Below are 72,089 nucleotides of genomic sequence, written 5' to 3'. Positions count from 1 at the left end.
TTAATTTTGTACCTACAAGACTATCAAATAAGTTGCATTTTTCTTTAGTGCTTAGTCCTAACTGATTGAAAACGATAAATAGGTTATGGAGCGCTGACTGTGAGTGTTTTGCAATATGTTTCTGTGTTCTATTCCAATGGCCGTTTTTAAAGAGATGCACACCGAGATATTTAAATGAAGTGACAGTTTCTAGTGTAACGTTGTTAAATACAAAATCATAATTCGTATGCCTTCCATTTTCGAAAATCATGATCTTAGTCTTTTTAGTATTGACAGATAGGCGCCATTTTTGGTAGTAATTTTCGAGGTCTTTAAGCATGGACGAGAGCGCTTGCGGAGTATGTGCGAACAAAACGGCATCGTCGGCAAAAAGTAACAGGAATAGTTTTTGGTTTTCTAACGTGAATAGTCCGTCTATGTTTTCATTAATGTTAGTGAGAATATCGTTTACGAAGAAGAGAAAGAGTAACGTTGAGCTTTGATCACCTTGTTTTGCCCCGATGTTTGACTCGAAAAACGGCGAGTACGTAGAATTATATCGCACGCATGCTTTAACGGTACTGTACATACTTCTGACCGCGTTAACGAATTTGGAGCTAACATTTTCATTAATAAGTTTCTGGAAAATAAATGTTCTCTCCAATTTATCAAAACATTTCTCAAAATCCACGAAGGCGCAATATAATTTCATTTTTTGACTAAGTGTTTTTGTAATTATAGAATGCAGAACGAAGATGCAATCTATTGTTGATTTACCCTTTTGGAAACCAAATTGGTTTTTTATGATAGTTTCATGTTTTTCGGACCATTTCGTCAAACGATTTAAAAGTACAGTTGAATATATTTTTGGCAGGATATTAATTAAAGTGATTCCTCTGTAATTCGCTTCATTTTCTATGTTTCCGCCTTTGAAGATAGGTACAATAATGCCCTCTCCCCATGACTCCGGGTATTCCCCATTGTCGAGTAGTCTATTAAATAACTTAAGCATAAACGGCGCTAGTTCGCTGGTTGCGCATTTGTAGACTTCTGCACATAGTTTATCAATACCACCATTTTTGTTGTTGTTTTGTGAACGTATTGCTTTAATGATTTCCTCTATGCTAAATTCTCTATCTAATTCGATATCTTGGGTGTTTACGGTGTGTTCGGGCAAGGCATTTTCGGGGGTTTCTTCAGTGGAGTAAAGGTTCTTAAAGTGCTCGTACAGGTTAGACGTACTTAAATTATTCGCTTTGTTTTGTACTTTTTTGTACTGTTTATTTACTTTTTTCCAAAACTCTTTAGGGTTCGATTTGCTCAATTTCGAAAGATAGTGCGTTTCGTGGGTCTTAAATTTACATTTTAACTGTTAAATTCCACTTATCGCAGTTAGCCGCAGTAGGTGTTAAATTATTTAATGACACAATGAGATCCTCCGGGTTTTCAGAAAATAAAGCCACGTCGTCAGTGAATAATAATAAATATATCGATATTTGATCTAGTGTTATTCCGGCGTTTATTCCATTTTGCAAATCAAATTCGATGTCGTTAATAACGAGAGAAAACAATATGGGCGAGGTTATCCCCCCCTGAAATAGGCCGACGTTACTACTAAATAAGTCTGATAAGCTACCCATGTGTTTAACCTGTAACTTAACTTCATCGTACATGGATCGAGTAAGTGTTAAGAGTTTACCGTCGATGCCCACATTAATCATCTAACTCCATAATTGGCCGCGATTGATGACGTCATATGCCTTCCGGTAATCAATATAGCAACAATATAGTTTATCTTTATTCTGAAACTGTTTTTCTATAAGGGCATTAAGAATAAATATTTCATCGACTGTGAGTTGGTTAAAAGCCGAATTGTGCATCCGTTAGAATGTCATTAGTTTCTGTCCATTGTTTAAGACGTTCATTTAATATGCTTGTAAACAAATTCGCAAAACAACTTATTAAAGTAATTCCTCGATAGTTATTTGGGTTTGATATGTCTCCACGTTTATGAATTGGTATTATAATTCCGGATGCCCAGCTGCGGGGAAAACGCTTTTTATCAAGTATGTAGTTAAACAATAACTCTAACGGCCTGACGATGACATGGATTGTTTCAGTAAAATATTCATAAATAATATTGTCATTCGAGTGAGCTTTATTGTTTTTCAGCCGTTTTGTTGCCCTTTTAAATTCTTCTTTCGATATAGGATTGTCGAGTTCGGGGTATGAGGGTTCTGTATTTAGTCTATTATCAAATTCATGTAAGAAAGTATCGGCGTCAAACGAATTGATATTTACTTCACATTCGTCCGCTAATTTACTAAAATAATCGTGAAAATCGATTAACGGTATCGTATCTGAGTTTTGTGATGTAGTTTTACGTTTAAATAATTTCCAAAACTCACGGTGTGATTTCCTTCTTATAGTGTTTATATGCTTGCTTTGATCAGTGTTGTATTTTAATTTTGTTTTCCTACATTACTTATTGTAATTAAGTTATTGATTACTTATAATCTTTTTTTGATGCAATCATTTGTCTTGTGTACGCTCGTTTTTATTTAGATTATACTCGAATATAGCTCTTGTACATAGAGATTGTTTGGTTTTACATTCTTCGTTAAATTACTTTTTTTATTTTTATCAGAAAATATAAACCCTTTACTTTCAAGTTTTATTATGCGCTTTAAATACGTTCTCCTTTAAAATTTAAGAAGTTCGAAAATTCTCCCACTAGCAAATCCGGATCAGAATTTGAATCAATCTGTGATAATAACATTTGTCCCATATTATGTACATCGCACGAAACATCACGAAGGAATTCGCATTTTTTCTCGGGTTTCCATTTAATATAAACAATCGGATTAGTATTACTAGTTGAAACAGCGTTATTCGTGCAGAGAGCAAATGTCAGAGGCGCGTGATTCGAGAATTCCGTGAAATTGTTAACGGTAAAATCTGTAATATCTTTAAAATTGGTGCGAGAAGTAAATAAATAATCAACTAAGCTTTCACTATTATGTGTATAACACGTTATTTAACCTATATTTTGATCGTTATGTAAACGTCCGTTCACGATGCGAATATTAGTCGCTTTACATATATCTAACAGGTAGTCTCCAAATCGATTTGTAATTAGGTCACAGGTTGAGCGTGGGATTAGGGTTTCAGTATCTGGGACAATATCAAAATCGGTATCGCTTACAAACCCATCATTTTCGATGTAATCGGCTTTATTTCCCGTTCGCGAGTTTGTGTCTCCAGTTAAAAATACCTTTCCTTTGATTTGATAAAAATTTATATCAAATTCAATAGTTTGAAAAATATCATAAGTATACAAAGAATGAGCAGGGGAATGTTTATTTCATAACCCCTCATCAATTTATTGACTAAACAACACATCCATGTATGCATATGTTTGCCGTAATTGTAACCAGTGTCAGTGCTCATGAAAATCCCGAATGAAATTAATAAAATTCAACTGGTTTATAATCATCGATATGCTCCGCCAAAGATTTATACACGTTCAGCATCGTTCTGAAATTCGACGCGTCACGTGATATCTAAAAATAGCAACAGCGGTAGTAAACTGGTCTATTACTGCATAATGATGCTCACTTCAGTTTCACATCTCTTGGTTTACATAGATTAACACAAATGCACATTATTAAGGCTTGAGCTGGAAAAGAATGCCATTTTATACTTACATATCACTGGAAAAGAACGCAGATACCAAAAAATAAAAAATAAAATCGAAAATTGTGTCATTTGTTCTGGTTTTCTCATGCACGATTATATTAAGTATTTGTGAAAAATTTTCTACAAGTAACACTTGAAGCTATTATGAAGCCATGAGTATTTTAATGAAATATGTTTATGATAAACAACGATCCATTGGTAATGCTTATTCGACTTACAAGTACTATAAAATACTGACGGATAAACTCTTAATAAACGTATTGGGTATTTCGTGTTATTAGAGCTGTGTAGCTGTTTTGTATGTTGAATATTATCATTAATGAATGTTATGGTTTAATACCTTCACATCAATTGCGATCGTAATTTAGCGCGATAACAAATTTTCCGAGATACAGTGATTACACTAAATAGATATATTAATCAGCATCCTATTATCGCTCGGATATTGTCGACATGAGTGGGGGAAAATTAGAATATTAAAAGTTTGAATTTTCTTGCATGAAATTCAAATTGTGAATTATGTCTTAAACGATTTTCGTTAAGACGATTGATGTAAATCTGTTATTTCCGGTAACTATTGTTTGATAAATCGCATCAGACGTTTGCGTCTTTCGCCCTGCCCAGCCGCCCTTGCAATCCTGGTGCAGGTTTTATATCCCACTTAAAATCATCCGTTTTGCATGTTGTGAACTATTAAAGATTTGTTTAATTACTTCTTCAATTCATCGTCACATTATTCGCCATGTCTATTCTTATTGTTGTCACTTCTAGCCTGGCCTCATAATAATTATTGCTGACCATTAAAATACGTAACGACCAGTCAATAGCATAACATATACAGGCTAGAATCATTGTTGTGCACTTGATAATGATTACTTCCCGTTTGAAAGACAGACATTTGTTTTTCTTTAAGCATAATGTTTTCCGCTAGTAAATCATTAAAGTATTTAGGCCTATCAAGTTTAAATACTACTTTTTACTTTTTGGTAAAGCTAAGTTGCAGGTTGCATAGTGTCCGTACTTTTTTGCGTTTGAACCAGTTTAACCACAATGCACCTGAATACCTGCGTTAAAACGCATATTATGTTCGGATCATTTTGTCTAATAATAAGATTAATGACACAGTGTCCATACCGATACTACATTATTTTTGCCACGAGCTGTCAGGCGAGCCTCTTGTGTTCATTAATTTGTGTATAATAATAAGGTACTCAACGAAAAAATTACACTTAACCATCATAACATATGTCAATTATGACAGCCGTTTTGATTACGGAGTATTTAGGAAATGATTCATAGAGTCGCGTTCTGAGAAAACTGGACATAATGCATTTGCGTAAAGTGTCGTCCCATATTAGCCTGTGCAGTCCGCACATGCTAATCAGGGACGACACTTTCCGCCCAAATGGGATTTTTGCTAAAAAGAGACTTCATTTTAATGGAAAATGTCATAAAAGCGGAAAGTGTCGTCCCAGATAAGCCTGTGCGTACTGCACAGGCCAATATGGGACGACACTTTACGCACATGCATTATGCCCAGTTTTCTTAGAACACGACTTTATAGTAGTTCCGGCTGCGTAAAGTACTCTCACTTTACTCTTTTTGGGGAATGAATTAGGTTCTGACCAGGTCAAAAGTATGTATGACTATGTTGCTGATAAACATTCAAAGAGTTATGAAGGATGGTTTTTCGTTTGATTATTTTCTATAACGGTCAATATCATATCACGTTAGATTAACACGGCCAGGTTTATTATCTATTCGCAATAAAATCCATAATTTACATAAATGTTGGTGTACTCTGGCCATATTTATAGTTTTATTATAAATATCACAATACTATAACAATTTGTATGCACATGAATATAATGCCATATCGAATAAAAACGGTATCGTCATGTTGCAATATTTGAATTTCACAAATTTGTAAAATAAATTTGCTGAATATGCACCAAGTACTGCACAATTCGATCGATGCCCAGTTTCATATAGCGTATCCATTTTTGAAAAAACCCCACCCCAAACGAACATTATAACCATAGCTTTATTAATTCATTTCTATTAAAACACAATTTGAAAAAAAGCACACTATTCAATTATGCATATGTATTCAGTTATGTATATAAATATTTAACGTTGTTCTCATATGGAAAACAATCATGTCTTGTTCAAAGAAAAGACATAAACACGCTAAAATGATGGTTTAAGAAAGAAAAACGTTTGAAAAACAGATTTGACGAGAACACGTTAATCCCAGGCTTTTCTTTCAATTTCCAAAGTTAAGCTAATTAAAATTATGAACAACGAAATGCTTTTAACATACTTGGTCAATCATGAATGCAGTTCATTCATATTTTTTGCAAAATATTACGTTTATAATTTTGTGCCGCACATAACGAGCAAAGCGACGCGGCATAAAACATGCTTATTTACTAAATTTACTAAATGACATGTGTGACAGCCGCTTAGATAACAATTTATGTGGCATCCGTTCTGACACTTATTGTTACAGTTTATAAGATTTATGTAAAATGTTCTTTACTCTTTACTATTTTAAATTATTACCTTTCAAGCATACGTTTACTTATGTGTCACATTGTTCGTGAAAGAATATGTCACACCTTCTTCCGTTCGCGCCCGCTTTGCTCTATAAGCACAAACGATTAAACTGTAACTGCTTGAATTTTTTGCCCAAAATATTTTAAAAAGCAGGTGTCATTCATTACTTACTAACGCGACACATATGACATAACTGTGTGTGTATATCAGAGTTTATTTTCAGGTCCTTCTAGCCTCTCCACGAGGTCTTTGTAGCCCGACCTGTCAGTATGGCATAACTTTCAAATGCGTATTAAACTTTATAGCTTTTGCCCGCGCCCGAATTTATTGCAAACGTTTATTTTCCATATGTACTACTGGTATGGCGTCACACAGTGTTGGATTGTATTTTTGGCAAAATATCATTAATATTTGTTCTGTATAAGCAACAAACAAATCACCACACCTAAAAACGAAAAAAAAAACACAAACAAACTTTGATTAAAATTCAAATGTGTATGTTCGTTTCATTTCGCCAAATAACTAGCAACATTATTCAGCTCAGTAAAAAATGACCCGACGTACTTTTTACCGACCGCGAGATTTAAGTTTAGCCTCCTGTGGTCATTATACTAAAAAAATAACGCCACGCAAACAAAAATAATAATTTCCCATCATTACGCATGCGAACACTGACAGCCGTTTTAATAAGGAAGTAGTTAGGACATAATGCATTGTAGTTTTGGCTGTCTAAAATTATGCGTGAATAATTCGGTTCTGACGAGTTAATTTATTAATATGTTGTTAATAAACTTTTCTCAAGTTAGTAAGGATATTTTTTTCGTTTGTTCATTCTCGGTTGGTTACTAAGAACAGGTTATTTTCGTAGCAATAAAAATCTGATGTATGCACGTGTCTATGATACGAAATCGTATAGAAACGAAATCATCATCTTGCAAACATTGTATTGCAGCTCGTTGTCAAGTACATTTGATCAATTTGCAACACGTGCTTTGCAAAGTTCTGAATTAAACGTTTCAATAACTGCAAAATAAACACCCATAAAACGCATAGATTTATTCATGCACTGCCAGATAACAAACCTCAGCAAGCGTATGGTGTTTTGGTTTTGTTTATTGTGAATATTATTTTACAATTTATTTAATATTATTATTTGAAAGATTATGTCCTCTTTTCTTACATCGAATAGTCTTCTAGTCTAGTTCAAAGAAATGGCATTCAAAATGATACAATGGTGGCACCGGGAGAAAGCCTCATAATTCACAAACATATCTGAAATGTTTATTTGCATTGCAAAAACAAGTCTCTAAATCTCGTTCCTCTTGTTTTTAAAGTTACGCTAATTTAAAATAAAAAGCTTATGCGATTATCACTAACAAAGTGCCCCAAAACCTCGAACAGTCCTGAATGTAGTTCATTCATAGAGTTCGTAAAATATAGCTAATACCCTATCATTCATCATAATTATGTGCTGAACGCGACCAGCGATGCGAAATGAAATATATTCTGTTTATTCCACTATTTCAGTGACAGCCGCTTACGAAACAATTTATGTGGCATCCGTTGTAATAACAATTTTGACAATTGTATGATATATGTACAATACTCTTTACTCTTCTAAAGAGTTACCTAGTCACATATGAAGTTATTTGTAGCATTTTCTGTTCGCGTCCATTTTGCTCTAGAGTTTTGTACGGACACAAAAACAATATTTGTTTGCACCATTTATATGCCTTAAATCTGGTGTTATCACTAGTTTACGCGACGCATATGGCATCAATAACACATCTGCAGTACAGCATATGACATCATTAACCTATCTGCAGAAAAGCATATGACATCATTAACATATCTGCAGTAAAGCATATGACATCATATCTGCAGTAAAGCATATAACATCATATCTGCAGTAAAGCATATGACATCATATCTGCAGTAAAGCATATAACATCATATCTGCAGTAAAGCATATGACATCATTAACATATATGCAGTAAACTATATAATGTTTGTGCGCATGTGCCAGCTTTTGTTGCAGGTGTTGCATGTCTTATCATATTTTCCATTTGTTTGTGTTAGGGTTCTTGCACAGCGGCACAGTTTTGGTTTGTATTTGGCATATTATAACCAATATTTGTTTTTGATGAATTACACCAAAATGATATCACCTTAAAAATAATCAATTCTTGTAAGGCATTCAACTTATCTACAGCAGTGTACCTAATATGGATCAAGATGTTTTGCAGATCTGCATATGTGATCAAAAACGATTAAATAACACAACAGTACGAACAAGAAGAGTTGACAATATGTCTCAATATATCGGATATGATTCCTTGTATTTTTAAGGATTTCAAAAGACTAGGACTTAAACTTTTTTAAACAAACATTTCCAAGACATTTTCATCTTGCATTAGTCCCAGCATGTCATCGCAAATGAAAACAGATATAGCATAATTGTCAAAATAAGCGTGTTTACTGTTTAAAGGTTCATTTACTGGTCAACTGTCGCAAATAGAAAAACAACAACATTCGCTCATGTCATATTCAATTGAATCAACATGCGTCAACATGTTGAATGTGCCATAGAGTATATTATTTTAGAAGCTATCTGTCACGTTATGTTAAGGCGTTATGCACTATAACCCACACTTTCTACTGCAATTTAGTATGATTTTTAAATTATTGCAATGCTTTAGAGTAGAAGAAAAAATATTTGAAAAAAGCACTTCCGGACATTCGCTCACCAGTCAAATTAGACAACAGATAACGCAAGATTTTACTAACTACACAAATGATTACCAGTTCAATTTAAAGGGATCTTTTCACGCTTTGGTAAATTGACAAAATTGAAAAAAGTTGTTTCAGATTCGCAAATTTTCGTTTTAGTTATGATATTTGTGAGGAAACAGTAATACTGAACATTTACCATGCTCTAATATAGCCATAATATACATCTTTTGACGATTATAAAACCTAAAAATTCTAAAGCGTTGCAACGCGAAACGATTGAATAATTTGGAGAGTTCTGTTTTTGTCGTTAAATTTTGTATAACTACGAAGATTGCTTATATAAAGTATAAAATACGTCACGAATGTGTACTCGGCGGAATAGCTCAGTAGGCTGAAGCGTTTTTACTTCAGGACTCTGGCAGGACTCCAGGGGTCACTGGTTCGAAACCAGCTCCGGGCAATGTTCTTTTCCTTTTTTTTATTTTATTGTTGATTTTTTACTGTAGCTTTTACGATCCAATGTTTACATTTATCAATATAAAGCATTTAATGAATAAGTAAAAAAATGCCAAAATCTGTGAAAAGGCCCCTTTAATCCCCTTGGAAGAAAACATACAGTCGTTTTTTTTTACATCGGATGCGATATTATTCGGGTTTCATTCTAAAAGGATGAGCAATTGTTCGGGGTTCAAACTAGAATGTCGAGATATTGTATTTATCCCAATATGAATGCTCGTCCGAGATAGAGAAATCGCAGGTAAGCTTTTGAATGTCATCCTTAAATTCGACGGATGAGATCGTGTCCGAGACTTAAAATAAAGCTGTTGTCCGGTGTTTTCAAATCGCGGACGAAGATTTGTTTTAATCAATCAAATTTGTCGGGTGATCTGAGTGTTGATCGAATGCCCGAGTTCACATTTGTCCAGGATATCAGGAGAAATTGTTTTAGGTTACCACATTTGATTGATGTTCGTAACAACTTAAGTCTATGAGCTTATATTGTTAAATACCACGTGTCTTGATTTAATCAGCGAATGCCTACGCAATACCACAGACCCGAATAGCAGGTGACACAAAGTATACAAACATATTATTACAAGAAATGTTAAAATGCTTAAACTATGTAACAACCAGCTGAAAGACCAATCTCTAATTTCGCCAAAAAGTTTACTTTAAGAGAAACGTGTTATCTTCCGTTAAGCATTATACATTAAAATTGTCATAAACATTTGGCAGCGAAGATAGTATTCGTGTCACTGTGCATTTGTAACGAGAACACTTTTGATCGTTATATTATACAAATAATGCCGGTATTAGTGCACAGCGTGTTAAATAATGTGGGAGCACCGCTCGCATATTTCACATACGTACTTACTTAATTTTAAATCGCACATTTTCGTTAATTTGTGCATAAAGCAAAATGTGACCTGCTGTTTAAATCACGATAAATATCCAATAAATATCGCTTAAACGTTTTTCCAAAATGGATATGCTATTCAAAGATTTTTTACTTCATTAAGATAAAGGTTTGGCGTATAAACACATTACTGTCGGCTTTATAAGTTGCAAAATTACAACAAATCATGAGATTACAAAGTATGCAATTTGAATGAATAACTCTGGCATGGTTGCAATTTTTAACACCATTCTTCACAAAAGCGTTTATCTTACTTATTTGTACGTTCATAACAAGGCTGGGAGGACAGAAATGTTTATTTATTTGAAACGCCTTCATAAAATATATGATTTATTACGGAAAACGATGGAAGTTTAATTTTAGTTACGTTATAAATGTGACAAAATTATTATTCTAAGTTTATTGTCAAACTGTTGACATTGAAAATAATGTTCATGCATTTCTGTACTAGATTTAATGCATTGACATTTTTGTATAACGCATCAAACTCTCCCAGCGTTGACTATAGTTAAAGTCATTTTGCTTGTTTGTTCTTGTTTCGGACCTGTCATAAAATACGTATTTCACCTGTGGTGATATTAACTTATACACTACTCTTTGCACTCATAAAATAAAAACGATCATTTTCCGATCAAAACAAATACTTGTTTGGGTGTTTGTTTCCTAACGTAGGATGCAGGACCACAACGTCTAGTGTTTTCTCAGAGCAGGGTTTTCACATTTTCCTTGAGCTGAGTTTTCTCCTATTCCCAGAGCAGAGTTTTCTCCTTATCCCAGAGCATATTTTTCTCGTTTTGCCAGAGCAGGGCTTTCTCACTTTCCCGTAGCACAATTATCTCACTTTCCCATAGCAGAGTTATCTTACTGTCCCAGAGCTGAGTTTTCTCCTTTTCCCAGAGCAGAGTTTTCTCCTTTTCCCAGAGCAGAGTTTTCTCATTTTCCCAGAACAGAGTTTTCTCCTTTTATCAGAGCAGAGCATTCTCCTTTTCCAGAGCAAAGTTTTCTCGTTTTGCCAGAGCAGGGCTTTCTCACCTTCCCATTGCAGAGTTATCTCACTGTCCCAGAGCAGAGTTTTCTCTTTTCCCAGAGCAGAGTTTTTTGTTTTCCCAGAGCAGTAATAAACGTCATTCTAACGTGTCGCCAAATGGATATTTCTTTCAAATGACGTTTTCCTTCATTAAGGTGAAGATTTTGCGGAACAACTCATTACTGCAATCTTTATACGTCGTCAAAACAAAATTGAAATGACCCTTCAAAGTATGATATTTGAATTAATAGCTCAGTTTTTATTTATTTTATTTTGTCAACACTGTTATTTTCAACAAAAACGCCTTGGGTCTTTTTTGCATTATGATGACTGGACCGGTAGGACGAAATTGTTTATTTCTACTACATGCTTAAATATATTATTAACTACAGAAAACGATGGCAATTTAATATTCATTACATCATTAATGTGACAAAATAAATATGCTAAGTTTATTAAAAAACTGTTGACATTGAAATACTGTTAATGAATGCCGGTACTAGATACAAGCCTTGAAAAATGTGTATAGCCCCTAAAACCGTACCGACGTGGCAAAAATGCCACGGAAAAGTTTGCGTAGATATGAAGAAATGAATGATATATGTTGCGCTGGTTTACCAAATCAGAAGTTAAATTGTCACTTAATTGAAAAGTTTTATTATTTAAGTTGAATGTTGATGCTGAGGGGGTTATTTATATTTTCACTTGTTTCTTTAGCGAATAATTCTGGGCCAAGTGTTGGTTTGGTGGACCCTGTCTGCGCTCTGGGCTCCTTAAAGCCGCTTTAAACGACAAAGCTTCGCATCGCCAATTACAATTTATTGGCCCCAATTTCGTAATTTTTAATAATTTAATGTTCATCGGTCATTGAACAATCTGATTTTCATGAATTATAGTTAGGGGTAAAAAATCAGAGATCCGAGATAACCAATATATGTTGCCCTAAAGTGTTATATTTAGGACAAAAATGATATTTTTGACGCTGATTGTATTATCCTAAAGACATGTCTTATTTGTTTGCATTTTATATTTGTATTAATAAGTTACTTCGGTTGCTTAAACAATCAACCTAAGCGAGAAGTAGTATCTATGGCGTGTTTAAACTAATAACTTACTTATTAATGTAATGTCAGAGTTACTTCCGGTAACTTTTGTTACAGGAAAAGCAGCAGACGTTGACGCGTTTTACACTTTCCATGTCGACATCCAAGCCGCCCTTACATTAATGGCACAAGAAGATGTAGAGATCAAAGAACATGTCGCTTGCGGCGGACCTCACTTCAAACTCTTGGTTGCGATTCTGGAGACGGCACATGCGCCCCGTATAAATGACCCGAAACTTGCGAGATTACATGTACTTGAAACATCAATATGCGCACATTAAAACACATGTGCATGTACTAGCAAAATATATCACCGAGATTTAAACAGCGGCATACGACACCAATCGGAAAACAAACAAACAACAAATAATACATAAGGGAATTGTTTATGTAAAAGTTATGAAAATTAATTATTCAATGCCTAAGAATCGATGCTTGTAGCGCTTAACTAATAGATGATTGTCATAAATAACCATCGATATTCAATAAAGAAAGATTGGACATTTGTTTAATACAATGCCTACAGAATTGCTTCTAATAAGATTCCTTACGCATGTTCAATTTCTTACCATTTTATTAATTAATCATCTCAATGAAAGTGCAGTATCAAAACGAACCTGACATTTTTGTTAACGCGAGAAATTAGCTAGAAATCCTTTTGTCATTTTTTTTAAATATGCCACTCGAAAAAAAGCTTGTCCCGTCATTACGCATGCCAACACTGACAGTCGTTTTGTAAGGGAGTACTTAGAACATGATACATAGTAGTTTTGGCCGTCTTCAATACATTGTCCATACTATTTGTGTAAAATAAATTCGGTTCTTACCAGAACAAATGTATGTAGTACTATGTTGCTAATAATCATCCCTCTAATTATTTAGGATGTTTTGGTTTTATTGTATCATTTTCTAAAACGTTCTGAGTCATTTCACAGTGTGTTAACTTAAATAGATTTGATTATAATATACCAATATATATGAAAATGTGTATTATAAAAACAGAAACACGTCAACATGTTGCAGCATTATATTGCAACTCATTGTCATGTAAATTTGATCCATTAACACTACGCTGAGTACACGATTCCGGAATTCAGTTCATTTTAAAAACAAAAATACAATTATAATCATACCTTTATTGACGTACTTCTAGGCAAACCTAACGAAATCGCGTTTCTCGTTTTTAAAGTTACATAAACCCATCTGTGCCAATTAATTGCCTTCAACAAACTTTTTCCGTTCTAAATGAATTTCATTCAGTGTTTTTGCTTCATACTATGAATAGACGTGCAGCCATAATAACGTACAGAACATGCCCAGCGATGTGATGCTATTTAAAACACATGGAACCTATTTACTCAACGATTTGTATGACAGTCAGTTGGATATCAATTTATGTGGCATCCGTTTTGATAGCCATTGTGATCATTTATATGATATATATAAAATGCAATTTTTTAAATAAATGATTACTTTTCAAGCGAATGTAAAGTTATTTGTCACATTTTGCGTGAAATCGAAAAACAAAGATTATGTCACGCTTTCTTCCGTTCGCCTCCGCTTTGCTCTAGAGTAATGTACACACGCAAACACACTATTTTTGCAATATTAAGAATAATCTCTTAAAGCAGGTGTCAACACCAATTTAAGCGACATATATGACATCATTTTCATATGCGCAATAAACTATACACTTTTCTGTCCGCCTTTGCCAGCTTCTGTTGCAGGTGTCGCATGTCTTAGATGTTTACAATTAATTGTTCTTGCACAGTGACACAGTTAATGCTTTTATTTGAAATACTATCACTGATACTTGTTATTATGCCTCAAATAAGAGGGGGTATATTGCTAAGCTGGATGTCGGGCGGTCGGTTTGTCTGTCTGTCGGTGGACTAGTTCGTTTCCGATCAATAATTTGTCAGCGAATTGACCGATTGGTTTGATACTTCAACTGTGCATAGACCTTAAAAAATAGTTGACCCCCATTAAAATTGTGGTCACTAGGTCAAAGGTCACGGTCTCAATACGTGTGAAAATTGTTTCCGATCAATAACTCGTCAACGAATTGACCGATTGGCTCTATACTTTACACTTCAATCGGCATATGAAAGTAGCTGAATCCTATTGAAATTGGGGTCACTAGGTCATATGTCAAGGTCACTGTCACAATAAGTGTAAAAATCGTTTCCGATGAATAACTCGTCAACGAAAAGACCGATTTGCTTGATACTTCACATGTGTATTGGGCTTGGACTGTACATGACCCCTATTGAAAAAGTGCTCACTAGTCCAAAGTCACTGTGACAAAATTTACTCTCAATCATCCAAATGTTGAACAAACAACATTTTTTTAGTATGTATTAATAGATAAATGCATAATATATACAAATATGATAGTTTATAACATGTGGCAAAAGGAATAAAGAAACAAGGGCTGTTTGTAAAACATGCATGCCCCCATATGGGCTGTCAATTGTAGTGGCAGCCATTGTGTGAATACTTTTTGTCGTATGACCTTTACCTTTAATATAGTGACCTGAAAATTAATAGGGGTCATCTGCCAATCATGATCAATGTACCTATGAAGTTTCATGATCCTAGGCGTAAGCATTCTTGAGTTATCATCCGGAAACCATTTTACTGTTTCAAGTCACTGTGACCTTGACCTTTGACCTAGTGACCTGAAAATCAATAGGGGTCATCTGCCAGTCATGATCAATGTACCTATGAAGTTTCATGATCCTAGGCGTAAGCATTCTTGAGTTATCATCCGGAAACCATTTTACTGTTTCGAGTGACTGTGGCATTGACCTTTGACCTAGTGACCAAAAATCAATAGGGATCATCTGCCAGTCATGATCAATGTTCCTATGAAGTTTCATGATCCTAGGCGTAAGCATTCTTGAGTTATCATCCGGAAACCATTTAACTGTTTCGAGTCACTGTGACCTTGACCTTTGACCTAGTGACCTGAAAATCAAAAGGGGTCATCTGCCAGTCATGATCAATGTACCTTTGACGTTTCATGATCCTAGGCGTAAGCATTATTGAGTTATCATCCGGAAACCATTTTACTGTTTTGAGTCACTGTGACCTTGACCTTTGACCTAGTGACCTGAAAATCAATAGGGGTCATCTTCCAGTCATGATCAATATACCTATGAAGTTTCATGATCCTAGACATAAGAATTCTTGAGTTATCATCCGGAAACCATTTTACTATTTCGAGTCACTGTGACCTTGACCTTTGACATAGTGACCTGAAAATCAATAGGGATCATCTGCCGGTCATGATCAATGTGCCTATGAAGTTGCATGATCCTAGGCTTAAGCGTTCTTGAGTTATCACCCGGAAACCATCTGGTGGACGGACCGACCGACCGACAATATATGTGCAAAACAATATACCCCATCTTCTTCGAAGGGGGGCATAAAATTAACAAACAAGTGATGTCATCATCCTTCGAAAACGAGAAAATTGCAATCTCTAGTCTCGAGTCTTTTTTTAAAATAAATTGTAAAAAAAAATGTCAAAAGGAAATTACAATCTCCGAACATAGAAATCATCTACAATTTATGCTTGAATGAAAAATAAAGAAAACAAGAGCTGTCAGAGGACAGCGCTTGACTATTTGAGTGCTTGACAGTATAACATAAGCCATCATGGGGAAATTGTTCAAATTATTCAATAAGGTCAAGGTAATAGTTCAGGTGTATTTTCAACAATCTATTGAACATTTGTAAAGACATAAAACAAACTAATAAGATATTTTTTCAAGTTTGATAGCAATAGCTTGAGTGGGATGTTTAGACGGTCCTTCAAAAATAAAGTAAATAAATATTTATTTATTTTAACCATGTTTCAAAGAAACAAAATATTTTTTTTGTGGTTGGGTAGGGGGCGGGGGTTGAGCGGGGGTATTATGTGGGGTGTGGTCATTTATGAGACAATCTTTCAAAAATAAAAAAGGAAAACAAATTTGAGGGGGCGGGGCGGGGGGGGGGGTGCAGGGATTCTGGGTTGGAGCGTGGGGTAATGTTTTGTTTGTGTGGAGTCCATTGTGGTATTCAGATAAATTTTGTATTGTCAACTTATAAATAAATTTTATCATACATAAAGAAGTTATGGCAATTTGACTAAAATTTATTCTTGTGACCTTGATAGTCAAGGTCATTCAAAGGTCAAGGTCAAATTTAACTTGCCAGGTACAGAACCCTCATGGTAGTGAGAAAAAAATTAAAGTTTGAAAGCAATAGCTTTGATACTTTAGAAGTCAAGTGGATCTAAACACAAAATTTAAGAAAATATTCAGATACTAAGACAAAAAAGGGCCATAATTCTTACAAAATGCTTGATACAGTTGTCTGCTCTTGTTTAACGATTTGGGTCATGTTGGTAAAAAAGTTTGCAAAATATAAAAGCAATATGTCAAGGGATATTGAAAATATTTGAGGTGGTACGCAAACTTTAACATAGATTTATCAATAATATGCATATTTTATAAATGGAAAAAGGGCCATAATTCTTACAAAATGCTTGATACAGTTGTCTGCTCTTGTTTATAGATTGGGGTCATGTTGGTAAAGAAGTATGCAACATATTAAAGCAATATGTTAAGGGACATAGGAAATATTCGGGGTGGTACACAAACTTTAACATTAATAATATGCATATTCTAAATGAAAAAAGGGCCATAATTCATACAAAATGCTTGATACAGTTGTCTGCTCTTGTTTAAAGGATGGGGTCATGTTGGTAAAGAAGTATACAAACTTTTAAAGCAATATGTCAAGGGACATAGGAAATATTCAGGGTGGTACGCAAACTTTAACATTAATAATAAGCATATTATGAGTGAACAAAGGGCCATAATTCTTACAAAATGCTTGATACAGTTGTTTGCTCTTGTTTATAGGTTGTGGTCATGATGGTAAAGAAGTATGCAAAATATTTAAGCAATATGTCAAGGCACATAGGAAATATTGGGGGTGGTACGCAAACTTAAACATTTGCACGCTCACGCTCACGCCGACGCCGGGGTGAGTAGTATAGCTCCACTATATATATTTCATATATAAAAATCGACCTAAAAATGGGGGTCACCAGTGAAAACGAAACGTTCCCGCTTTACAATCAAGGTTACCCCCCTTTTCCAGAAATGCCATACTGAATTTGAGATTTTTATATGTGAGCATAAAGATGAGCTTAATGTTCAAAAATATTATAAATAGATAAAAAAAAGAGGAAAAGCCTATAATAAACTCATAAACATAATTACATACATACATCTCATATATCATGTGTAAGATGGAACCTACTCAGTGCAGTAAGATTTGCTAACCTAGTTTGAAATTGCACGTGAAATGCGTTCTTCAATAAATAAGACTTGAAAATGTTACAGGGAAATAAGAACATTAATAATTAAGTAACAAGGCACATTTAATCATTCAATCAAAAACATTTAAAGGAAAATAGATTTATCAATTTATCAATGACTAGTGATACTAGTGATATTAAACATAAAACTTATTATGACAAACAAAACAAATACATTGTTGTCATGGTAGTTCTTTGAAGAACTTCGACAGGTTGGAATAAGTGTATCCAAAAGACGCTTGGCATTGGTGACCCTGGACTGACCGTCAGAGTTAATCATTATAAAAATGCTCTTGAGACCATCGGGTTCAAAGATCATTTTAAGATGCATAAGGTTGAGTCCGGAGCCAGCTATAATATTAATGTTGTTGCAGCATTGAACACATGACTGTGAACAAGAACACACAGTGACTGCAAGTTCCTAGCTTTTTTCTGGGTTGAATTTGAGTCCATAATCTGTCTGGTTTCATTTTCCTCCACAGGTAATCAGCAAACAATGTATCACTGAAAAGATAACACCATTGTTCCTTTGAAGTTGATATTTGACTAGAACATGTAGGTATATTCAGGCAGGTTCATAAGAACTTCAATAAGTTTCAGTCGAACAAAATTATGCATAATTGCAAATTGTGGATGAATAATTGTAACCATTATATTTATTAAAATAAAAATATTTGGTCTTTTCTTATTTATTTGGCTTCAGTAAGCCTTCTAAAAGTTGTTTCTATAAATTGACAACATTTTCTTTATGTTATTTAACAAAACAATCATATACAGATGTCAAATACACAAGCACTTGTATAGGAGTAAGAACTGACATTAGTGTTTCATGAGAAGTGTGAAATAACCCATTATGTTATGCGTCATCGTTTTTATTTATTCAGACATTCACGACATAGCATGTCATTACTAGTATTATATATGATACACCCTTTTTTACTGGATTAATAAGTAAGTGTAAACACCACATATATACATTCTTCATCCAAATGTTTATACCAAATACATGTATTATCGCTTCTGGATATGAAACTGACTATTGACGTTACATTTTATTTATTACTTAAAACATTTGTTCTTCATTAACAATCACATAAATCAGTGAAATACCTACTATGTTTCCATCTTATAAGCATGTCTGCTATAAAGGAGATAGTTGAAACTTGATGAATGGTCCTTCCCGCATGTATTTTCAGTTTCAATTGATCATTGGAACAAACAGTGTTGACAAAAAGTAATTAACCGTTCCTGGACCACCAATGTTGTTGATCATTGCTGAAAAGATAATAAATATGCAGCATTTTAATTTGAATAACCATAATACATAATTTAGGTGATAACACAAGTAGCAGTCATTGGCATATCATTTTCCAGGCCCGTAGCGAGGGTTTTGAAAAGGGGGATGCGAATTTTCCCATCAACGATTGTTATTGAGCTACGAAGTGGCGAAGGGGGTAGGTGCGGGAGGGGGTGTTCCACTCCTACAATCGGGGGTTTGAAGGTCCTCCCCCTAGAAACATTTTGAAAATGAAACGTAAAACACTGCATTCTGGTGACTTTTTGTCTGTACTAAGAGACTGAAGTCATAGAGCATTTTAATATGAAATTTACCTTTCATTGACCATAGTCAGTGACTAATATGAAAATTTCTTTCATTGACCATAGTCAGTGACTAATTGACATATATATGATATAATATACATGTATTTCCCATTACCGTTTTTCATTTACCACCTTTATCGACCAGTCACGGAAATAAATTATATTATACGGCGTTTAAACCGACGCACATACTTTGTTTACATACGCAACAACACATTTATAGAATAATTATTTATTGGAATCTTGATAAAATAAGTGTATTTTACCATTCCAAAATTTTACCATTCATAAGTCAAGCAAATTGAAAGGAAATATTTGACTTTTTTTCAAAACAATTGTTTGTCTGCTACTATGTATAGTACCAGAGGCATAGCATCGCTCTTAACGTGCTTATAGTGTATTGTACAACAAACACTGTTTAACAAAACTGGATAATCTCTTATTTGCATCAATACCAGGGTGCAGGATCACGTGACTTTGTTAATGGAAGTCAACACACCGGTAAGTGCTGCTTGTTTCCTCCAAATAACTTTGAAAAACAATTTTTGTTAAGAATTTCAACTAGTGCATAAACGATTTTTAAGCTGCGTATGTCAATGTGAAATACATCAGATTTACTTTATATAATAAGCATGTGTTCTTTTTTCAAAACTTTCATTTATACTGCACAAATATCCTTCAAGCAAATTGAATTTGTTTCATCGATTTCAGACGTATTGTCAAGGATCGGCACAAACTGCAAGAAAAACTGTCTTTTATGCACTAAAGATTTTTGCAAATGTATTTCAATAACGTGACATATTTGTAAAAATAAAAGTTCTGAGCGGTGTGCTTACATTCTGTCCAGCCCGTGTGTAAATACCTGAAAACCAGGCTTATTCTGCACCCTGAATACTAAAGAGAAACAAAATGGTATAACTGGTTACTTTTACTTTTGTCAGCTATTTTTTAACAAACTAGTTATCTGTTTTTTAAACGAATTTCAGAAACAGATAAAACTTAAGGCTTCATCAAGACCCAATAACCACAAACTACTGGCCTTTTGGTCTCAAAGTCTTTATCAGTGTATACCAGGACATTGAAAAAAGGAAGTATTTGCCCATTGTGCTCAAGATCCGTCACAATTAATGCACATTAAACATCAACGTCCACCTGATCAAATGTTATAACGGTTTAAATTCATTATAACAGAATAGATTTCTCACATGTTGCTGTCAAAACTTCTATTGATTTCAGTAATTCTGCGGTTAAAATTGTAAATAAAAATCACGGTCTATCTTGGAAATGACTTCATAGAGAAATTTAATTATATGGTGACATGTCGGTAGCCTATTGAATTCAACATTATTGCAACGCTTAAATACAAAGACTCACTTGATTCAGGGAAAAGATAAATAACCGTTTTAGGCGTCGAATAAAGTTGGGTGCAACTTAAAATACATATTTTTTTACTTTTCAAAAAACATTGGGTGCGAACGCACCCAACGTACCCCCCCCCCCCTGGCTACGGGTATGAATTTTCAGAATAGTATTTTTAGTATTTGGGACATAATATAGTTTTTTGTTGTTTGTTTGAGGAAAACATCATTACTTGGTCATGGAATTCAAATATGCTGTCCTTGATTTCCATGCATTTAAAACACAACTTTTTCCTTACAAGGCATATTTTCTTTTTCGAAATGAAAGCAAATATGAGCTGATTATGTGGTAAAAATCACTGTCAGGGTGCACTTTTCCTACAAAATGTACTTTACTCCAATTATGAGTAATGAAACTGTTATACTTAAAAAAAATGCATAATCCATGTACCTTCCTGTTCCGAGCTTTGTATTGATAACAAAACAAGGCATTCCTTTCTTGAAAAGTTGAAGACTCTTCTTTACGTGATGGGTTTTGCCGTACGATAACCCGTTCACATGGCTACAGTCACCACACAAGCATAAATCCACTTTATCCCCGTTTACTGCCCACCAACAATATTAAATTTTGTAAGTGACACGGGTTCTAAACGTTATTCTTCACAGTGTCAGTGGTCCAAAATTTCAAGCGTTTGACATTCGTATTTCCAGGAATCGTTTTCTTCATAAATATAAACACTTTTATAAATCTTCCTCCTTTAATATAGCAAATTGCTTTTTCTTTAAACGACCCAATCTGTCAGGTACAATGTTGGCCATATTTGTTGCAATTGTATTTATCTAGCGGATCCTACATGTTATATTTCATAGCGTATTCGTAGTTTTCCGCACATTCCCGGATAACGTTCGGAGTGACGGATATGTACGAAAGAAGGCGATATTGCACGAAGTTTATTAGAGTGCAAATACCTTAAAAAATGTATCATGAAAAAATTATTCTTACTGTCTCCGTAGACACTCGTATATTTTCGGCCTAGACCGTCAAGTGAGGAACTTATTCTCGCATAAATATGGAAACAATAATAGAAACTATGTCGTACCCAATGCTTAGCAATTTTGCTTCAATAATATATTTTACACGTTTTATGACACTGTCATGTTATATAGTGATGTTCTGTATTTACAATGCGTGGTATTGAGATCTTAGAAGAACTTCTTTGCAGGGACCTATTTGTTTGTATATGTCCCTCTTCTTTGATTGCGCATGAATGACCGCCAAGTGGTAAATCGGAATTTTAGGAATTCATTCATTCGTGGATGTTTTGGCAGCCAGCCAATTCTGACTGTCTCAGAAATTTGTATCATTACTATGGCCTTAGGGTTTCGCCCCAGGCCAAAAACCAGTATTTACATATGTAATGTCTCATTGAGTCAAGTTAAAGACGTGATTTTGTTGCGCCAACATTTTGAATGCGTTATCTTGTACATCAAAAAAATGTGGCACGTGAAGTGGGTATCCGTTACGTTATTTTAGGCATAATATACCATTACACGTTGCATTTCCTGCTCTTAAAATTTTTACTGCACGTTCATGTTTTGTCAAGAGAAAAAACAATGTGGTAAAAATTCTTATCTGAATATAAGCTCACCAAACAAAAGTTCACACCATATATTACTGCCTGAACAAATGCTTACTTGTCTATTTCAATCCCTGGACACAAAACCATAACAATGTTATTTTTAACATCAAGGTATTGTTCGGGATTTAAAGAGATCTTTTCACGTTTTGGTAAATTGACAAAATTTAAAAAGTTGTTTCAGATTCGCGAATTTTCGTTTTAGTTATGATATTTGTTAGGAAACAGTAATACTGAACATTTACCATGGTCTAATATAGCAATTATATGCATCTTTTGACGACTTAAAAACCTGAAAATTATAAAGCGTTGCAACGCAAAACGATTGAATAATTTTGAGAGTTCTGTTGTTGTCGTTTAATTTTGTGAAACTACGAAGATTGCTTATATAAAGTATAAAATACATCTTTCATACATACTTTGCAGGATGGCCGAACGGTCTAATTGTTTTTTTACTGGAGCTTTTTAGATCCAATGTTTACATTTATCAATATAAAGTTTTTAATGACTAACTTCAAAACATGCCAAAATCTGTAAAAAGGCCCCTTTAAACTATAAGAATGAGATATTGCTCGGGGTTCCAAGTAGACGCTTGTAACCTGTTCGGTTTTTAAACAAGAATGATAAGCTATTTTTCGGGATTCAAACTAGACGTGGTGAGCTATTTTTCGGGATGTAGACGATTGCTCGGGTTTCAATTTAGACGGTTGAACTTTTTTTCAAGGTACACATTTGAATGGGGAGTTTTTTTCGGGTTTGAAACAAGATCGGTGAGCTATTGTTCGTGGTTCAAACTAGACTGTTGAGCTTTTGTTCGGTGTTCTAACTATAATGATTTGCTATTGTTCGGTGTGTAAACTAGATGGGCGGGCTTTTATTCTGGTTTTAAACTAGAAGATTGAGCTATTGTTTGGGGTTTAATCTACAATGCTGAGTTACCTTCTTGGTTCAAACTGGACTGTTAAGCTATTGTTATGGGCTAAAACCAGAAGGATGAGCTTACCTTAGGGGTATAAACTAGATTTGATGAAGATGTGATGTAAAAACATGCTTATAATATCTATATATTTTATACTGAAAGTATTTATTGATGCAAAACTTAAAGAATCGCTTGTCATTCAACGTTTGCATTTTTTTAGGTTTGCAAATTTAACAAAAAATGAACGCATATAATGCGTGCCAGGTGACTGTTGGACAAGAGCATTAACATATTCGAAATTATGATTATGGTGTAATGACTGATAAAATAGGCTCATATCCCTAGAGGTTTTGATGTTTTTTCTCCTCCTTTTTTGGACATATGCACAAAGTTCACAAACAATACATGCTATCAATTGAGGGATATAGTTAGATACAAAGACACATGATATTCAATGCGAAACAGACAAAGCCAAATGATAAAAAACGTTATTAAAAGTAATAACATTAAAAGAAAACTATTACGCGTGAAAATTTGAATTAACACATTAACTTTTTGTATTCTAATCTATATTGCTGCATACTGTTTTCGATAAATTGCTCAATTAATGCTTTGGGTAAGCTGTTTTTGGACAAAACGTTAATTTGAATACACAGATTAACGTTAAAATCCTCCGTTCACAAGTTAAATAAAAAAACACAATAATCACGAAATGGGCAAATAGAAAAAGCTGTGACGCACAATTCACAGTTGTACCACCCAAGTAAAAATTGCATTGAAATGCATTTTCATGTCCGTATCATTCAGTTTGTTATCTAGCGTTATGACTCCATTCAGTATCAAAACGAACCTGACATTATTTATACATCGAGATGTCAGTTAAGCCTTCTGTTTAAATTAATTTTGAGAGACACGTCAGGCAAAGAAAAATAATAATTAACCATCATAACGTACGTTAAACATGACAACAATATAAATAAGGAAATACTTTGGATATGATACATTGTAGTTTCGGGTGTCTGAAATAAGTCCACCTTACTATTTTTGGAGATCATGTTGTTAATAAATCTCCATCGAGTTTTTGATGATGTTTTTTTCTTTCTTGAGATCATTCTCTTGAACGGAGAATGTCATATCACGGTTGGTGAACAGTGCAAGGTTTATTTTGTTAGCAATAAAAAATCCTTGATTTATTTCAAATGTTTGTGTACTCTGATCATATTAATATCTATATAATAAATTTCACAATTCTATTACGATTGTTTCGACAGATTTTAGATCGAATCGAATTTAAACGGTATCATCATGTTGCAATAAATATATTTTAACTTTTTATAAAATTTTATCTGATGGCACCAAATACTGCGCCAAGCGAACGATGATCTTTTTCAAAAATTGCGAACATCGTCGAAAAAAATGAAGAGGATGAACATATATATTGATTAATTCACTGCTAGGAAAATCATTCAAGGGACTTACAATGTCTTACGGTTTTCTCACAAATATCATTACTACAACGACAATTTGCGAATCTGAAACATTTTTTTTTTAATTTTTGTCATTTAACTGAAACGTGAAAAGGCCCCTTTTAAGCGACACATATAACACAATTACATGCGCAGTGAACAATATAATTTTGTCCGCATTCTCGAGCTTCTGTTGCAGGTGTTGCAAACGCCATGTGTCATATATGCTATGTTTATGGCTAGGTTTTGCAATGGTTCTCAATGTGACTCAATAGTGGTTTGTATAGAGACCATTATTATTTAAATGTGATATTTATTAATAACATATAGACGACCTCTCATAAAGTTTGAATTTGCTAAAGTTGTGTATCTTGATATTATTTACCAACGTGCTTTGCATACCAGTATATTATCTAATTAAAAACGAGTACTGAAAATAATAGTTGGCACAAAACAAATGCAGTGAAAAAATGTGGTCAATTATATCGGATATGATTTTGGCTCATTTTTTTAGTATTGGGAAAGACTGAGGATATAAATTGTATTTTATACATAATTTTTTTAGACGAATAAATAAGAGATCTTCAATTATTTACGGCAAGTTTGTTGTATAAAACTACATATATTTGCAAATCGCTTATGTCAATTACAACAGTTACAACAAAATTGTCTTAGTAAATGTGTTTACTGTTTTAAGGTTCATTAAATCGCAACCATTATACTTAGTTTAATGTCAAACATTCCATTCAAAAACAACAATATCTACGCATTCCATATGTCGTTGGATCAAATTGTTTCATTGTATTAATATGTCGCATATGGAGAAGACATCTGTCACGTTTTTGTCAAGCATCAAATACAAATATTGATACTTTTCACTGCACATATTTTTCGTTTGAGGATAATGCAATGATAAAGAGGACGTGAACATATGTGGGGAAAAGTCTATCCGGGCATTAAGCAGCGACGTAGTATTCGTGCCAGTTGCAACTATAACACTATTGGTCATTTAAATATAAGAAATTCGTTCTGTTATAAGTGCAGAGCGAGTTATACTTAAAATAAATTTCTATAAAAATTAATTAAATTAAAATTTGATGTAGCGAATAATAGTCTTTGGTTTTAGATAAAGGTTTTAACCTCGTATCAATAATAAGATACCCGAAAAAGACTACCATTAATCCATGAAATCGATTTCAGTATTGATTTAGTGACATTAATATTAAGCTATAAAGGCTTCGCTTTTTACATATATCACCAATTGCTGAATAGCTTTGACTGTAAAAAACAACAACAACAACTCGTGATTCAAACGGTTTCTCTATTGGTGGTGAAGCCGAAGTAGAATTGTGTTGATCTTTGTACTAAGTCGAAATGTATTCAATTCGTCGCATGCATCGACCATAAATATCCAACTTTCAATATAAATGAGGTGTATTCTATATTAATATAACAAGATCTAAATATATTTGTGCCTCGTTTTTAAAAAATTTAACAACAGAACAACCGTTACTTGTTTGATTCAATTATTTATGTGACTTAACTGTTAATTGTGAATTTCATATATTTGTTAATTGTCAAACAAGTTTGAATTAAAATTATGTAACCTTTAACAGGCGTTAAGAGTTCTAGCAACCGGGCGAAGATTGTTTTATACTGAATGAAATATGGAGAGGTATATAGTCGCATTATTCACGGCACATATACAAATGATGGTGGATATAGTCTCAAATAAATTAATGATTCATGTCAACGTCTTTTATCCATACAAGATCGATAATTCTACTTAATAGTTATAAAGGAAAAATTGGAGACCCAATACGATGCGTAACAAATCATTTTACCATGCAAAAGTATATAGTGAGGATTCGAATGACATCATAACGTCGCCAATTGTCTTTGATAAAAAAGCATCCGATTGGTATTCTGAGTTACTAAGGTTGTAATTGTGAACGTCACCAAGAAAAAAATATCGAATACGTATTACAACTGAAAACAAACGTCTTTGTAGTGTCTTGGTTACAGTTGTTTATTTACGCAGTTGAACAACACAGGTGACCCTAACAATTGCGCAGTCATTACGTTATTAGTGACGATTGTTTTGGTGTTATTTTTTACCACGACACCAAGACTGCGAAGCACTTGATTCTGATCTTCTACTGGCTTGAAAGTTGCTGTAGTAATGACAAGAAATATAATAGAAACCATAATATGATATAAAGTGTATTCGAAACTCCAAACACGGAGCGCGGTTCGTTCGTGGGCATTATGGGTATTAAGTCTTTTTATTATTTGTAATTATAATTTTTAGTATGATGAGGAGATTGTCTCATTAGTATTGCTTGTCTGCAAGTAAACACTTAATCATCAGTATTTGTGATAAACGACAATTACACAGCTCGTTTTAACTCCATCTTAATTTGATTATTAACATTTCACACACCAAATCGTTGTTTTGATAATCATTGACGACAAATTGAATTTAATATATAAATAATCTTTGCCGTTAAGACGATTGGTTTGCACATGTTACGTCCAGTAACAATTGTTGGAGGAAAAGCAGCAGTCGTTGGCGCCCTTAACATTGCATCCTATGTCGAACTCCTAGCCGCCGTTGCACTTTTGTTACCAGTTGCAGTATGGGTCCATGAACAAATTGACCCCCATTACAGTTTTTGGCTGTGGTTATTGCTATGTACCTTGCCACTCTTACAAATGAAATGCAACTTGCAAGATTCGATGTCTAACATGTATCAATACACGAACATTAAAACACAAGTTTGCATCTACTAACAAAATATGTCAACAACATGGACACAGTGGCATAAGAACATCATCAGACTGCGCGATAAAAAACAATAATTAATTGCAGTGTTTTTGCTATAAACAAATAAAAATAAATACACACAATGACATCATGGCAATTAAGCAATATAGTAAAATACGAATAGAAAAACCAGTAAAAGACGAAATAGACACAGCAAAAGGACAATCAATACAGTCATCAACCGTTTTAATAAGTAGCAACATATGACGCGTTTAAAATTTATGTAATACATTTTTAATTTAGGATATTCCAAACAAAGATATTGCAGAAGTATGGCGGTTATATTTACAATCAATTCGTGAAGAAAGGTCTTAACAGTCGTTTTTGGACACAACGTTCAATTGTTTACTTAAATATATGTCACAATTTCACGAGAAAACACATTGCACACGATTTATGAAACGAAATTAAGTACCAACACGTCGCAGTCAAAAACAGCTGTGTTGCACAATTCGCAGTTTTACTACATCGGTCCAAATCATTTATTAAAATAATTAGCTTTATGAAATAGTCCAGTATCAAACCGAAGCTGACATTCTTCAAGCCACAAGGTGTCAGTTCAGCCTCCTTTTGCCATTAATATGGCTATAATTGTACACAAGTAACGCCCCGCAAAGAAAAATGATAATTTGCCATCATTATGCATGTCAACAATGACAGCCGTTTTAATAAGGGAATACTTAGAACATTATACAGTGTAGTTTTGACCGTCTGAGATACGTTCACCTGTCTACTTTTGAAAACTGAATTGTTTCTGACCAGACCAAATCACGCCGGGTATGCGGATACTTTGATAACAGATGGCACTTCGATACCAGATAACAACAAAAGCCACGCGCGAGAGTTGACTTCTTAAGCTTTTTTGCATTAATGTTCTGTTCATTTGGTTTTCAGACATGTAACATTGTTTGGTCGATTAATGGTACAGTATTTCGTTTTGCGGAGCAAGAAAGTCGTAAAAAAGACAGTGGATTATAAAAAAAGAGATAACATTTAATCGATAATCGTCATGAATTCGATGATCAGTGCGTATTTCAGCAAAGTAAAAATACTTGGAAATAAATCAAGAACGTGCCAACTAATCGAAATAAAAGATCAATATGTCCATTTATGTTACAACATGTTAAATTTTAGTTGAATAACATATTTGAGGAAATTCAAATGTTTTAAGAGTCGGATGCCAAATTTTCATGGACACTTCTTTTACCGATCATCTCAAAGACAATGGCAATTCGATTCCAGATAAATTTACCAGATATAACACACTCTATTTAGTTATTCAGAAATGCAGATTTTGCTGTGGAAGACTGCTATAGTAAGCAGGCAATAAATAAAAATTTATGTACTGACGTAAATTAAAAGCGAATTTCCGAAACATGTTCTTATCCCTTTGGAATATGATAATTAAAGGGAAAGGGAAGTGCTTCCTATAAGTAGAGCTCAATATAAAGAGAGTTTTCCAATCCCTTTTAAATTTTGTGGCTGCGCATTAGTATCGTCTTCATGATGCAATTTTAATGAGCACCAATGACAAAGGATTTTATTAGGTGTATTGGCCGCTTTAAGACCCCTTGCTCCTGCTATAAGTTCAATTGATCCACATGTTCCGTTGTATTTTCAATTCTCTTAATCTCGACTTACCACTTAAAAACAAATTTATTATTTAGAGAATTATTTTCGGTCGTCACTTGAAATATATTACTTCAGAAATAAGCATTTGAATCTTTTTTAAAATTTGCACTTATACTATTAATTATATAAATTAATAGTTATAAGATTTTTGAAAACAAACAACGCCATTGCTTATATTTTACATGTGTAATTAATTACGTTATGCATATATTCCCAATATGTCGGGCTTGACAATGCAAATTGATTCGTACTTCAAAATGTTTGGTAAGAATAGCCATAATATAAATGCATTTCAGGTCAAATATAAAACTCGGTTATCAGAGTGCCAAATTTGTTGAAAGTCTCTGTTATCCGAAGTGCCCTATATCGGGAATCCAAGTATCCGCAACTTCATGAATAACACCTATTAAAACATGCTCTATTTTCGTTTATATTTTATTGAATGCTGTCAAAATTTCAGGTTTTGAAGCACGGTGATTACTCTACATGCTGGAATATCAAACAATTTCATGCTATATTTCTAAGTAGTTTTATTTTGTTGAAATGTTAACTGTTGATCCAGTTTATGCTGTTTTCCGACCGAATTTTCTATCGTACGTGCTTTTACTTTCTATTTCAATATCCTTGAAGTTTCCATTATTTCTATCTAGTGTAATCGGTAACGGGATCTTTATTTACGTACGATACATTAATTTCTTAACAGTTAGTTATTCTGTCCATTTCGGTCTTAGTGGATGTTGTATTTGTAGTGTTTCATTTTCAGTTAGTATTAAATGTTACCGTTCTTCATTTTATGCAAATTAGCGTTAAGCGCTAATATTCTATAATCCATAATAGATGTAAATAATCAAAGAAGTCGACAGTGTAAACAGCCCATTTTATTCTCTGTAATATCCGAGAAAACACTGTGTTAATTTATTAAACAAGATAAACATTTGCATGCATAAATATCATTTATGATATATATACGTACATATGCAACGATATTGATTCTTAATATATATTAATAAATCACACAGAATATTGTTAAATTTCACTAACAGTTTTCAGGCATTAACATTATTTTGTTAAATAATAAAATAAAGAAATTATTTATTTATGAGAAGACAGTACTATTTGTTTTACTAATATGATACTTATAAAATAGCAATTATCATTAATACACAATATATATTTATTTGGATATTGCGCAGTCAATCAACTTTCCTAAATACTCTACATTGAATGTAGGTGAAACAAATTAAAGCAGTAAACAATAATTTAAGTATGAATATATTTATTTGCAGCAAACAATAATTTAGGTTTGAAAATAAATAAGTATCAACAGCTCACCTGTAATATCCGAGAAAACACTGTGGTGAGTCCCCCGCAGTGTTTTCTTAAATATTCTTCCAGATGCAACTTTCTGAAACCTGATCAGGCTTTTCCTAATACGTTTCTCACGTGATCCTATGTGGTCTCACGTGGTACGCTGATTCACCTACTTTTTTATATTTGTTCGGGTCAAAGTTGTTAACCCTTGGTCATGGAACTTTCCAGAAGTTTCTATTGCTTACGTTTGCGTTCTTGATTTGGTAAACAATTTAGATTGGAATGTGTTATTCTTTGTTAGCTTAGTAAGCTGTTTTCTTATAGTACATCAATATGATAGAGTTTGTAGCTCACCTGGCACAAAAAGTATTCCGGTGTGGTTTTGTGAAAACTGGGCTTATGAACTGCGCAATTCCTTAAGTATTTCTAACAATGTACAATAGTTATTCTGAACAATATGCAATAGTTATTTTAAACAATATGCATTAGTTATTTTAAACAATATGCAATAATTATTTTAAAATTTTGTTAATTGAAATTAATTAAAACTTTATTAATTATGATTAATTAAAATTGTTAAATAAGTTAAAGTGAAAATTTAAATATTACAAATATTTCATAAGATTGCGATTTTAATTGGATTACATCTTCCCCTCCTTTTTTTTTTAATTAGAATTCCTATTCTAATATATGGGCTGTTTAAATTTAACTGCTGTTTAAACAATCCCAGAACATTTAACTGTAAAATATTAAAGCATGCATACATGAATTTACCATATTTAACAACAATCGAAATAGATGTAATATATAGATAATAGGAAAAGAATTCGTAAACACACTAGGCATTAATCGTAAATGAAAATACAACAACTTTAAATATACACTCCGCCTGAAGTGTCTATAACAAAACAACAAATATAAACAGGGTTTCAAATAAACCATATTAGAGAATTAATACTTAGATCATTATTTGAAACATCAATAAGACAAAGATCAAGTACAACGTAATTGAAATGCACAATAATGACAAAGCAGTTTATATACATGTTAGTATTTGTTGGAAAACAAAAGAATTATCAAGTATTATTTATACAATTGAAAAGTTTGTAAGTTAATGTTTAGCATAGGTGACTTTAATAGTCACATTTAGTTATACATTTTTATGTTTAGTATGTTCATTTGGGTTCCAACATATACTGTTTTATTAGTTTCCAGTTGAAACATTTTACAGTATGAAGACATAATTTACAAATTTTGAATCCGTTTTGTATAGTGTCATAGGAGCAGAAGATATGATGGGGTGTATGGCAACAAGGGGTTCGACTTAAGAATAAATGAACAAGAGGATCAAGTTTTTTGAATTTTGGACGACAATGTTTCAGCGAAGCATGACAAACTCGACAATATGTGTTGTCAAAATCTATAGGGATCGATTGGCATTTAAGGGATTGTTTGTAAAGGCGAAAATGTTGAGTCATTAAGTTATTGATTTGTTTAAGATCTGCATTTAAGATGTCTGTAATGGAAAAATTGGATAAGGAGGGAGGTAGAAATTTTGATTGAAGAAATCTTTTGTGGGCTATTATGGATATTTGGGATTTTGAACCGAACCTTAAAATAATTGTTTGGCAGATTTGAAAATTTAGGGGGTGGATTTCATAAAGTAGATGGTCGAGCATTTGAAGATAGAGTATATTTATGTCGAAGTAGTCTATAGCAAAAATTAAGCTTGAAAATGAAATGTTAGGATTATTTAACATGTGGGTAAATAGTAACTTTTTAGTGCGTCTATGGATTTTTCTTAATTTGGGAAAAGTATTTAAAAAGTATTTTATGTGATGCAGTTGATGGTGATCTAAAGGGAGGGAAATGTATAAATTACTAGAAGAGTTGCCATTGTATTTAAATAATAACTTGAAATAATTAGAGAACAATATAAAAAATGAAATGTTAATAACAATATCCATTTTATGAAATTAATGAAATGTAAAATTGACAATAGGGAACCAAAAATGTAACGATAAAATGATATTATATATACAATAGAGTATCAATGAAAATACAAATTTAAGAACACAATTATGAAATACACACTATATTTATATGAATGATGTATTGTCGTGTGCGCCTGAAATGAGAACAGCGAAAGTATAAAAAAAAATTTGAAGTATGTATGTAATGAATAAAATTAAAGTATGTAACGATTGACATCTAATATGAGAAAACATGTAAAATGTAGTATTTAATAATGAAGATTAAATTAAATCATTTCAATAATCTTCAAAGTATTTATAATGGTTAAATGGAAAAAAAAATGAAATATAACATTGAATAATTGACGTCAGAGTTGAAATCCATGCAAAATTTGACATCAAGTTGTAACATATTCAAATATGATGATGACAAAGTGATAACTAATGCTATTCCACTAATGCTTTTCCATTTTTTTTTTATTTTTTTATTTTTTTTATTTTTTTTTTTTTTGAAGTTGAAGTTGAAGTTCGTTTATGTACGTTCCTTAATTCCGTTATGGACCAAGAATAGTTCAGTGTGATAGTTTGTGTTGAGCATTTGTCGGAGTTTGATGTACTGATAAATGCCAATTGACAGAGCAGATGGTATTTCCATTATTATATCCCCTGTAGCGTTCCGAAACGAAATTTCCGTAGTGTTAATGAGCAGTTTTGGAAACAATCCAAAGCGTATGCTGTTTATGTTCAGGGTGACAGGTAAGTCAATGATCCATTCTGATCGACAAGAAACCGAACTGACGATGTTGATATCAATACAATTTAAACCATTTGATACATGTAAAATCAAAAGAGTGCCACGTTGTCGTTTGAATATTTGCAATTTGCGAAGGATTGTTATTAGCAAGAGAACGTGAATCATGGCCAGAAAGACAAGAAAATGTTCATATTTCAGAGACTCATTAAGACTGTTGGTAAATTCCTGAAGTGGTGATAGCGTGGTGGGATTGTCGTATTTAAGATGTTGTGCCGCTGTTGGTTTTATTAGTGTAATTGCAGTTAATAGGATGCGAATTTTTCGTGAGAGAAATATCAACATGAGCGTGTTTCCGATTGTGAGTAATATACCTATGATTGAAATTATATCAAAAGTGGATAAACCTGATTCAATTGAGATTTCACCGTTAAGCATTGCTTCTGTTAGGCTATGGTACACAATTTGGTTTTTCTTTGCTCTTTTCACAAAGGTTTGCATGTCAATTTCTAATTTGTGCGATCGAGTTAATATATCCTGTGTGTTTTGATCGAAGGTTTTAAATACCGGTAATAATACATTTATTGGATCATTGTACGAAATGTTTTTCATCAATTTATCCAAAACCGTATTATTAAAAAATTGTTGGAGTAACGGTAAGTTAATTGGATATATTTGGTCGACAGTAGTATCGTTTGTCAAACATTTTGTGAATTGCTCATAAATACGTTGACTTTTTGAGACTAGTTTACATGCACATGGTACATCGATAATGCAGTACTTACAATCATCTATTGTTTTAGAACGATTTACACATTCCAATTTTAAATTTGATTGCATGTATGCAAGTACCTTAGAACTATTTAAAATTCTTAGCTCTGGTTTCAAGACGTTTTTTACTATCTTATATTCACATATATCTTTCGTTTTTGCATTGTCCCCGTGTTTCAAGAGTTCTACGAAACAATTCGTATTGAAATCGATTTCAAATATAACGTTATGTTTACATAAAATTGTTGAACCTGCTGTCAAACAGTCTCTCAAGAATGATTCATCAAGAAAAGTGAATAATAGGTTTTTCCCATTATAAATTAAATACCTAGGTTTTGATGTGAATTCATTAGCATCTTTGTTTTTTATATCATTGTCAAGAGGAATTGGAAAGAAATTTAATTCATAAATTTCGTTATCCAAACTGTTTGTCAGTGGAAACAATACCATTATGTATATTGAGTTATTGTTGCGTCCATAAATAAATTCAGCATGATTGTAGTAGAATGCTAATTCAGTGCTGACCAATTTATGAGTCGGATAGTTGATTTTTAACGACGAAGCTATTTCTGTTAACGTTTGGGACATTAGTTCGGGGTTTATTATATGAATCGACAATTTACGATTGCCCAGTGATTCAATTCCTATGGCTAGCCTATCAAACTGTGACCTTATTTTGATCATTTTATCATTTACATCTAGTATTAATTTTTCAGCAGTTGTATGTTTATTTGACATAGATTCCATTTCGTCCACAATTTTATGCCTGACTGCTGAAGCATTCGCAACGAATTCATCGAATAATTTCATATGCTCGTGAACATTAGTTGCAAATGATGCCATTTCGCCGAATTCGTGCGTAAATGTGTTTGTTAAGAGATTAACTCTTTGTGCCAATTTATTTGCATGATCGCGTAATCGATTAAGTTGTGACGTTGTTGCAATGCCAAAAAGAGTTGAACCTAATTGTCCTATAAAGGGAAGTAAGGGTTGTGACTCACGTGTCTTCCGTTTATCTGAGATTGTAGGAATCATGCTACGAAATTTGTGTAACAAAGATTGTATATCATGTTCCATTAAAATCCTTAGAGTGTTGAATTCGACGCTAATGGTACATCCTTTTTCGTAGAAATAAGTGTCTCTACACAATGAATAATTTCTACCGATGTCACTATTGAATTGATAGTCCGGCATATCAAATCGAAAAGTATGCGTCCATTCATTATTCACGAAGTTTATTGTTTTTGGATCTGAGAACTTAACGCCATGGTTCATCAGCAATTGTTCGCTGTGTGCTCCCACAAGTGACAGGAAAAGTATAATGAATCGTGTGACCAACATCTTGCCTAAAAGAAAAAAAATAACAGTTAATTTGTTTATCATTTTACCGTTTTCTTTTGTGATTTTTCTTTAGAGATTTGTTTATATAAAATTGTTTAATAAGTGCTTCTGATGTGTCTTCGTCATTTGCCCAACTGTTCTTATACTTTTTGTTTGTCCATTTTATCAAATATTGTCTTTGATTATCTTTAATTCTGGTTTTTAAAATTTTGTCAGCTTTGTACCATTTTTTGTTTGCATTTTTTGTTGGAATATCATTTTGATTTATTGTATTTTGTTTGTCAGTTGCCGTTATATTTGGCTGTGTATTGTCGGTAACGGTTTGCGGATTGTTTTGATTTTCTGTGTTATCATTAGTTTCTTTTTCATGGAATTTGAATGTTTGAGATAAATCACGTAAATCCTTTTCATCATGGTATCTTCTTAATCTGTTGATATTAACCGGAACTTTTAATTCTTTGTTTGAATATCGTTCTCTCAAAATATATGTGCCATTTTGTAATATTTTGGTTATGTAATAGGGTTGCTCTGAAAATTTTCGAAACAATTTTCTGGATTTATTTAAAGGTACTTTTTCTTGTTTAATAAAAACAAGATCTCCTAATTTAAATGGACGTATTGCAGTTTTGCGATTGTAAAACTTACGCATAACGTCACGAGAATTATTTATGTTTTCTTGTGTGATATTCCATATAAGTTTAAATCTTTGTTTCAATTCCTCAACATAAGTGTTTATTGAAGGGTTGGTATTAATTGGTGGAAATAATTCGGAAGTGATGGGTTTATTCATATGTCGGCCGAAAAGAATGTAGTACGGAGAGTATTGTGTCGTTTTCGGACATACTGTTGAATTATAGGCTAATTGGACACTGGAAAGCTTATCAGGCCAATCGCTTTCGTCTTTTAACGATGTACGTAGTATTGAGAGTAATGTAGAGTGTACCCGTTCTACCATTCCGTTACTCATTGGGTGATAAGATGAAGTTCGATGCCTCTTTATTTGAAAGAATTTATAAAGAACATCCATTATACCACTTAAGAAGTTTTGTCCTCGGTCAGATGTGATACGTTTGGGCGGTCCAAATATTGCAAATACTTTATGATAAAGTTGTTCTGCGATTTCAATAGTGTTTTGCGTTTTTAATGGTATAAATAGTGCGAATTTTGAAAATGCGCATATAACGCTTAAAACATATTTATATTCTTTGCTCTGTTTTGCTACCGTAACAATGTCGATGTGTAACATGTCAAATGGTTCGCTTGCAATAAAAGGTTCTTGTAATGGATATGGTTTATAATTGTGATCTCTTTTAAATATTTGACAGTTTTTACAAGATTGAACATAATCTTTAACTGCTTGATACATTTTTGGAAAGTAATAAAAAGTTTTGAGGGTTGCAAACATTCTATCAACACCACAGTGACCATTTAAATCATGAAAACTGTAAAGTATTTCACTTCTTAATGATTCAGGTAAAGCTAATTGTTTAATTAAAGTTTTTTCAGTTTGATGTTTCTTAGATCTTGGTTCGTAAAAATGAAACAGAACATTGTCAACTATTTCGTATTGGGTGCTTATATATGGAATTCGTTTTGCTGAGTCTTTATCATCAGGTAAATGACCGTTCTTTAAAAATGCATAAATGTCGCCGAAGTCTTTTGATGTAGCTTGTAAGTTTATAATGTCTAGTTGATTAGTTGTTAAGTGCGCGTGTTGTTTGCGGTCATTGACTGTCTGGAGTTGTGAACCAGGTATGTGATCATTATCTGAGATAACACTGTTGTCAGGTGGAATGGTGCTAAGTTGATTGTCAGCAGAGATAATTGGTTGATGATTGGTGGGTGTTGTGTTGATTGTTTGTTTTCGCATTTTTCTTGTGAGAATGTTAACCTGGGAGCAATGATTATTTTGCGTTACTTGTATTGGTGCCAAGGTTTGTGGAGGTGTTAAAGGTGCGTTATTGTTGGAAAGTGTATGTATGTTTTCCTTGGATTTAACGTGGGTGTCTGATTTAGAATAGTTAATTCTACTAAGGTAATCGCTCGGATTTGTCTTGCCAGTTTTATAAATGATTTCATGATCATAATTTTCTAGTTCTAAAGCCCATCTATATAGTCTGTCATTTGAGTGTTTTGCTGTATGCAAAAATGTTAAAGCTTTATTGTCTGTTATAATTTTGACATGTATATTTGATATATAGACTCTACATTCTTTCAAAGCGTAAATGATTGCTAATAATTCCAGTTCACAACTACTGTAACGTTTTTCGTTATCTTTTAAAGCACGACCCCCATATAAAATAACATGATGACGGTTTGGAGAATCTTCCTGACATAAAATGAATCCTACTGCGGAGGTACTAGCATCTGTATAAATAGTGAATTCTTGATTAAAATCTGGTAATCGTAAAATTGGTTTTGCCATTAATGCCCGTTTTAAATAATTAAAACTTTTGTCGTGTTCCTCGGTCCATTTGAATATGGTATCTTTCTTAAGTAATCTATTTAACGGGGCGACAATGTGTGAGTAGTCTTTTATAAACCGTTTTAAGAAATTTGTCATGCGTAAAAAACTCTTTAATCCCTTTTGATTATTAGGAATTTGGAATTCGTTAATTATTTTCAATTTGTCAGGGTCCATTTGAATAGTGTTTCCTTCAAATACTGTGCCTAGAAATGTAATTCGTTTTTGTGCGAAATGACTCTTTTTAAGATTTATTACTAAACCAGCTTCTTTTAGTTTATGTAAAAATTGAGAAAGTTCTTTGATGTGGGTTTCAATATTGTCACTCATAAGTATACAGTCATCCAGAAAAAATAGAAGGTTTTTGAAATTGAATTCTCCTAATATTTTTGAAAGATACAATGACCAATAAAAGGGAGAATTGCATAACCCATAAGGAAGCACGTTAAATTGAAAACATCGTCCTGTTGGTGAATTAAATGCAGTATACTTTTTAGAATTTTCGGCCATGGGCAGATTAAGAAATGCTTGTTTTATGTCTATTTTAGTAAAGATAGTTGACTTTTTCTCTGCGATCATATTTTGAACATCTACAATTGTAGGCATTTGATAATACATTTTCTTTGAAATTTTATTTAACAGTCGGTAATCAATGCATAACCTATATAATTGTTTATTTTCTTGTTGGTCTTCTGGTGAAATATCATCTGAATGTGTATGTTTTTTAACTAATACAATAGGACTACTCCAAATTGAAGTTGATGGTGAAATTATATTTTTATCTAGCATTTTCTCTAATTCATCTTCAATGATTTGTCTCGTTTTGGGGTTTACCGGATATGGTCTTGAACGTATAGGTATAGCATTCGGTATCAATTCGATGGAACATTCAAAATTTTTAACAGCGCCGACATCTGTTTCTGAATCACTAAAAATATCTTGATATTGCTTTAAGAGATCGAACAGTTGCTGATTATTCGCAAATTCTTTTCCTATTTTATTATGTAATATTTGTTCTTTTTCGGTTGTCGTCTTAACGTTTCCACTTTCGTTACATTTATCTAAATTATTAATGTCATATATTTCGTTTTCATTTAAAATATGTATGGAAGCTAAAATATCATATTTATTTATCATTTTTTCTGTATCCGAGTTATTGTAAATTGGAAATTGTATAGTTTTATTTTTGTTGTCTGTAATATATAAATCAAGTTCCATGATATTTGTTTCATCCATAATATGTAAATCTTTATTCAAAAAACATTCTTTTAATTGAACAGGTATTTTCTGAAATGAATGAGGTTTAAGTCTTATCTTTTTATTAGCTTGAATACAGTGAATTTCATTTGTTATAAAATTGGTTTTGCATGTAATATTATCTTTATTTATTTCAAGAGTATTAGTCTCAAAATTTAATTTTGCCTCGTATTGCGAAAAGAAGTCTACTCCTAGTATTGCATTATTCGTTAAGCCTTGTACTATGTAAAACGGGTGCTCAAAGCGCGTGTTGCCAATTAGCATTGGGAGGTTAATGACCCCTTCTACATTGTACGAATTATCAGAAATGGCGGTCTTGACATGGAGATTAGATGGTAGGCATTCGTTTCGCGAAATGTTTGTGGAGGCGAAGAATGATTTGCTGATTACAGACATACTACTGCCCGAATCCAAAAGAATGTTTGTTGGGACATCTGCAATTGTTCCTGGTAAAGAATTATGAAAAAATGTGGATACTACCTTTAAAGCTAATATTTTACGTTTAGATTTAATACTTTGTTTTTGTTTATTTTGAGTTGTATGCGTACTTTTGTTAATTAAACCCTTTTTATTTATTTGCTCGTGTTTTACTTGGAATTTTGAATAATTTGCGTTGTTAAAATGGTACCTACTGCTCTGTCTTTTCCATCATTTTTTAGTTCGAAAACACCTTGATTGGAAGTGATTGAATTGTTGGCAATTGTTGCATCGTTTATTGAATGCAAAACAGTTTCTACCCCCCCTACAAGAATCGTATCCGCATTTGGCGCAAATTTGGTTTTGTGCATTTTGTCTGTGTACTTGTAAACGTGGGTTAGATACGGATCTATCGACTATTCGCGGTCTTTGATAGTCTAACGGTACTGACATCCTATAATTTTGGTTTTGTCGTGGTTGAAATTGTTGATAACGGCTGTAAGGAACAGATGGCATTTGATTTGGAAACATATGTTGTTGAGCGTAAGAATTTTCTACCGGTATATTTGGTATTGGGGTTGACTGTAAAGCATTAATTTCCTTAATTTTGATGTCCGCTTTTAAGGTTTTAATCTCTTCCAATAACGTTTGAAATTTTGTGTCAATAGCATTGACTGAAAATGACGTGGTCATGTCGCAGAGTTTACAGTATTTGGCCAGTTCTGACAGAGATTCTGGCTGTCTTAAAATAACATCTTTCTTAATACTGTCTCTTAATCCATTGACAAGCAAGCTTACGAGAACTTTTTCTTCTAAGCCTTGTACATCAGTAGAAATTTTTAATGCTCTCGAGATATAATCATCACATGATTCATTTTCTCTTTGTTTAATAGCAATTAGATGATAATCTAATTCTTTAGTCTGAAATCGTTTAGCAAGTGCTTTGGTGAGTTCTTGATAATTAGATTTAATATCTTCGATTAGATTATTGTAAAAATTCTCTGCATTGTCGGACAGGTAAAATGGAAGAACATTAGCGTACTCACCCCTATCAATGTTATTCATGCTACAAAATTTCTGAAATTTTGCCAGAAACGCTGGTAAACTATCATAGTCTCTGCCTGTAAAGCATGCTAACTTAATTATGTTTGGCTTAAACATTGTACCTCTTGGGTCTGAAGTCTGTGCGGTATGGGAGTTTCTCGCCGGTCGTTCCCCGTCTGCTGGAGGGTGGCCAGGTGCGGAAGGCGTCTGCCTACGTAAGTTAATATTGTCACTATTAGCACTTTGCGATGGAAAATTAGCACTATTAACACTAGGTGATGGGATATTTAATAAAAAGTTAGGTCTCTGCGAAATAACACTGGAAATTGGATCCTGTAGTCGTTCGTCGGGAAGGCACTGAAAATTACCATATGGCGGTGGTACTGGGTCGTACCGGAAATTGGATAATGGCTCGAGCAGCGATTCCTTCGGTGGGTCCTGCGTTAATGGCTGGAGTGTTGTTTCTTGGGTTTCTTCGGTGTCTGATGCATCGGATTGTAATGGGTGACTTTGAAATGGGCTGTCATGTATTGTTACTCTTCTAATTGTTTTGATAGAATTTAATTGTTTATGAAAATCTGAACGTAATTGTTTTTTACGACGTTTTTCACTTGCAACAAAATCTTCGGGAGTTTGTAAATAAGGTTTTGACTCACTTGATGATTTTGGGGTGTCTTGTTTTGATATGGTAGTTGATGGGTGAAGTGGTTGCTCCGGAACTGTCGACTCGTCAGGTGGGGATGTTGGCGGCGTCAACTGTGGCGGTAGAGTGGCTGATAGGCGAGAACGTAAATTGTAGTGAGACATCTTGAAACATTTCTGACGATTTTTGTTGTGGAAAATGTTATTGTAAAGGAATTAAACTTTAGAACCTATTCTCCACCAGATATCGTACGTGCTTTTACTTTCTATTTCAATATCCTTGAAGTTTCCATTATTTCTATCTAGTGTAATCGGTAACGGGATCTTTATTTACGTACGATACATTAATTTCTTAACAGTTAGTTATTCTGTCCATTTCGGTCTTAGTGGATGTTGTATTTGTAGTGTTTCATTTTCAGTTAGTATTAAATGTTACCGTTCTTCATTTTATGCAAATTAGCGTTAAGCGCTAATATTCTATAATCCATAATAGATGTAAATAATCAAAGAAGTCGACAGTGTAAACAGCCCATTTTATTCTCTGTAATATCCGAGAAAACACTGTGTTAATTTATTAAACAAGATAAACATTTGCATGCATAAATATCATTTATGATATATATACGTACATATGCAACGATATTGATTCTTAATATATATTAATAAATCACACAGAATATTGTTAAATTTCACTAACAGTTTTCAGGCATTAACATTATTTTGTTAAATAATAAAATAAAGAAATTATTTATTTATGAGAAGACAGTACTATTTGTTTTACTAATATGATACTTATAAAATAGCAATTATCATTAATACACAATATATATTTATTTGGATATTGCGCAGTCAATCAACTTTCCTAAATACTCTACATTGAATGTAGGTGAAACAAATTAAAGCAGTAAACAATAATTTAAGTATGAATATATTTATTTGCAGCAAACAATAATTTAGGTTTGAAAATAAATAAGTATCAACAGCTCACCTGTAATATCCGAGAAAACACTGTGGTGAGTCCCCCGCAGTGTTTTCTTAAATATTCTTCCAGATGCAACTTTCTGAAACCTGATCAGGCTTTTCCTAATACGTTTCTCACGTGATCCTATGTGGTCTCACGTGGTACGCTGATTCACCTACTTTTTTATATTTGTTCAGGTCAAAGTTGTTAACCCTTGGTCATGGAACTTTCCAGAAGTTTCTATTGCTTACGTTTGCGTTCTTGATTTGGTAAACAATTTAGATTGGAATGTGTTATTCTTTGTTAGCTTAGTAAGCTGTTTTCTTATAGTACATCAATATGATAGAGTTTGTAGCTCACCTGGCACAAAAAGTATTCCGGTGTGGTTTTGTGAAAACTGGGCTTATGAACTGCGCAATTCCTTAAGTATTTCTAACAATGTACAATAGTTATTCTGAACAATATGCAATAGTTATTTTAAACAATATGCATTAGTTATTTTAAACAATATGCAATAATTATTTTAAAATTTTGTTAATTGAAATTAATTAAAACTTTATTAATTATGATTAATTAAAATTGTTAAATAAGTTAAAGTGAAAATTTAAATATTACAAATATTTCATAAGATTGCGATTTTAATTGGATTACATTTCTGTTTTTTGGGGGAAAAGCTTCCATTCTTCCGTGATATTTTTCTTTGCAATAAAAAAGAATACACCATTTTTAAACTCGACCATGCGCCTTGTCTAAATAAAACTAATCTTTATGATATAACTTTTAAAAAACCTGATGAACTTACCTCTCGCGCGTGGCGTTTGTTGTTATCTGGTAACGAAGTGCCATCTGTTATCAAAATATCCGCATACTCAGCGTGCAAATATATAAATTATTATGTGGCTAATAAACATCACTCGAGTTATTTAGGATGTTGTTTTATTTGATTCTCAAAAACGGTCAATGTCATCACGGTGGGTTTCCAAGGACAAATTTATTTTATTAGCCATCAAATATTTGAAGTATGTAAATATGTGTACTCTGACCAATAAATATAGTTTTATAACAAAGTTCATTATAATATAAAATGAATATGTATGATCACGCAAATGATGCCAAATCGTGTAAAAACAGTTTAATCGTGTTGCACACCTTTAATTACAATTATTAATGATTATTTAAATCGATTGCATGTATTGCCGAAATAAAATACCAATACAAAGTATAATCATAGCTTTATTTATGCAGTGCTTAGAAAAAAGAAATAATATGTCTTGGTTGTGTTTATTTTGCTCATTATGTTCAAAAATATATTTATCAAAAATATTAAAACATTTATATTGTACTATTATAACAGCTTTTCTCTTAGCTAATATTAATACAAATGATTGTCAAGTCTTGTTCAAAATAAATACATTCAAACAAGAGGCATAAGTCGAACACAATTTGCAGGAACACGTGAACCATTCGCAAAATCATAAATGCATTTCATTCAGAATTTTCGCTAAATATTACGTTAATAATTTAAGGAGAATATGATCAGCGAAGCGATGCGACATAAACACCTGAATCCTATTTACTCAACGAGTTGTGTGACAGCATCTTAAGCAACAATTTATGCAGCATCCGATTTGATTACCATTGTGACAATTATATGATTATGAAAAATGGTTTAACTCTTTCAGACGATTAACTTACAAGCATAAGTTTATTAATGTGTCACATGTCGCTTGAATTTAAAAAAAACGTAAGATTATGTCACGCCTTCGTCCGTTCGCATCCGCTGTGTTCCATCATTTTTACGTGCAAACAAACCGTATTTAGTTTAAATAGTTAATACAAGGCATACATCATGTACATATGACAACATTATTGCATGCGCAATTAACTTTTATATTTGCCTGAATTTTCCTGCTTCTGTTGCAGGTGTGTTGCAAACGTCTTGTCATATTGCCCATGTTTATGGCGTGGTCTCTAAAGGGTTTGTGTAATATTTTAATTTGGTTTATATGGCACAATGTCATTTAAATGTATTATTTATAAATTACACAGTAATTACCACACCTAAAAAGGAACACATTCTTTCACAGGGGCAAACACGGTGTAATTTATATGCACCGTATGCGTTTGTAGATACGTATATCTCATGTGAAACGATTAAATAACAAAAGTGTTTACACATTTATTGAGTGATAAAATATGGTTAAGTATATCGAATATTCTTATTTTCCTTGTTAAGAAATTGAAAATACAAAGGATGACGCTATATTTGAAATATAATTTCCTAGACAGATACACCATATTTCGTGATTATTTACGGCAACTATGTCGAATACATCGAAATATATTTAAGAATCGACCATGTTTATGCCAAAACATACAACATACTTGTCAAACCAAACGTTTTATCTGTTTAAAGGTTCATTTAACCGCACTCTTACGTTTCATGTCTAACAGTCGCAAACACAAAATACACAACAACCACATTGAAATGTGTCAAATTTCATTGAATCAACTTTAAAAAAAAGAAAATCAGGCGTCAACATTCTTTATGTATAACTTGGTATATTTAAAAGATGTCGCATATGTAAAAAATATATGTCACGTTATATATGACATACTTTTCACTTCACTTTGTGAACATAGTTTTGCAATGTTTAAGAGTACAAGACAAAATATTGTGAAAAAAGCTCATGTGGACATAAGCTCACGTGTTAAATTTGACAAAAGTCGTACAATAATTGTCTGCAAATAGAAATGCCTATCAGTTTTTTTTAATATCCATTTAAAGATAACTCGTGTATTTTTAACATCGAGCAAGCTTTTGTCTGTGTTCCAAAATGAACGGGCGCGCTTTTGTGCAAGGCAGAAAAATTGCGGGGGAGCTTTCGACTGTCGTCCTCAATTTCAACAAGAAAGCTACTTTTCCGGGATTTAAAGTATACGGGCGAGCTGCTGTCCGGTGTTTTCAAATTGCTGACATTTTTTTTTACCAAGCACATGTGTCGGATGATCTGATAGTTGGGCTAGTGTCAACCAGGTGATAAACGGTCTCTAACGTCGCAAGATAAGTTGACTTTCAGAGTAACATAGTATCTTCCAATAAGCGTGATATATAAAAATTGACTCAAACATAGAAGCGAACATAGTGAGCCTTGTTCTGAGAAAACTGGGCTTAATGCATATGCGTAAAGTGTCATCCCAGATTAGCCTGTGAAGTGCGCACAGGCTATTCAGGGTCGACACTTTCCACCTAAACTTAAACTCGGTAAGAAGGGACTTCATTGAAACTAAAAATACCATAAAAGCGTCTGCACAGGCTAAACTGGGACGACACTTAACGCACATGCATCAGGCCCAGTTTTTTCAGAACACGGCCCGTATGTGTGTGACTTTGCAGTTGCAACGAGAGCACTATCGTTTGCTACAGCATAAGAACTTAATGCTTGCAGTAGTGCAGAGCGTGTTATAGAACTGCTGTATAGGCATACCACTTTCTTTAAATAAACAAATCGAGTTTTTACATTTTAAAAGCTCGATAATAAAAACAGCATGCTTTTAACAGGACGTTAACAAAGTTGTGAATAATTGTCACAATATGACACCTTTATAAATAATGTATAAATATTACCAATGTGGTTTCTTAGGTGAAACATTTATCTAAAAAAAAAATCATAATCATATTTCAAAATGTACAAATTGTCGGTATATAATGTTATAACAATTAATTACATGATAATTACCTGTAACTTGAAATTAAAAAGATTTATGTTAAAAAAGTTCTTCATGCGATACTTGTTTGGCAAGTGGAGCCAGATTTGAGGGTTAGCGTTTCAATTTCACTCGGCATAGGTCTATTCCTTTAATTCAGTTTGAGGTATAAACTAGGATTTTTTCAAGCAATACTGTTGAAAATATCTCCAAGCATGGTCTTAATCGGTATTTTGTTTCACATACATTTACAAATATGCAACTTCAAATAATTTAAGCTTTTCATAAATTTCAAATACAAGTACTTAAATCAATACGCATAAAGAGAAAAACAATTTATGAAGACAATTTTACGAAAAAGATTTATAATTCTGTTTAATATAATATTCCTAATCGGTTTATTCGAGTTTGAATATCCAGTACAAAATTCAAACTTATTTTGAAACCATTTTTTTAAAGCACAACATGTTACAGAAACGCCATCGGAATCCAAAACGGTTATTGCGACCTTGGGTGAAGGCGGTTTACTGTCTTTTAAATAAATGTTGCCCTTTTGCTGACAAAAAAAGACCGTATATGATGAAATTTTGTAACTTGTCACGAAAACCTTTATGTTGTATTAGAATGAGGCAAAATGTAATGCAATATAGGGATAATACCCGTTTTCGAGGGCATGATCATCTGCGGGCTCGAAAAATCCGTTCTTGTCCGAGTGCGATGTGTTCAAACAGTGGATTAATGCAAAGTTGAAATGCAGCCGCGCAAAGTAAGAAATGAGGAATTATTTTAATTTACTGGTCGTGACGGATAAATATATCGTCAGAGTAAGTCATTGTTTTCATAGATGTTTTTTTCGTAGGTACAGGTCTATCTCTTTTCGTTCCAACTAAGTTTTCTATAAATTAATACTGCCAACATATTGTCACAAAGTATTTCAAGACTACAGCAGGAACGTTGAAGGTTCATAATACTTACATTTACAGCAATTGTCGGCATTGGTATGCTATTTGTCTCCGGATGGGCGTAAGCTGCTCATTTATAAAGATTTTGCTTTTGTTGAGTCTTAGTTGCTTTCTGGATTTCATGAAATTAGACTTTGCCTTGCAGTTTGTAAACTTGCAAATTATGTCTCTAGGTTTACCGTTAGCACTGTTCTTTGGTCCATTCCTGTGAGACCTATCAATATCATTGATGTTGATGGAGCAACCACTGTCTTTCGCAATGTTTAGAATAATCTCATCAGTTGACTCGTCCTGTTTCTCATCTATGTTGCTGATCAAAACACAATGCCGTCTACTGTATTGATTGTTGTTGTCCACTTCAGTTTCAAGATCAGCCAATTAAGAATTTAGTTTTGCAATGGTGTTTTTCATCTCTACAAGTTCATTCTGCAGTGGAGCTACGTGTTCTGCTATTGTAGCAGAGACCATTGACTGAATCTCATTTCTCAATGACATGCGGAGAGTTTGTACTATTCTTTGTATGTCGAAGTCAGTTATGAATGAGCTTGGTTGGCCGTGTCCTTGGACAGGGGTTGACTGTAGAGGTGGCGGTATGGTGAAACTCAATGAGGTCTGAGGAAATGACCCTAGTGTATAGTTATGGCCTAACTCAGGTGAACTCATGTTGTCTGTAAGGGCTCTGATCACCGTAATGTCTGCGTATGTATTAGATGGATTGGGCATCACTGGCTCGACTAGGGGGGAAAAGTAATTTGACGTGGGTATGTCTATGTCTAAATCAGCCCAACCACAACACGAGCTGTCAGTGTCTGACTCGGAAGTCTGTTTGCTTTTTTTCTCTGCTTTCGCGATTTTTTCCTGCTCAGGGAAGATAACTTTTCTCTTCATTGAATTTGGTCTTTTGTTCCGTGTTTTAGGGCTATTGTTGTTAACAGAAGCGGATTGATTACCTGTGTCAGATACACCTTTACCCATCTGAATAGTCTGCTTTATAAATTCATTGAGGTTTTAAGTTGGTTTAGTGTTAAATTTACATTTTTTTGCGAATTCAAAAGATGCAAGTGTTTACACCGGAAGCGGAAGTTTCAGCACCCCGCCAGTGAGCATTATATATATCATTTATGCAATAATTATAAAAACAATCTACGAATGTGTTTAACGGCCCGCATATACATATAAAGCAACCCATCTTAGAGTGACCGCGTTATCTCGTTGATTAATTCGACTGAGGTTTTAAGACCTAAGGGCCTACCTACTATTCCAGTGTTAAGCTCATTAAAATTAAAAGCTTTGTTCCAATCTTAAATTGAATCAAAATATCTTATTAAATGACATTGACCTACGTACAATGGTATAGATCTACTTACCATTATACAAACAATCAAACATGTAATGCCATATTTTCGGGGTATTTAACCAAAATGCGAATCCTTTTAATGTTTTTGAACATATATACTTTCAATATTTGACCTGTAGCCTTCGAAATTTTTCACACAAAACAAAGCTTATTTTCCAACATATTAAATGAAATTCTCACAAAGATTAATTAATTACTTATTCGTCTATCATTTCTACATTTAAACACTTAACATCTTTGAAGACTTTACCTTTATAAATGAGATTAAATGATGTTGTTAAAATGATCGCAACAAGATGTATGAAACCGTCAGTTACACGGTTAAATTGTACATTTATAGCGTAAGTTTAATGTATGTATTAGATTTTTTTTACACGAATAGTGGAAATTAATACCATGTCTGCCTTTCATGATATGCGCAAACCAAATGATTTCTTACTGAATCCGCATTTTTATTACACATACAGCATATCTGGAAAAACAAAATACAATTTAAAAAATTGAGATTTCAATTATTAAAATAACAATCATTTAACATTAAATATATTAAGCAACTGTAATTCAAACAAAGCCATTTTCAATTTTAAATTGCATTTTATCAGTAAAATGGGTTTTGTAAGTTCGAGGTTCATTTTATTTAACGATATAATTAATTATATATTAATGTTTTCCAATCGCAATACCAGTTTGTAATCTAATTAAAGCAATTAAAAAACGATAATCTTGAGAAAATAAACTTTTTATACCGTGTGATGTATCTATCGTTTTAAGTGCATGATACCTATTTACTTTTGCACGGCGTTATAAAAACACAATATAATTAAAATACATGGAAGTGATTAATACTGGTGTAACCGTCTTAAACGGTCAATGACAAACACTAATGGACTTTAATTGCATAAACGTCGCTTCAAATCCATTTTAGTAAACAACACAAAATCTAACAACTCTAAACATACACTGCAGATTTGATTCGGCTTAGATGTTGCTTATGTTGACTTCGTTGATGTTACCGAGGAGCTGCTTGCCGTTGTTTTCGTGAAAAGGGGCTGCACCTCAGGCAACACATGCTCGATCTTGCTGTCATTATTGTGTATTGTTCTGAATAAACTGGGCATAATGCTAATGTGTAAAGTGTCGTCCCAGATTAGCATATGCGGACGATTCCGCTTAAACTAGATTTTCGGTAAGAAGGGACTAAACGAAAAATACCATAGAAGCGGAAAATGTCGTCCCTGATTTGCATGTGCGGACTGCACAGGCTAATCTGGGACGACACTTTACACACAAGCATTAAGCCCAGTTTTCTCAGAACAAGGCTCATATGCTTGACATTGCTGTCATCATTGTTGTCTTGAAACAAAACGGTTATGCTCTACAGTGAACAGATGTATGTAAGGTGGGAAGAAACCTAAAAGTCAAGACGAAGAAAGGATGAGACGCGTGAACTTTTCGTCGTCATTATTGCATCGAGTTTCAGTGAAAAATAGACTACCGGCGAGACCTGGCTCAATCTTTTATATCCTCAAAGAAAAGAAAATTCAGCCGTTGTAACGCTACTTTAACCTCATCCTTCAAACGGTCCGCATTAAACGAAGTTATGGAACATAATTTGTTATCTTCTTCATAGATTGTCAGATAATGGTTTTCCAGCAACAAGTCAAAGACGGGCGGACGTCAAATGGAAATATTAAACCTAGAGTAAAGATTTCAGACAAAACCATTATTACCAATTGATTGGTATAAATGAGCGCTATGTTTAAGCGCGAATAGTTTTTGCACATGGTCAATAATTTGCAATGATAAATATTGTCATGTTCTCAAACCAGACCTTCTAGCCGTGTTTAACGGCATTATTGGATTACAATTGCTAGACCATCACCTTAAAGCCCTTATATGACCCCGTTGGATTTTAAAACATTATTTGAAATCATGACTCTTATTGCAATGAATATGTCCAATATGTAGACGCTCTTAAATTGACAATCGGACGCACTAGGTACAAAGCGGACACAAACTGTTTGAGATCTTTAACACACTTTATTCACTAACCAGATCTAAATGTTGACTTTGTGGAGAAGGTACGTCGATCGTCAGACCGTATCAAGATCAACGCAACATCGTATTGATGAAGCTACAAGCCTAGTGGAACAAAGTCAAATATTTTGAAATAATGTTATTTTCAACAAACAAAGTTAAACATAAGATATTTTTTTACTCAGTTAATTAACTACAATTTAAATTACAAGACAAGACACATATTACATACATTCTTAGATAAATTCGCGTGTACTGACAATTCATGTTCGTTTATAATAAATAATATTTTCAAATTTATAAAATTATACGGCGTAACAAAAATGTACGATTGGCAAGTTAGGAGTGATTTTGTTGTTTCAGTTCAAATGTGTTTCAATACGCGGATGACTCACATAAGCTGAGATCTGCGTTATGCAATATTATGCCCGAGGTAATGGGATATAGTCGTTTAATACCCCGATGTCGCAAATATAAATGATAATTAAGTATTTGTGTTTCTCTTGTGTTGTTGATATTTTTACACATGGTCAAAATACAATTCTCAACAAATAGTTGAGTATGTTTTTAAAACAAAATATGTGCTTATAGGAAACATTACTCTTTTGTCAAACTATGAAATTGATTAAAACACCTTAGCATGAATTTTATTGTGTTTACATTCAATTAAAACGTTTTGCTTTTTCTTTGTAAGACTTATTATAGCGACCACCGAAGCCTTTGTTCTGACACTTTTTGCCGACGTTGTAATCAAATTACGTAGCATGTATATACGAACTAAAAGAAGAGCAGTTAAACTAAAGAAACATTGTCTTAGTCTGATAATGTAAAGCATCCTTTCTCAATCATAAAACGAAAGCATAAATATGCGAATATTTAGGATTGAACACTTTTTCGAATACGATTAACCAAGCGCTGACAAGAGTTGCTCAATGAATTGTAATTACAATGCCGCATGTTTCAGCACCCTAAATATTGGTATTAATATAGCGAGAAACTCATACCAAACATTTGCACATTAATGCAGCATACTGAATGATTTAAAAGTTTCATTCAAACATGTTTATTCAGAAAAATTATACTTGCCTTTTAAAGTATTCAGAAACATTGTTTTTTAAATTAAGAAGACACTTGAATATATCTGCAACATAAAAAACAATCAAATTGTTCACTAAAAGGTAAATATAGGATAAGCCATGTTTTAAACAAACTGGCAAATATACTTCAATTTCAACATGTTAATTCTAACTTTAACAGTAGATTAACGCTTTCGTATTGACAGCACTTTTTGCAAAACGTTTCTTATAATTAAACCGACATACACCCATATTGTACAGCTTACATACTGTGAATGTTTAACTATTAATATAATATTGTTTAAATACTATACAGATACAAACCTGTATAAGACATGTGTATATGAAGTATTAAGTATTACATTGTAGCTATGACAGTATACTACATGTAAACTATTTTTGCGGATTAATAATTGTAACGCATACATGCATACACCGTTGTGTTTTGTGTTTCGTTGCAATTGCTTAAAATACGAGGATCGCTTCCTTAAAGATACAATAACGTATAAACAGTTTAAGGGTTCGAAAGATATGTATAAGCTTTCTTATCCAGGGGCCCGGGTATAATGTGGAAGGTTTCATTTCACAATTGTTTAAAACCAATTATAATATTCAGCAAGCTCTGACAGTGATTAGCATACTCATTATTGTAAAATATCAAAACTGCATCTAATACCATTGCACAGTAAAAGAGTAAGAAAGACAAATTAAAATACCGAACTTATGCAATTTTTAATATTATGTACACGTGTTATAAATCTACAAGTATTTAGAACATCGCAAAGTTTATTATAAAAGATCTATGAGTTCTATTTGCAAATTGAATGAAAATAGCATATCATAAATTCTTGTTAATTTACGTTGTGTCATTTTGTCTTGTTTAAAAAAAAATTATTAATAATTTGCACATTAATCATTTTTAGCATAAATTACACGTTATCTATTTGTGTGGAATGTAGATGGCAAGATATCGTTCTTACCATTTTAAAATGAACATGTCAAAAACCGTTAGTGATACCGCACGTTTTTTACGTCATGTTATGATTTTATTTTTTTTTGTAAAATCAATAAAATTATACGTTTTATCTTAGGCTGTATTTGTTAAAATTGATTCGCGCATAAAACCCTACTTTGTATAAAGCCATGCAAGATTCGTAGTTTAATTTGTGTCTTGTTCAGTGAAAATTGGGCAAAATACATGTGCGTAAAGTGTCGTCCCATATTAGCCTGTGCAGTTCGCTCAGGCTAATCAAGGACGACACTTTCCGCTGTAATGGAATTTTTCGTTTAAAGGATGTCCCTTTTTACGAAAAACCAAGTTTAAGCGTAAAGTGTCGTCCCTGATTAGCATGTGCGGACTGCACAGGCTAACAGGCTATTCTGAGACGACACTTTACACACATGCATTATGCCCAATTTTCTCAGAACGCAACTCATTTAATGAGATTAAAGACGATAACCCCTTTTTTATCATAGCTATATTTAGCGTCGTTCCGTGTTATTCATCATTTTGTGTAAGAGAAATAAGTCGCTTGCTTAAAATGAACTAGCGGGTGTATACAAATATTTAATTTTAATTCATTTTAACCATATTCATATGTCCATGATATTTGCGTGATTCGTCGACCAGATTCAGTAATTCAAAGCGTGCACATGTCTGCTTGACACAGTGAGGCTTCTTGATATATTATTATTAGTGTCAATGATGTATGCATCTTGTTTGTTTTTATAATGCATGTACTGCAGATGCACACTACATATCAAACGTTTAAGGATAATCATATCGTTATATACATTCAGCTAAAAATAACAGCACCTGTCATGTTTTGCTATGGCAAAAGCAGATTTAGTAACGTTATGGAAATATATTTAGCTTACTTCATTAGATAAGCATACTAATAATGGCTGTCTTACGCATAGTTATTTCAAAACAATGTTATTTATATGTTTAAGTGCGAATTAGAAAATAATGATTAAATATGAAGGTTTAATTACCGAAAACCATAAACAACTATGCATGTATCAATGATGTAGAATTATTTGGAATATCAAATAGGGAATAAATGGAACTAAAAATAATTTCTACAAGTTTTATTGCTATCTGTTAGTGCCTTTTCGGGCAACTAACCAAGTGTCTGGACAAACTATAGGCTAAGAATGTAAATCTAGCTTGACCACCGTGAAAGGTCGACGCTAAGCTGTAGGGGCGTACACCGGTTAAAAGGTCATCAAACTGAACACTTAAAAGAGCCATTATAGCTAAAAATTAAAGGTCAACATATAATAAATAAACAAGTCATAAATACGCCAATTAATTATGAAGTCACCGAATTAAAACGATTTATATAAATAAAGACACAATAAGGGCATTGGCCAGTTTAAAGATGTTCCGAACTTGACTCTCAGCCAAAAGTCTATAACATTGGTGTCCATACCTATTGCCCATACAGAATTGTTATTCGTATAACACGGCAATTAAAGAACACATCAATTAAATAACATTACAAATTCATTTCAATACAGAATACATGTGCAATATGAACACAAATGCAGTTCCATTTGGCATAATTAAATCAAGACAATACATGTATATCCAAGTCCGTTTTGGTTTACTCCACTTAACCAGTGAACGTAGTGTATTCCAGGTTATATATCTCATGAAAAAGCGGTATTTTTGTAAGAGACAAGTGTACATAGCTTGGTATTTATGCTATATATTTACACTGTTAACACATAAAACAAATGATTACATTACTTTAATATCTATAAATATCCAAATTGATCATGACTTTAGACTGCATCAAAATAATTATACAGAACATGAAATCATATGTCGCGTTATATGAAGAAACAATACAAGGTTAAGTATGTTTCTCTTCTACAATACTTCATTTCAACGAAAACAATAATAAAAGCGGTAAGTGTAGTCCCTGATAGGCATGTGCGGACATGCAATTAACAGACAGACAGACATAGTTTATTCAGACTTATACAATAGTACATCGTCTTAATACTAAAAATACACATCATATTCTGTCACGTGAACGCGAATAATAACATAACATTATATAACATAAAATCAATACAAATAAACATAATATATGGTAAGAACACATAAGTTCTAACGAGGGGTGGTAAAATCTATTCAACAGTATTATTTAGGATTGTATTTCTTACAACTAGAGCTTCTTTTCTATATTTGCATACATTGGAAATTACTAATCTATCACAAGAAACTAATAATTAACCCCATTGTAAAGAGCGAGGTGCATTTGCATATAGCCGAACTATTTTTAATTGATTATTTGTCTGCCAAGAATGGATACTTTGTTCACCATTGTCCCTTAACCATTGTTTCTTTTTACTAACTGAAATGTTGCAAACAGGGTCAATGCAAATGTCAAGCTATAAATGTCCATCTCACGAGAATGTTTGTTGTGCTTATATATGCTAATTAATTGACACACGAATATCAATTAGAGGTCAAACAAAGTATAGGATAGGCAGCCGTCCGTTCGAAGTTTGAACTTGACATTCATTCGTCCTTCAGAAGTGAAGGCTGATGCAATTAAATACAGCGACACATGCTCGATATATTTCAAGTGTTTTGTTTCTATTTGCGGTGTATTTATTTCATAATTAAATTTTATTCTTATCATAACTTATTTCATTGTCACATGATGCGATTACTTATATAACATCTAGATAAAATATGGAAAAGAAAAGACAGATCTAATACACTTTATGATGACATTCATTTGATTGTTTATGGAGCGAAAATAATTTCGCATATACTAGTAATGCGGATAAATGCGTGATGCATTTAATATTGTGTAGATATGCCAATGTAGAAAACGTCCAACTTATGTCAGGTAATCCGTTTGAAAAAAAAAACATTTTGATTTACAATTATTAATGACTTATTCCGAAACCTTATGGCGCAGCTCAAACATTTTAATGAAAACGCAAAACACATGAATATTTAACTATGGTCACCACCTGAGCAATAGAATGCTTTTGCGATTTAAAAGAACGGCTATCCATGGTAGTAGTGGACAGGAGAAAATTAGGTATCGTGATTTTAAATTCATTTTTTGTCATCTGTTTAACGGGTTAACCGGTAATTATCGGATTCGATTGTCAATTTAATTGTGAGAAGGATAACTGAACGCAGTGGTATAACTACTATATTGATAAACACGACGCACATGCCCTAAGCACGAATCAAATAACAACAAAACAAATACACTCAAACATTTAGAAGTTCATTCTCGGTACTCGTTGACGTCAATTCCTGCGCTGATGCTAATGTTGATACTACTGTTAATGGCTTTGCCCGAAAATGTTTAGTATTTAAGAAATCTACATAAACAAAAGTAACATGTTTGTACTGTGTTTTTTATTCAAGTATGCCACATAGAAACTTGTTTCATAGAAAATGTATTAAGCAGGATTACGTATTTAATTGCAACGGTTTATTCATTACATTTGTGTTTTTTTGTGTGTTCATGAATGAAAGCTGAATATAAGTGGAAACGAAATCAAAATACCCTACTTAATCGAATTGTTGTGTTAGCATGCAAAACTAAATGCATTTATATTATACAGCACAGAATGTTGCTTGTAAGACCAATTAATACATGTTATAACAGTGAAGTGAAATTTCAAACATGGGAATAACCACGAAACGTTCTCAAAATGGGTAAACACATGTTTCCTATAATTGTGACTATTAAAATTAGCTGAACGAAATTAAAGTATGAAATTTACATAAGTGTGGAGGGCGAGCACTTCTATTTTCATAATGTTTGCGTAAATATAAACTGTAAGTACTGCTATAAATTTCCCTTCGAAACCTATGATATTATGCTATGGTAATTGCCGAAGTATATTTTCACGCACACTGTACTATTTATTATCTTGGTCGCTGTGATAGTCGATGACCGATTATTTGTAAACTAAATCATATGCTAACTCGATTTTTGATAATAGTATGACATGTTCAAATTGTACTTAAAATGGAAATTTAAATAAGTCGCCTTTAATAGTAGTGCAAAAGTATTCCCCTGAGATATCTTGTATTAAACGATACAAATGAAAATTAATTGGACGCCCATTTACTGAAAATTGTACTGGTGATAAGTGAATAAACATCTCACTTTAATGCACTCACTCGTACGATTTAACGCTTCGCCGGTTTCGATATAAACCGACGTGCGCCGTAAACGCCTGGCATTACCGGGCGCGCTTTTACAATTGTCACGTTACCGTTGAGCCTTATTTTTGCGACATGAGGGCGGCGTTGGTTGTTGCAGCTCTTGTCGCATTTTCGGCTGGAAACGCTAATGGATACTTCGGATACTTCGGATATGGACGGGAAGCGAGCCAGAATTACCATGGTGGGTACCCCGAGCCTTTTGCCGCCTTACATTAATGGCATTTATACTTATTAACCAAAAATCTGATTTACATCATTGAGTATCATTATAAATTGTAGCATAACTATACTTTCCTTACAAAGTGATCTTCTCAAAGACATGAATATAGATTATTCAGAAGATATTCTTTTTTGCGTGTTGGTACAATATAAACAATTAAAACAATAGTTATTCTGCGATTGCATTAGCATATAACGTTTCATTTAAAAAAGATTCTATCCCACCGAAACGCATATGTTTGCGTCCAAGCAAAAAACATGACTTAAACATTTTTATTTAAAACGAAGAATTTGAATGAAGATGTAGTTAAAAAATGAAACATGTCTTAGGTGAAAATAATATGTTAAAAAATTAAAGTTTAAGTATATTATAAAAACAAAATACGCGCGTACCCAACACGCAGTATGTTACTGAATTATTATTATAGTAATTTAGTATATTTGTTTTACATTTATGCGAACCTGTGTGGGAACTGCCGTTACTGGCATAGGAATCATTTAAAAACATTTCCATACAGTCTTCTGCTTTTGTGAGTCGTCTGATCACCATTTACGGCAATGTCCACATCTATAAAGGATCGCGCATGCACTTCACATGGCTTTGATGTTATTGTTTTTTTGGACAGAGATGCTGACCAACTGCGAACGGGAGGGCGGTGAATGCGTCGACGTAGATTTCTCGACACCGGATACCCCTGCTCCTCCTCCTCCTCCTCCGATTCCAACTACCCAAGCGCCGACGGCAGCCCCATTCAGGCCGACGCTGCCGCCGACGTTGCCGCCGTCTCTGTTACAGGGACTTTTAATGCTTACGTTACCGCCGTACATTCCCCCACCACAGGTTCCGGTGACATCAGCCCCCCTTCCGACGACACGCGCTCCACCGGCAACTACGCTTGCTCCGTTTGTATACCCGATAGCAGCACGGACGACCGCGCCACCTGTCGCACCACCGGCCGCGCCACCTGCCGCACCACCGGCCGCACTTGCTCCGTTTGTATACCCGATAGCAGCACTGACGGCCGCGCCACCTGCCGCACCACCGGCCGCGCCACCTGCAGCACCACCGGCCGCACCACCGGCCGCACAACCGGCCGAACCGACAGCTGCTCCTCTCGCGCCGAGCCCCAGGCCAAACGCTGTGAGTACCGAATTGATGTTCTTAAAGATCGTAAATACATTTTTGTATTATAATTCAGTTGATAACATCTATTTTATTTTTAACTTAACGTACGTTTTAGAAAGGGAAAGACAGGATTTTTGTTTATATGAAAACTGTTTCAAATTTACAAAACGTGCTGTGCAATATTAATGTTTGAAAACGGTTCGACTCACAGAATACACACTGCAGTAAGTGCAGATAAGTATAAGTGCACGCGGCTGAATACACAATGCATACGATGCTAATGTTCAGAAACATTTTGTCACCGAGTTTTATGTCGCCGGTTATTTGGTTTCGGTCAGTAAAATGGTCATTATAGACTTTTCTAAAAAAATATATATTAACGTTAAATTATATGTATTTAAACTGCCTTGGGCCCTAAACAAATGACCAATTTGATGCTGATTTGTTTTCTCGAAATTTTGTTACACATGATTTTGTGACATGACTTCAGTAGAATATTCGTATATCGATTCAATCTATTTGCAGTTCTGAAATTAATATGGCTTAGTACTAATGTGTTATCCATTTTTGCTTACATAAGTTGAAATGGTAAAGCATGACCTAAAATAACATTTGTTAGCAAAAACTAATAAAAAATATGAAGTATTTTATGTTTTTTACGTAATTAGAAACAAGCACGACACTTAAATATTTTCAATTACGTGTTTTTTCCAGTTTATTTGTATGAATTCTTTTGCAGTATAGTTTGTATTTGATAAAACACTTGTATTTGAAATATTCTTATAAAGTTAAGAAACATATACATTCTAAGCATTTATTCCCCCTTGACAGTAACTGAATTGAAATCAACGCTATCATGGCTTTTGAAGGTTGTGTTTGAATACGTGATTTAATATGTTTAATATGAAATCCGCCCATTTGTATTTCGCCATAGATTTGTTGATGTGAGGATCTTATGTGACTGACAAACTGTAAAATAGGGCGAAGCAACCAAAAACAAAGCAGTCATGTTAACCCTGTCTAAGCTTGCACCTCAATCAGTGTTTTTGAGACTTGAATTTGATAACTATGGCCTAAATCCATGATGGTGCTAGTTTCCATGCAGTAGGCCCAATAGCTTACTCCAGCAACCTAGCGGCTTAAATTCATGGCATTTTTTTCTTGAATACCAACCTAGCGTTGATATGTTTATTTGCGTGACCCAAGAACTAATACCTAGAGACGAAAAATGACGGATATGACAAACTTTCACGCTTCTCTAAAACGTAACGCATGCACACACGTATTCAAATAATAAAATAAACATTTTGTTTCTTCTATACCTTATGATAAAATATGACGTTCTCCAGTAAAATAACAGCAGTGAAAATAAACAAATTGTTATTTTCACCGGTGAAAATAACAACTTTCGGAACTACTTTTTCTTTTTTTAGATTATCATATCAAGATTTTCTATGATCACGAATGAATTAAAATCGATAATCCACCAAATCCAACAAATTTTCTCGTTATTTTATGCTTTTTGTCACCGTTGATTTACATTGTAAAAGAGTTTAACTAAAGAATTTCGCTGGGATAATGGCGTCATTTTGTGTAATGAAATGTATTGAGGCACGCCACGGGAGAAAGGGTAACTTTTCAGCGAGATGTAAACAGCTCTTAATTATTGTCTTGAAAAAGGGGCATAAAAGAAACATAAAATGTGTTCATGTCAGTGTAAGATCCTTTGTTATTTCAATCGTGATCATAGAAAAATCATATTTTCTATGATCACTCGTGAAATAACAAACGATATTAAACTCACATGAACAAATATCCTCTATCGCTTAAACTGTATTGAAATAAGGTGTAATTTCCCCTTAAGACAAACAAAATGAGCAGCGCTCTTGGATTTCTGGGCTTAATGCAGGTATGTAAAGTGCCGTCCCACATTAGTCTGTTCCACGAATGCAGATCTAAGCATGATGTGTAATTAAATATGACTACAAGTGTAATCCATGTTATACGATAGGCCAAGAAGTAACACGCGCAATAAAAATGAATAAAAATCGTTCTACTGCTATGGATTTGACAATATGAAGCATTTGTGCTTTAACCTTCTTTAAGGAACCCACCCCATCCATTCGGCCAATGAAACCGCACTCTCTGCGCGAAATTATTCATATTATAAATATTGAAGAATATTTAATATAAACATAAATAACCCCTCTACATCAAACTTTAAATTAAATACCAATGCAATTTCATTCCATTACTAGTTAACGTGTGCATGGTTGGAGTAGAGCAACCTTACTTATACGCTTATTGATTGCATCTCAAAAAGTTCAATGACGACATCGGTAGCATACCGGGGCAGTCGAATGGTTTATGCACTAATGTCAAGGTCTATGTTTTAAATACAGATGTGCATTAACATAATTTCAATGTCGACAGTTCGACAATAAATTAGTAATCGTTATTTTGTCACATTGAGTCACATTTATGACAGAATGAATATTTTACTGCCATCATTTTCCGGAATAAATCATTTATGAAGGCATCTCATAAACTTAAACAGGTTTGTCCCCCCTCTCCTGTTGTCATCATGCAAACAATCCCATTGACGCTGTTGTTGTAAACAAAAGTGTTTCAAATATTTATCATTCTAGAGCTATTAATTAAAATGCCATTCTTTTAATCGTCAATAAAATTTTCTTTTTACGACTTATATAGGCGACAGTAATGTGTTTGAACGCAAAACCTTCATCTTAATAAAGATAATGTATACAAACTATGTTAAGAAAATTTCCATTTGGGAAAACGTTTGAATGACGTTTATTTCCAATGTTATGAGGCCTTTCACATTTATCATCACATACTGATTAACGAAAATGTACTTCCTATTTTATATACAATAGATTCTGATTTCAAATACTTATCTTCTAAATTGTGTACAAAGTATAAACACCATTTCTCCAAATTTTTATGCACGTGAGAGATTTATTCTTGAATAGGTCTGACCGTTTTAATGTCATGTATAAATAACAAATATTAATTATAATATGCACCATGCAAGCTGAAAATGCGTAACACCATAACAATGGGAAATATGACAAGACGTTAACAACACCTTCAACAACTGCGGGCGCGAGAAAAATACAAATGTCATACGCGTCGCGTTAATAAGTGTTGACACCTTCTTTAACAGATTGTGCTTAATAATGCACATTATGATATTTGTTGGTGCGTACATAATTCTAAAACAAAAGCGAGTACATAATTCTTAAACAAAAGCGGAAAGCGAACGCGAACGAAAGAAGGCTCGACACTTATTATTATTTCACTATTATTTTCACGCAAAGTGTAACAAATAGATGCATGTAATCATCTACAGGAGTTAATTGCATTTTACAAAAATCACATGAATTATAACAACGGTTATCAATACAGATGCGACATAAATTATTACCCAAGCGGCTGTCCAACGACTCGTTTAGAAAATTCGCTAAACAACAACAACAACAACCTTTATTATCATATAACCATGTTTAAAGTCGCATTGAATCGCCTTTTACTTCTTGCAAGTAATAAGTTAATGCACGCATATTCGTGATATTTATCGACAACTCTGAATAAACTACATTCTGAAAGTACCGAGTTTATTGAGAGCGCTTGGTTGGCGATGGGCGAATATGATTTTCATAAGCGTTACTTTAGAAACGAGAACCAAAAGATTTGGCGATTTGATCATGTGTTCATGCAAAGAGAATGATTATATCAGATCTTTTTTGGAATTAACAAGGTTGTCTATTTATTCGAATATTTGAATATTTCCTCGTTTAAATGCCTTATCTTTAAACAAGACAATCCTTTTTAATTTCGATATAAAAAGGGGAACTTATGTCTAACATAAAACACACATTAAAAAATATTAAGACACGTTCGGACGAAGGGCTTTTCTTAGCAGCGCATAACTAAAGTTACGTGTATAAAGTTTTTATTAGTATATTTTGGAGCATGCAACGGATAAAACTTATCTTTGACCACTTAAAGCATTACGTGGTTCAAAATAATAAAATTTACTTGAGCTGCGAAATAATGTTTGCAACATGATGAGATCGTTTGTAAACGATTTCGTATCATATGCATGTGCATATATATTATTATATCACAATACAATGTATTTAAAAACTACATGTATAAATATGGCCCAAGTACACAAACATTATCATCAACATTGATTTTATCGCATAAAACAATAAACCTGCCATTCGCAACCAACCGTAAAAAGACACTGACCATTAAAGAGAATGATCAATTGAAAAAAAAAACATCCTTACTAACTTTAGAGATGTCTATTTACAACACAGTAATAAATGTTATTTGACCTGGTCAGAACCGAATGAATTATTCACACATAGTAAGATGAACATATTCAGACGAAACTACTATGTATCATGTCCGAAGTAGTCCATTATTAAAACGACTGTCAGTGTTGACATGTGTAATGATGGGACATTATAATTTTTCTTAGCGCGGCGTTATCGTTTTACAAAAATTAATGACAATAGAAGGCTAAACTGACAGCGAGTGGTAAGAAGGATGTCGGTTTGTTTTGATATTGAATTAACTCATACATTACATCTCATTATAAAACTAAATGGTACGCACATAAAAATTCTTTGAAACTCATTGCCAACGTCGAACTTGAGATGATTCTTTAGACATGGTATATGTCAAATCTTTTAGCATTTTATATCGATTATCAAATTGCAGCATGCATAGATTCATTAAGCATTCCAAAGATCGATTCTAAGGTATTGAATAAAAGTTTTCAATATCTTGTACATATACAGATTTCTTAAGTATTGTGTGGTATAGTGTTTTTTTTCAGTCTGTCGATGTTCGTATGTCACTATGTTCATTTAGGTAACGTATTTTTTTCTTTCACATACCTTTGTGAGTTTTTTTCATGTGCGTATATTAATTCTTCAAATACTGGATAGTCATCGAATCTCGCATGTCTCATTTTATTTTTAAGGGTCGAAGGGGCCGTCCCCAGTATCGCAACCAAGAGGTTGAAGTTGAGGTCCGCCGCAAGCGACAGGTTTATTTTGACCCCTACACCTACCTTCACGGTGAGTGCAAGGGTGGCTGGGAGTTCGATATGGGCTGCAGTGTGAAAGGCGCAAACGTCTGCTGCTATTCCTCCAGCAATAGTTATCGGAAATAACAGGTATGCACCAATCGTCTTTACGAGCATCGTTAATTTAAGACATTACTTACAAGTTTATCGTCAATAAATGGACAATTAACAACGATTTGTAATCGAGTTACAATGGCGTTAGCACAAGTGGTGTTATTTTCTTTCATCAGAATAACTCAGATTATAGTGTTGATTGTCAAATAAGCAAGGCTAATTGGAGATCTTCCTTTGACAAAGCCATTGTCATAAAATGTATCGTGATGTGTTATATATAAGACCAGTATATGTATTATCTTACTAAACGTTAAAGTAATATTTATCATAAATATATATAGCATACGATTTAACGAACCGAGCTCGACTAACAAAACCATCCTTTGTGATTGTTGATCCCTCCGTTTAGCATGTATTTACATTTCTTAAATAAAATACCTCCATGTAAATTATGAATTTTATTTGAAGCTACGAACATTGTATTTTAAATTGATATTCTGAATAAATATTTCCGAAGGCATGTTTCAGAAAAAAAAATTAGTTTGATAGTACCATAACTGGGCTATTCTATACCTCAAATCTTTAAAAGACCGGACTTCATTTGGTATTCGCTGTCCCTTAATGTTCACCGTAAAAAAAATATACACACAAAATGAAGTTTTAACAATTCCGCATGCAAGTTATTTCAGATTGTGGTATTTATTTCAGATTCCGGTCTCAATACAAAACAGTATTCTTCTAGCCAGAAGCAGAATAGAAGCGCGTCACAAACTAAACCAAAAATTACGTCAACAATTCCGTCATGATTGCGTCACTGTCAGGGTCACCCGTGTTGTCCAACTTTGTAAATAAAATATCACCTGTAACCAAGACATAATATAAGTTTGTTTTCAATTTGAATTCTTGTTTTAAATACCTTCTTGCCGACGTTCGCAGTTGAAATCAACCCAAGTGAGTTATTAATAATATCAAGACATGTTTTTAAAAAGACAATCGGCATTTGAATAAATATTGGTGTAATTTTCGTCCAAAATAATGAAATGCAGGGCAAAACTGATTGATTAATCTTCTCGGATCTCCGATTTTTGCTCCCTATCTATTAAGTTGACTTCTCGAACACACGATAGATTGAACACGAAGGAATACTAACTAATTTAAGATAACTATTATCAGAATTAAAGGGGCCTTTTCTCGTTTTGGTAAATAGACACAATTAAAAAAGTTGTTTAAGATTCACAAATTTCGTTTTAGTTAAGATATTTGTGAGGAAACAGTAATACTGAACATTTACCATGCTCTAAAATAGCCATTATATGCATCTTTTGACGATTTAAAAACCTGAAAATTATAAAGCGTTGCAACGCAAAACGATTGAATAGTTTGGAGAGTTCTGTTGTTGTCGTTATATTTTGTGAAACTACGATGATTGCTTATATAAAGTATAAAATTCACCCATCATTGCATGAGTAAGGATGGCCGAGTGGTCTTAATGTTAAGCCTTTACTCCGGGACTTCAGGTGTCAGTGGTTCGAGCCATGTTGTGGATAACGTTTTTTCTTCTGTGTTTAATTTAATTCTTGAATATTTACTAAAAGTTTTAGATCCAATGTTAACATCTATCAATATTAAGCATTTAACGACAAACTTCAATACATGCCAACATCTGTAAACAGGCCTCTTTAATATGTGTTCCGTGAATAATGCGATTATATAACTTCAAATATTTAAGCTAGTAAACAACACCATAGTGCTGCAGTACGCTTCGTTGTATGGCACATACATTCCAGAATAATTGTCAGAACAAGCAAAACAATTTTTTAATAAACATTGATATTAAAGGGACTGTCCAACATATTAAAGCGTCGTTCGACGCGAATCGATATTTTGGGAAACTACGAGGATTGATCATATAGCTTAAAAATACCTCCGCATTTGACGTGAGCGTGGATGGTCGAGTGGTAAAGTCGGGAGACATTTTACTCCAAGCTTCCATGACTCTAGGGGTCAGTGGTTCGAGCCCTGTTAACGTTTTTTCTTCTTTTTTTAAATTGTATTCTTATTTTTTACTGGAGATTTTTAGTTCAAATGTTTAAATGTATCAATATAAATCATTTAAAGCAGTTAATGACAAGCTTTAATACATGCCAAAATATGTTGGACATCCCCCTTAAGTCAATGAAAAATAGTTTTTTAGATCGTATTATCAAATGTTTTTACTGGTAGATCAAGTTATGTTAAACAATATATAATTCCTATCTAAACTTGTCAATTCGTGATCGATGCATAAGATCATCAGATTTAATTTTGATAAAATATAAATATAAAATAGGTAGAAATTCGGCTTCATGAAGAATAGATAAACCGCACGTATTCTTTTATTTGTGGCACAGATAGTGCGACACAGCACCATAAGAACGAGACCCAACAGCCATAATATACACAACAATCTCCTTAACACGAATCATAATTCGTTGAGAGCACCTCTGTGTTCACGTTTCACTAAAGTCTTTAATTGGACATTTGTGTGTTTTACTTCTTATGTTTCTATTGTTATGGTCTACTGCATCCACAAGCAAAGTTTTACCAAGCAATATAGGATTCTCAGAACTTTTAAGATGCACATTTCAATCTCTTCCCACATTTTGTCTGAACAATTGATATATTTTCAATCCTATAAACACAATATATTGATATAAATTAATTTTGTTTAACCAGAAACTGTCAATTTATCCTACATCTGAATGATTTTATATAACAAATATACCCCCGTTGGATAAAGATCAGGTTTATTCAACAAATTGCCTTTATCCCACGGCTTGTACCTGTATATAGGGACTACTTTGTTTGGCCTTTCACTTCTGGTTAAAGATCAAACACAGTAAATAATTGTAAAAGTTTTTTATTATTTATTTATTGTAATGGGGATAGTTTTTACCAAATTAAAAAGGAAAATAAATATTTTTTGTTATTTTATTAGATTATTATCAATGACATTAATCATAACAATACAATAAATAAATAAAAAACAACACTTTTACACACTTAATAACTGTCGTCTGCTACAATTCAACATTTAACGAGTAACAATTAATCACATGTCCCTCTCAACTTCGATGAATCTCCTTCATACACACTCTCAGTTTTATGGAGCAGTCTTTAAGTACACAATTTCAAATTTTACACCAAGTAAATCCAACGGTCTGTGATACCGTCTGAAATCGGTGACACCAGCATGGATTGACATTTGCAGTCAACGGCACGATGATCACAATGCAGCATCATCCCTCACGTCAAGCGCTGCCAAGACCCAACAATCCGAACCTAGGCCCGTCAATATTCCGATATTTGATATTCATTTTTCCCCACCCACTCGGCACAGAATCACGCGTCCCTCTCAACGTTGACGATTCTTCTCCAAACACACTCTCAGTTCTACGGACAAGTCTTCAATATGGTGTGCGTATTTTTTACATGACTTTCAATCAATAAGGCTTAAAACCAAAATGCACGTCAGTTAATTTGCAGCAACCCAATTAAGTAAGCTTTCGTTAACGATGCACGAGAAAAGCTTAGCAGAACAACTCACAGTGCTTAAGCCTTGATAATTGTTTGGTACTGATGATTCGGCTTTTTATCAAGGGAAATAATCAGGTCCTTTAACTAGTGAGTGAAAATACCCAGGACATAGCTAATGAACAGAACAGAACAGAACAGAACAATACTTTATTACTCCCAGGTATACATAGATACAACATGGGGAAAATATAATATACACATTACAAAATACATAGTTTGTTTCCAGATCAAGTTTGGGACATTTTGGTATAGGGGGAAGTCATATTAATATAAGCAGTTTGGATCACTTAACAGTTTTAACTGTTACATTGATTGTTTGTAAGTTTTAAATTAAGTTCGCAAAATGGGAGAGATAAAAATTTACATCGGTTTTCAAGATTAGCATTTGTGCTTAAACAATAATTTAGTAATAATAATAGTAATTAAATAATAATAATACTAATACTAATAATAATGATAAAAAAAAATAATGATATTGATAATAATACGCATAAGAATCATGCATGCACAAAATAACCATATACATCGTCATCATTTACATGAAACGATATCATAATCAAAATATTCATATTCACTATCTCATGCATTTTAAGCAGTGTCATAGTCATTGGTAATATACATCAACATAATGTTAGAAATAATTTGACAATAGATAATGTAAGTATACACACATAAATGCTATTCATTGTTCATCAGAGAAGAAACATCACACAATTATTAACGTGATAAATAACAGTGTTTTATTTACTGGTGTATGGTACGTCTACATAGATTATAATTGTAAGTGTTTATAGAGTCGATGCGGATCATTCCGTATGATAGCCTCATTAGCGGACTAGAGTAAAACACATGTAACGTCACTGCACTACTGCAGTATTTAACATACGGGTCTTTGCGACCTAGTTTGAGCCCGTGTACAATTTACTCCTATAAATATGAGGTCGATGCATATCGTTTAACGTTATTTTGCAATAGCATCGTTCCGACATGAATTCATGTCGGAAGCTTTAACGGCATCAAATTCATTTAACAGCACAGAATAATCATGCAATAAATTATTAAACATAAAATATAAACATTATTTTACTAATTGCATTAGAAAAATGTTTATACAAACTTACAAGTAATGATAGTCCAGACCTTAACACACTACCACTGTTCAAATTCCATATTGTTGCCATATAGCACTGTGTAAATTGAAAGTTGCATAATGTTACCTCATTGGTCGGTTATAAATACATTGTTTCTCTATATATAGTATTCGATTTAGACGAAAAAAATAATTTACGTGGAATGTCATATTAGTTTTCCATTAAAACTTTGATCTTGCCGTGTGTATTTATGGACGTTATTAATTATGTTATACTTAGTTTTGTATTTCATTAAGAATTAGAACGTGTAGCCCTTTTTGTTAACTGTTTTTAGCAAACGATTCGCGGCTTAATAAGACACGGAAAATAGTTAAAGCGACACTTTCATTTAAAGGTTTAATGTGAACAATATTAAATGAAACCTTTTTTGGTATTAATATATTTTATTGACATGTTAAATTCGATACTTGAAGAGGTGTTTAGTCTTTAAAAAGATGTCGCTGATATTGTTAATTTCAATAAATGTTAATATGCTTAATGTTGTATAAGAAATTGAATTGTTTCACTGAGTTGTATGCCCGCCTAAAATCCGATATCGTAAAACGCGCAACGGTTAAGAACAAGGTCTGAATAAGTTTAAGTATTCAGATCCGAATATCAGCAGCTGTGCCAGCTGGGAAGCCCCGTTTTGACTTTAACAACCGCAAGCGAAACAACATACTTTTTTAAGTCTTGCACTAAGACTCCATGATCACAAGTATAGGTCCCTGCTGTGGCGTATGACACCATAGTGTTATTTAGTATTGGTCGGCACAGTATCTGATCATAACGAGATAAATGGTTTGTGCTGAACTCAGGGGCAATAAAACCACAGATCTATCAATAAACAAGATTATTGAGATATCTTTTATTGAACACCGCGATAAAAATGCTCAAACCACGGACTCTAGATTACACGGATAAGAAACATGGCAACATTCTCAGAATCATCACCGCTATATGTGTAATCACCTAACAATTCGTCTAAAAATAATTTATATATTTGAGTTGAAGACGATGTACTGCTGTATAAGTCTGAATAAACTATATGTCTGCCTGTCTAAATCTAAGCCGCCATCGTCCCAGTGAAAAAAATCTGATTTTGAATAGTTGGACATGATGCCCTGATGTCAAAATACGAAATGACCCGCGTAACACCGACCGTGATTTTCAAGAATCTTTAATAAATTGATAATTTAAGGTAAATAACATTTCATATAGTTATACATAATTTCCTCGTTGATAATTAACAGCAAACGATGAATGTTTTGACACCCATTTTATTTCAAGTATGCATGCAAAGCCGAATAAAATCGAGAGGGTCCGCTATATACGCTGTTTCATCATAAATTTAACACCCTTTCTGTGTTATAAACAAGAGCTGAAATCGTTAATTTATTAAGATTTATTTATAATAAGCTTTATTGATATGTTTCGTGAGCAAAATACTACAATATATTCCATAAAAAATATAATAATCATGGCAAAGGAAATTCAATGGCCGGTTTTTAAACAAAAGCATAATCGCCAAGACCGTAGCATCAGTTCAGTGCGTTAGGAACGCGCGCTACTTTCTTCCGCCTTCATTCCTTAATTACTTTCGTTTTTAAACATTTTTGTTCCATCGTATACAGAATTCTATTCTCCTAAGCAAGATGTATTTTTTAAAAATGAACTCCAAATATAAACGCTACAAATTGGTATTAAGTACGAACATGTCAACCGTAAATCTAAATTTTAAAACTCCGAAAACGGTATGATATTTGCAAAAGTTAAAGTTATAACTCGCCGGGCTGTCGAAATCAGAAGAACGCTACAAATTGGTATTAAGTACGAACATGTCAACCGTAAATCTAGATTCTAAAACTCCAAAACGGTATGATATTTGCAAAAGTTAAAGTTATAACTCGCCGGGCTGTCGAAATCAGAAGAACGCTACAAATTGGTATTAAGTACGAACATGTCAACCGTAAATCTAGATTCTAAAACTCCAAAACGGTATGATATTTGCAAAAGTTAAAGTTATAACTCGCCGGGCTGTCGAAATTAGAAGAAAAACTTAATATATATTTATATATCTATATATATTTATATATCTGTTTACTACGAAACGTAAGATTTCTAATGATGTATAATTTGTCAAAATCGGCCGAGAAATGAAACTATAATTCAACAAAAGACGTGAGTGGGTACATCAAAATGTATAACCTCGGCGCTTCGCTGTACGCTAATTGTACAAGATCGATAGCAGGTATTTTTCCACTTTTTGGGATGATAGCCCATGGCTTTGGAATTGGGAATTTTATCGGCATTTTCATGAAATTGGGAAAATAAATTTATTAGCCTTTTTTCCACACGAAAAGTCCACTGATTAGGGAAATACTAAATTTGATATAACTTTTTATAATCATTCAAATTAAAAGAACAAAATCATATAATACTTTGTTAAATGTAATTGAATTAAAATTGAGATATAATACACATAAGACTTCTTTCTAAAAAAAAAAAAAAATTTTTTTTTTTGAAATTGGGATTTTTTTGCCACATTTTGGGAAAAAGTATACTTTTTGGGATTGGGAACATAGCCGAATTTTGGCTATAAAATCGGGCAAAAAAAAAACTGGATAGCCACAACACGGTAAAACGCGCGGTGGTAAAACATTAAATGTGTATTTCTTGTGTTTATTTCGCTATTAATCCATTAATAACAACGGGAATATACTAAAACGTATATTTTTGAAAGAGGAATTAATAAGCAAAACGATAACGTATAAACCAATAAAATCGGATGAATAGTTTTTGCATAAGATTGAATTTACTACAGTAAGGGTCAAATACTCGATTCATCTCCTATCAATATACACTCCGTGATACAACTGGTAGTTTTAACACATACATATAGGTTTCATTTAATTAAAGAGTACAGAAAGCTAAAAAGTGATGTGGTTTGTTGTACAACAACAATTGGTTATGTGTAATCTATTCAAAAAATAATTTCGTTCAAGATAATTCAATGTAATTCTATAAACGACAAACACACTTCGTGTGTTGTGTATGTTTATTTTTAAAAATGTACATAAGTGGTTTAAAAGCACAATTTTTACACATTTAAGAGGTAATCGCTCACATTTATGTCTAATTAATGATAATTTTATGCATTAGCAAAGATTTAACGAGAAAAACTGAAGTTTAAGTTGAACTCAATTTGCTATAGGAAAACGACGGTAGCCGTTTAGACGTAAGCGGGGTAGCTTACGTCTAATTATTTGGACTAGTGTACAATTAAAAGTTATGGATCACCTCGTGTGAATATTATCGGTTTAGACAGACGCGTGTTTTTAACAGATGTCGGTGCAAAATTAATTGGATATCACCTGCGAATTGAGGTAAGCCATTTAACAGTTGGAGAGTAAGTAATATAGCATGCTTTAAAGTTATAGGCGTTCGATAAGCTTGCATCGTGAATAATTAAAGTAAGTGAGTTCGGAGGCATTGGCGTTTTGTTGTTGTTGTTTTTCGAAGATATAAAACTCAATGCAATAGTCGAATGCCTGATAAATTTCTTCATTATAATTCTGCTGAATTTCGAAAGCTCTTTCATTTCTACTATTGATGACGGCGTCATGATTTCGTTAAAAGTTGCATGCCTTTCTATTTGGTTTCCTAAATATCGATGCCGTTCGTTATCAAAATAAGGGCATGTCATTTAATAGTGTTTTTCAGTAGCTATTTTGTGTGTGTTACATAGGTTGCAGAGGCGATCATGGAATGGGATGCCTTCATAGCGGCCAGTTTCTACAGGGAGGAGGTGGTTAGCAGTGCGGAATTTAAAGATACTTTGGGACTCATCGGGATGAATTTTAATCAGGTAAGGCTCAAACTCATGGTTACTTTTAAAACTGCTGTAGATGCGCCCTTTGTTGCTTATTTGTAGTTCAGTGTTCCATGATTGCTTAAATTGATCAATTAGTGTTTGTTTTATTTGTATGTGGATGTTGTTTTGTGTAATTTGTGTTTGGTTTTGCCAGATGTCTGGTCTTCCAATAGATGTAAGGATTTCTTTAATTTTATTTAACCATTTGAAATTTAAATTTGGTTGTGACAACATATGTTGGTAAGTTAGTAAAGATATTTTGCTTTCTTTGCCTGTAATGAGTCTATTCCAAAAGGAGATCATTTTTGTTTTAATATTAATGCTTAAAGGGTAGCGTCCTAGTTCACCATATAGAAAGTT

General features: G+C 33.2%; 2 protein-coding genes and 1 long non-coding RNA gene across 4 annotated transcripts in view; 2 read left to right on the top strand and 1 right to left on the bottom strand.

Moving 5' to 3' along the window:
- Positions 1-31,728: 31,728 nt before the first annotated feature.
- LOC127871636 (uncharacterized) lies at positions 31,729-41,532 on the bottom strand. Of its 2 annotated transcripts, none has more exons than XM_052414752.1 (3): positions 41,321-41,532; positions 40,787-40,875; positions 31,729-32,774 (listed from the first exon to the last, which is right to left on the bottom strand). In XM_052414752.1, the coding sequence occupies exons 1-3, from the start codon at positions 41,469-41,471 to the stop codon at positions 32,697-32,699; spliced, it is 318 nt and encodes a 105-aa protein (XP_052270712.1). In that variant the 5' UTR covers positions 41,472-41,532; the 3' UTR covers positions 31,729-32,696. The 2 variants fall into 2 exon arrangements, with proteins under 2 accessions (XP_052270712.1, XP_052270713.1); XM_052414753.1 differs by lacking the exon at positions 31,729-32,774 and adding an exon at positions 34,730-35,487.
- Positions 41,533-57,649: 16,117 nt separating this feature from the next.
- LOC127872629 (uncharacterized) lies at positions 57,650-63,182 on the top strand. Its single transcript, XM_052415959.1, has 2 exons — positions 57,650-57,985; positions 62,991-63,182. The coding sequence occupies exons 1-2, from the start codon at positions 57,650-57,652 to the stop codon at positions 63,180-63,182; spliced, it is 528 nt and encodes a 175-aa protein (XP_052271919.1).
- Positions 63,183-71,486: 8,304 nt separating this feature from the next.
- The window catches only part of LOC127871637 (uncharacterized), a 3,880-nt gene continuing 3,277 nt past the window's right edge, over positions 71,487-72,089 (top strand). Inside the window, exon 1 of the long non-coding RNA XR_008045483.1 lies at positions 71,487-71,723. This is a non-coding gene — a long non-coding RNA (uncharacterized LOC127871637). The remainder of the gene's footprint in view (positions 71,724-72,089) is intronic.

The sequence above is a fragment of the Dreissena polymorpha genome, chromosome 3 (genome assembly GCF_020536995.1).
Source record: "Dreissena polymorpha isolate Duluth1 chromosome 3, UMN_Dpol_1.0, whole genome shotgun sequence".
NCBI lineage: Eukaryota > Metazoa > Mollusca > Bivalvia > Myida > Dreissenidae > Dreissena > Dreissena polymorpha.
This window is presented reverse-complemented; position numbering and strand designations above follow the sequence as displayed.

Coding starts and splice junctions, on each gene's coding strand:
- LOC127871636 (XM_052414752.1), bottom strand. CDS start 41,471: ATGTCTCACTACAATTTACGTTCTCGCCTATCAGCCACTCTACCGCCA. Junction 40,876..41,320: donor AGACACCCCAAAATCATCAA/GTGAGTCAAAAC, acceptor TAACTTACGTAG/GCAGACGCCTTCCGCACCTG. Junction 32,775..40,786: donor ACAGACTTCAGACCCAAGAG/GTACAATGTTTA, acceptor TTCTCATTTCAG/GCGCACACGACAATACATCA.
- LOC127872629 (XM_052415959.1), top strand. CDS start 57,650: ATGCTTACGTTACCGCCGTACATTCCCCCACCACAGGTTCCGGTGACA. Junction 57,986..62,990: donor CGAGCCCCAGGCCAAACGCT/GTGAGTACCGAA, acceptor TTTATTTTTAAG/GGTCGAAGGGGCCGTCCCCA.